The 66,924-nt window shown below is 53.2% G+C and overlaps 1 protein-coding gene across 1 annotated transcript; it reads right to left on the bottom strand.

Annotated features, from left to right (window-relative positions):
- Positions 1–16,989: 16,989 nt before the first annotated feature.
- LOC135007560 (maestro heat-like repeat-containing protein family member 1) lies at positions 16,990–64,466 on the bottom strand (the record flags this gene model as incomplete). The annotated part of the gene is made up of 7 exons (XM_063952131.1): positions 64,364–64,466; positions 38,385–38,507; positions 33,490–33,569; positions 32,845–32,962; positions 23,603–23,698; positions 23,397–23,501; positions 16,990–17,125 (listed from the first exon to the last, which is right to left on the bottom strand). Coding segments are annotated over exons 2-7 (619 nt in total), but the record flags the coding sequence as incomplete, so codon positions are not given.
- Positions 64,467–66,924: the final 2,458 nt, after the last annotated feature.

Here is a 66,924-nt window from a genome sequence, read left to right as displayed (position 1 = left end):
GGTGATCAGATATACATACACTAGAACACAGCTGGGGTGACAGAGATGATGAGGGTGATCAGACAGATATACATACACTAGAACACAGCTGGGGTGACAGAGGATGATGAGGGTGATAAGACAGATATACATACACTAGAACACAGCTGGGGTGACAGAGGATGATGAGGGTGATAAGTCAGATATACATACACTAGAACACAGCCGGGGTGACAGAGGATGATGAGGGTGATTCAGATATACATACACTAGAACACAGCTGGGGTGACAGAGGATGATGAGGGTGATCAGACAGATATACATACACTAGAACACAGCCTGGGGTGACAGAGATGATGAGGGTGATCAGATATACATACACTAGAACACAGCTGGGGTGACAGAGGATGATGAGGGTGATAGACAGATATACATACACTAGAACACAGCTGGGGTGACAGAGGATGATGAGGGTGATCAGATATACATACACTAGAACACAGCTGGGGTGACAGAGGATGATGAGGGTGATCAGACAGATATACATACACTAGAACACAGCTGGGTGACAGAGGATGATGAGGGTGATCAGATATACATACACTAGAACACAGCTGGGGTGACAGAGGATGATGAGGGTGATCAGATATACATACACTAGAACACAGCTGGGTTGACAGAGGATGATGAGGGTGATCAGATATACATACACTAGAACACAGCTGGGGTGACAGAGGATGATGAGGGTGATCAGATATACATACACTAGAACACAGCTGGGGTGACAGAGGATGATGAGGGTGATCAGATATACATACACTAGAACACAGCCGGGGTGACAGAGGATGATGAGGGTGATCAGATATACATACACTAGAACACAGCTGGGTGACAGAGGATGATGAGGGTGATCAGATATACATACACTAGAACACAGCCTGGGGTGACAGAGGATGATGAGGGTGATCAGATATACATACACTAGAACACAGCTGGGGTGACAGAGGATTATGAGGGTGATCAGACAGATATACATACACTAGAACACAGCTGGGATGACAGAGGATGATGAGGGGTGATCAGACAGATATACATACACTAGAACACAGCTGGGTGACAGAGGATGATGAGGGTGATCAGATATACATACACTAGAACACAGCTGGGGTGACAGAGGATGATGAGGGTGATCAGATATACATACACTAGAACACAGCTGGGGTGACAGAGGATGATGAGGGTGATCAGACAGATATACATACACTAGAACACAGCCGGGTGACAGAGGATGATGAGGGTGATCAGACAGATATACATACACTAGAACACAGCCGGGGTGACAGAGGATGATGAGGGTGATCAGACATACATATACTAGAACACAGCTGGGGTGACAGAGGATGATGAGGGTGATCAGATATACATACACTAGAACACAGCTGGGTGACAGAGGATGATGAGGTGATCAGATATACATACACTAGAACACAGCTGGGGTGACAGAGGATGATGAGGGTGATCAGACAGATATACATACACTAGAACACAGCTGGGATGACAGAGGATGATGAGGGTGATCAGACAGATATACATACACTAGAACACAGCTGGGGTGACAGAGGATGATGAGGGTGATCAGATATACATACACTAGAACACAGCTGAGGTGACAGAGGATGATGAGGGTGATCAGACAGATATACATACACTAGAACACAGCTGGGGTGACAGAGGATGATGAGGGTGATCAGACAGATATACATACACTAGAACACAGCTGGGGTGACAGAGGATGATGAGGGTGATCAGATATACATACACTAGAACACAGCTGAGGTGACAGAGGATGATGAGGGTGATCAGACAGATATACATACACTAGAACACAGCTGGGGTGACAGAGGATGATGAGGGTGATCAGACAGATATACATACACTAGAACACAGCTGGGGTGACAGAGGATGATGAGGGTGATCAGATATACATACACTAGAACACAGCCGGGGTGACAGAGGATGATGAGGGTGATCAGATTATACATACACTAGAACACAGCTGGGGTGACAGAGGATGATGAGGGTGATCAGACAGATATACATACACTAGAACACAGCTGGGGTGACAGAGATGATGAGGTGATCAGATATACATACACTAGAACACAGCTGGGGTGACAGAGGATGATGAGGGTGATCAGACAGATATACATACACTACAACACAGCTGGGGTGACAGAGGATGATGAGGGTGATCAGATATACATACACTAGAACACAGCTGGGTGACAGAGGATGATGAGGGTGATCAGACAGATATACATACACTAGAACACAGCCGGGGTGACAGAGGATGATGAGGGTGATCAGACAGATATACATACACTAGAACACAGCGGGGTGACAGAGGATGATGAGGGTGATCAGACAGATATACATACACTAGAACACAGCTGGGGTGACAGAGATGATGAGGGTGATCAGATATACACACACTAGAACACAGCTGGGTGACAGAGGATGATGAGGGTGATAAGACAGATATACATACACAGAACACAGGCTGGGGTGACAGAGGATGATGAGGGTGATCAGATATACATACACTAGAACACAGCTGGGGTGACAGAGGATGATGAGGGTGATCAGACAGTATACATACACTAGAACACAGCTGGGGTGACAGAGGATGATGAGGGTGATCAGATATACATACACTAGAACACAGCTGGGGTGACAGAGGATGATGAGGGTGATCAGACAGATATACATACACTAGAACACAGCTGGGGTGACAGAGGATGATGAGGGTGATCAGACCAGATATACATACACTTAGAACACAGCTGGGGTGACAGAGGATGATGAGGGTGATCAGACAGATATACATACACTAGAACACAGCTGGGGTGACAGAGGATGATGAGGGTGATCAACAGATATACATACACTAGAACACAGCTGGGGTGACAGAGGATGATGAGGGTGATCAGACAGATATACATACACTAGAACACAGCTGGGGTGACAGAGGATGATGAGGGTGATCACACAGATATACATACACTAGAAACACAGCTGGGGTGACAGAGGATGATGAGGGTGATCAGATATACATACACTAGAACACAGCTGGGGTGACAGAGTATGATGAGGGTGATCAGACAGATATACATACACTAGAACACAGCTGGGGTGACAGAGGATGATGAGGGTGATCAGACAGATATAATACATTAGAACACAGCTGGGGTGACAGAGGATGATGAGGGTGATCAGACAGATATACATACACTAGAACACAGCTGGGTGACAGAGGATGATGAGGGTGATCAGATATACATACACTAGAACACAGCTGGGGTGACAGAGGATGATGAGGGTGATCAGACAGATATACATACACTAGAACACAGCTGGGGTGACAGAGGATGATGAGGGTGATCAGACAGATATACATACACTAGAACACAGCTGGGGTGACAGAGGATGATGAGGGTGATCAGATATACATACACTAGAACACAGCTGGGTGACAGAGGATGATGAGGGTGATAAGACAGATATACATACACTAGAACACAGCTGGGGTGACAGAGGATGATGAGGGTGATCAGACAGATATACATACACTAGAACACAGCTGGGGTGACAGAGGATGATGAGGGTGATCAGATATACATACACTAGAACACAGCTGGGTGACAGAGGATGATGAGGGTGATCAGACAGATATACATACACTAGAACACAGCTGAGGTGACAGAGGATGATGAGGGTGATCAGATATACATACACTAGAACACAGCTGGGGTGACAGAGGATGATGAGGGTGATCAGATATACATACACTAGAACACAGCTGGGGTGACAGAGGATGATGAGGGTGATCAGATATACATACACTAGAACACAGCTGGGGTGACAGAGGATGATGAGGGTGATAAGACAGATATACATACACAGAACACAGCTGGGGTGGACAGAGGATGATGAGGGTGATCAGATATACATACACTAGAACACAGCTGGGGTGACAGAGGATGATGAGGGTGATCAGACAGATATACATACACTAGAACACAGCTGGGGTGACAGAGGATGATGAGGGTGATCAGATATACATACACTAGAACACAGCTGGGGGTGACAGAGGATGATGAGGGTGATCAGACAGATATACATACACTAGAACACAGCTGGGGTGACAGAGGATGATGAGGGTGATCAGATATACATACACTAGAACACAGCTGGGGTGACAGAGGATGATGAGGGTGATCAGACAGATATACATACACTAGAACACAGCTGGGGTGACAGAGGATGATGAGGGTGATCAGACAGATATACATACACTAGAACACAGCTGGGGTGACAGAGGATGATGAGGGTGATCAGATATACATACACTAGAACACAGCTGGGGTGACAGAGGATGATGAGGGTGATCAGACAGATATACATACACTAGAACACAGCTGAGGTGACAGAGGATGATGAGGGTGATCAGATATACATACACTAGAACACAGCTGGGGTGACAGAGGATGATGAGGGTGATCAGACAGATATACATACACTAGAACACAGCTGGGGTGACAGAGGATGAGAGGGTGATCAGATATACATACACTAGAACACAGCTGGGGTGACAGAGGATGATGAGGGTGATCAGACAGATATACATACACTAGAACACCGCTGGGGTGACAGAGGATGATGAGGGTGATCAGACAGATATACATACACTAGAACAAAGCTGGGGTGACAGAGGATGATGAGGGTGATCAGATATACATACACTAGAACACAGCTGGGGTGACAGAGGATGATGAGGGTGATCAGATATACATACACTAGAACACAGCTGGGGTGACAGAGGATGATGAGGGTGATCAGATATACATACACTAGAACACAGCTGGGGTGACAGAGGATGATGAGGGTGATCAGATATACATACACTAGAACACAGCCGGGGGTGACAGAGGATGATGAGGGTGATCAGACAGATATACATACACTAGAACACAGCTGGGATGACAGAGGATGATGAGGGCGATCAGACAGATATACATACACTAGAACACAGCTGGGATGACAGAGGATGATGAGGGTGATCAGACAGATATACATACACTAGAACACAGCGGGGTGACAGAGGATGATGAGGGTGATCAGACAGATATACATACACTAGAACACAGCCGGGGTGACAGAGGATGATGAGGGTGATCAGACAGATATACATACACTAGAACATAGCTGGGGTGACAGAGGATGATGAGGGTGATCAGACAGATATACATACACTAGAACACAGCTGGGATGACAGAGGATGATGAGGGTGATCAGACAGATATACATACACTAGAACACAGCTGGGGTGACAGAGGATGATGAGGGTGATCAGATATACACACACTAGAACACAGCTGGGGTGACAGAGGATGATGAGGGTGATCAGATATACATACACTAGAACACAGCTGGGGTGACAGAGGATGATGAGGTGATCAGACAGATATACATACACTAGAACACAGCTGGGGTGACAGAGGATGATGAGGGTGATCAGATATACATACACTAGAACACAGCTGAGGTGACAGAGGATGATGAGGGTGATCAGACAGATATACATACACTAGAACACAGCTGGGGTGACAGAGGATGATGAGGGTGATCAGACAGATATACATACACTAGAAAACAGCTGGGGTGACAGAGGATGATGAGGGTGATCAGACAGATATACATACACTAGAACACAGCTGGGGTGACAGAGGATGATTGAGGGGTGATAAGACAGATATACATACACTAGAACACAGCCGGGGTGACAGAGGATGATGAGGGTGATCAGATATACATACACTAGAACACAGCTGGGGTGACAGAGGATGATGAGGGTGATCAGACAGATATACATACACTAGAACACAGCTGGGTGACAAAGGATGATGAGGGTGATCAGATATACATACACTAGAACACAGCTGGGTGACAGAGGATGATGAGGGTGATCAGACAGATATACCATACACTAGAACACAGCTGGGGTGACAGAGGATGATGAGGGTGATCAGACAGATATACATACACTAGAACACAGCTGGGGTGACAGAGGATGATGAGGGTGATCAGACAGATATACATACACTAGAACACAGCTGGGGTGACAGAGGATGATGAGGGTGATCAGATATACATACACTAGAACACAGCCGGGGTGACAGAGGATGATGAGGGTGATCAGATATACATACACTAGAACACAGCTGGGGTGACAGAGGATGATGAGGGTGATCAGATATACATACACTAGAACACAGCTGGGGTGACAGAGGATGATGAGGGTGATCAGATATACATACACTAGAACACAGCTGGGGTGACAGAGGATGATGAGGGTGATCAGATATACATACACTAGAACACAGCCGGGGTGACAGAGGATGATGAGGGTGATCAGTAATACATACACTAGAACACAGCTGGGGTGACAGAGGATGATGAGGGTGATCAGATATACATACACTAGAACACAGCTGGGGTGACAGAGGATGATGAGGGTGATCAGATATACATACACTAGAACACAGCTGGGGTGACAGAGGATGATGAGGGTGATCAGACAGATATACATACACTAGAACACAGCTGGGGTGACAGAGGATGATGAGGGTGATCAGATATACATACACTAGAACACAGCTGGGGTGACAGAGGATGATGAGGGTGATCAGATATACATACACTAGAACACAGCTGGGGTGACAGAGGATGATGAGGGTGATCAGACAGATATACATACACTAGAACACAGCGGGGTGACAGAGGATGATGAGGGTGATCAGACAGATATACATACACTAGAACACAGCCGGGGTGACAGAGGATGATGAGGGTGATCAGACATACATACACTAGAACACAGCTGGGGTGACAGAGGATGATGAGGGTGATCAGATATACATACACTAGAACACAGCTGGGGTGACAGAGGATGATGAGGGTGATCAGATATACATACACTAGAACACAGCTGGGTGACAGAGGATGATGAGGGTGATCAGACAGATATACATACACTAGAACACAGCTGGGATGACAGAGGATGATGAGGGTTGATCAGACAGATATACATACACTAGAACACAGCTGGGGTGACAGAGGATGATGAGGGTGATCAGATATACATACACTAGAACACAGCTGAGGTGACAGAGGATGATGAGGGTGATCAGACAGATATACATACACTAGAACACAGCTGGGGGGACAGAGGATGATGAGGGTGATCAGACAGATATACATACACTAGAACACAGCTGGGGTGACAGAGGATGATGAGGGTGATCAGATATACATACACTAGAACACAGCTGAGGTGACAGAGGATGATGAGGGTGATCAGACAGATATACATACACTAGAACACAGCTGGGGTGACAGAGGATGATGAGGGTGATCAGACAGATATACATACACTAGAACACAGCTGGGGTGACAGAGGATGATGAGGGTGATCAGATATACATACACTAGAACACAGCCGGGGTGACAGAGGATGATGAGGGTGATCAGATATACATACACTAGAACACAGCTGGGGTGACAGAGGATGATGAGGGTGATCAGACAGATATACATACACTAGAACACAGCTGGGGTGACAGAGGATGATGAGGGTGATAAGACAGATATACATACACTAGAACACAGCTGGGGTGACAGAGGATGATGAGGGTGATAAGACAGATATACATACACTAGAACACAGCCGGGGTGACAGAGGATGATGAGGGTGATCAGATATACATACACTAGAACACAGCTGGGGTGACAGAGGATGATGAGGGTGATCAGACAGATATACATACACTAGAACACAGCTGGGGTGACAAAGGATGATGAGGGTGATCAGATATACATACACTAGAACACAGCTGGGGTGACAGAGGATGATGAGGGTGATCAGACAGATATACATACACTAGAACACAGCTGGGGTGACAGAGGATGATGAGGGTGATCAGACAGATATACATACACTAGAACACAGCTGGGGTGACAGAGGATGATGAGGGTGATCAGACAGATATACATACACTAGAACACAGCTGGGGTGACAGAGGATGATGAGGGTGATCAGATATACATACACTAGAACACAGCCGGGGTGACAGAGGATGATGAGGGTGATCAGATATACATACACTAGAACACAGCTGGGGTGACAGAGGATGATGAGGGTGATCAGATATACATACACTAGAACACAGCTGGGGTGACAGAGGATGATGAGGGTGATCAGATATACATACACTAGAACACAGCTGGAGTGACAGAGGATGATGAGGGTGATCAGATATACATACACTAGAACACAGCCGGGGTGACAGAGGATGATGAGGGTGATCAGACATACATACACTAGAACACAGCTGGGGTGACAGAGGATGATGAGGGTGATCAGATATACATACACTAGAACACAGCTGGGGTGACAGAGGATGATGAGGGTGATCAGATATACATACACTAGAACACAGCTGGGGTGACAGAGGATTATGAGGGTGATCAGACAGATATACATACACTAGAACACAGCTGGGATGACAGAGGATGATGAGGGTGATCAGACAGATATACATACACTAGAACACAGCTGGGGTGACAGAGGATGATGAGGGTGATCAGATATACATACACTAGAACACAGCTGGGGTGACAGAGGATGATGAGGGTGATCAGATATACATACACTAGAACACAGCTGGGGTGACAGAGGATGATGAGGGTGATCAGACAGATATACATACACTAGAACACAGCCGGGGTGACAGAGGATGATGAGGGTGATCAGACAGATATACATACACTAGAACACAGCCGGGGTGACAGAGGATGATGAGGGTGATCAGACATACATATACTAGAACACAGCTGGGGTGACAGAGGATGATGAGGGTGATCAGATATACATACACTAGAACACAGCTGGGGTGACAGAGGATGATGAGGGTGATCAGATATACATACACTAGAACACAGCTGGGGTGACAGAGGATGATGAGGGTGATCAGACAGATATACATACACTAGAACACAGCTGGGATGACAGAGGATGATGAGGGTGATCAGACAGATATACATACACTAGAACACAGCTGGGGTGACAGAGGATGATGAGGGTGATCAGATATACATACACTAGAACACAGCTGAGGTGACAGAGGATGATGAGGGTGATCAGACAGATATACATACACTAGAACACAGCTGGGGTGACAGAGGATGATGAGGGTGATCAGACAGATATACATACACTAGAACACAGCTGGGGTGACAGAGGATGATGAGGGTGATCAGATATACATACACTAGAACACAGCTGAGGTGACAGAGGATGATGAGGGTGATCAGACAGATATACATACACTAGAACACAGCTGGGGTGACAGAGGATGATGAGGGTGATCAGACAGATATACATACACTAGAACACAGCTGGGGTGACAGAGGATGATGAGGGTGATCAGATATACATACACTAGAACACAGCCGGGGTGACAGAGGATGATGAGGGTGATCAGATATACATACACTAGAACACAGCTGGGGTGACAGAGGATGATGAGGGTGATCAGACAGATATACATACACTAGAACACAGCTGGGGTGACAGAGGATGATGAGGGTGATCAGATATACATACACTAGAACACAGCTGGGGTGACAGAGGATGATGAGGGTGATCAGATATACATACACTAGAACACAGCTGGGGTGACAGAGGATGATGAGGGTGATCAGACAGATATACATACACTACAACACAGCTGGGGTGACAGAGGATGATGAGGGTGATCAGATATACATACACTAGAACACAGCTGGGGTGACAGAGGATGATGAGGGTGATCAGACAGATATACATACACTAGAACACAGCCGGGGTGACAGAGGATGATGAGGGTGATCAGACAGATATACATACACTAGAACACAGCCGGGGTGACAGAGGATGATGAGGGTGATCAGACAGATATACATACACTAGAACACAGCCGGGGTGACAGAGGATGATGAGGGTGATCAGACAGATATACATACACTAGAACACAGCTGGGGTGACAGAGGATGATGAGGGTGATCAGATATACACACACTAGAACACAGCTGGGGTGACAGAGGATGATGAGGGTGATAAGACAGATATACATACACAGAACACAGCTGGGGTGACAGAGGATGATGAGGGTGATCAGATATACATACACTAGAACACAGCTGGGGTGACAGAGGATGATGAGGGTGATCAGACAGATATACATACACTAGAACACAGCTGGGGTGACAGAGGATGATGAGGGTGATCAGATATACATACACTAGAACACAGCTGGGGTGACAGAGGATGATGAGGGTGATCAGACAGATATACATACATTAGAACACAGCTGGGGTGACAGAGGATGATGAGGGTGATCAGACAGATATACATACATTAGAACACAGCTGGGGTGACAGAGGATGATGAGGGTGATCAGACAGATATACATACACTAGAACACAGCTGGGGTGACAGAGGATGATGAGGGTGATCAGATATACATACACTAGAACACAGCTGGGGTGACAGAGGATGATGAGGGTGATCAGACAGATATACATACACTAGAACACAGCTGGGGTGACAGAGGATGATGAGGGTGATCAGATATACATACACTAGAACACAGCTGGGGTGACAGAGGATGATGAGGGTGATCAGACAGATATACATACACTAGAACACAGCTGGGGTGACAGAGGATGATGAGGGTGATCAGACAGATATACATACACTAGAACACAGCTGGGGTGACAGAGGATGATGAGGGTGATCAGATATACATACACTAGAACACAGCTGGGGTGACAGAGGATGATGAGGGTGATCAGACAGATATACATACACTAGAACACAGCTGAGGTGACAGAGGATGATGAGGGTGATCAGATATACATACACTAGAACACAGCTGGGGTGACAGAGGATGATGAGGGTGATCAGACAGATATACATACACTAGAACACAGCTGGGGTGACAGAGGATGATGAGGGTGATCAGATATACATACACTAGAACACAGCTGGGGTGACAGAGGATGATGAGGGTGATCAGACAGATATACATACACTAGAACACCGCTGGGGTGACAGAGGATGATGAGGGTGATCAGACAGATATACATACACTAGAACAAAGCTGGGGTGACAGAGGATGATGAGGGTGATCAGATATACATACACTAGAACACAGCTGGGGTGACAGAGGATGATGAGGGTGATCAGATATACATGCACTAGAACACAGCTGGGGTGACAGAGGATGATGAGGGTGATCAGATATACATACACTAGAACACAGCTGGGGTGACAGAGGATGATGAGGGTGATCAGATATACATACACTAGAACACAGCCGGGGTGACAGAGGATGATGAGGGTGATCAGACAGATATACATACACTAGAACACAGCTGGGATGACAGAGGATGATGAGGGCGATCAGACAGATATACATACACTAGAACACAGCTGGGGTGACAGAGGATGATGAGGGTGATCAGATATACATACACTAGAACACAGCTGAGGTGACAGAGGATGATGAGGGTGATCAGACAGATATACATACACTAGAACACAGCTGGGGTGACAGAGGATGATGAGGGTGATCAGACAGATATACATACACTAGAAAACAGCTGGGGTGACAGAGGATGATGAGGGTGATCAGACAGATATACATACACTAGAACACAGCTGGGGTGACAGAGGATGATGAGGGTGATAAGACAGATATACATACACTAGAACACAGCCGGGGTGACAGAGGATGATGAGGGTGATCAGATATACATACACTAGAACACAGCTGGGGTGACAGAGGATGATGAGGGTGATCAGACAGATATACATACACTAGAACACAGCTGGGGTGACAAAGGATGATGAGGGTGATCAGATATACATACACTAGAACACAGCTGGGGTGACAGAGGATGATGAGGGTGATCAGACAGATATACATACACTAGAACACAGCTGGGGTGACAGAGGATGATGAGGGTGATCAGACAGATATACATACACTAGAACACAGCTGGGGTGGCAGAGGATGATGAGGGTGATCAGACAGATATACATACACTAGAACACAGCCGGGGTGACAGAGGATGATGAGGGTGATCAGATATACATACACTAGAACACAGCCGGGGTGACAGAGGATGATGAGGGTGATCAGATATACATACACTAGAACACAGCTGGGGTGACAGAGGATGATGAGGGTGATCAGATATACATACACTAGAACACAGCTGGGGTGACAGAGGATGATGAGGGTGATCAGATATACATACACTAGAACACAGCTGGGGTGACAGAGGATGATGAGGGTGATCAGATATACATACACTAGAACACAGCCGGGGTGACAGAGGATGATGAGGGTGATCAGACAGATATACATACACTAGAACACAGCTGGGATGACAGAGGATGATGAGGGTGATCAGACAGATATACATACACTAGAACACAGCTGGGGTGACAGAGGATGATGAGGGTGATCAGATATACATACACTAGAACACAGCTGGGGTGACAGAGGATGATGAGGGTGATCAGACAGATATACATACACTAGAACACAGCTGAGGTGACAGAGGATGATGAGGGTGATCAGATATACATACACTAGAACACAGCTGGGGTGACAGAGGATGATGAGGGTGATCAGACAGATATACATACACTAGAACACAGCTGGGGTGACAGAGGATGATGAGGGTGATCAGATATACATACACTAGAACACAGCTGGGGTGACAGAGGATGATGAGGGTGATCAGACAGATATACATACACTAGAACACAGCTGGGATGACAGAGGATGATGAGGGTGATCAGACAGATATACATACACTAGAACACAGCCGGGGTGACAGAGGATGATGAGGGTGATCAGACATACATACACTAGAACACAGCTGGGGTGACAGAGGATGATGAGGGTGATCAGATATACATACACTAGAACACAGCTGGGGTGACAGAGGATGATGAGGGTGATCAGATATACATACACTAGAACACAGCTGGGGTGACAGAGGATGATGAGGGTGATCAGACAGATATACATACACTAGAACACAGCTGGGGTGACAGAGGATGATGAGGGTGATCAGATATACATACACTAGAACACAGCTGAGGTGACAGAGGATGATGAGGGTGATCAGACAGATATACATACACTAGAACACAGCTGGGGTGACAGAGGATGATGAGGGTGATCAGACAGATATACATACACTAGAACACAGCTGGGGTGACAGAGGATGATGAGGGTGATCAGATATACATACACTAGAACACAGCTGAGGTGACAGAGGATGATGAGGGTGATCAGACAGATATACATACACTAGAACACAGCTGGGGTGACAGAGGATGATGAGGGTGATCAGACAGATATACATACACTAGAACACAGCTGGGGTGACAGAGGATGATGAGGGTGATCAGATATACATACACTAGAACACAGCCGGGGTGACAGAGGATGATGAGGGTGATCAGACAGATATACATACACTAGAACACAGCTGGGGTGACAGAGGATGATGAGGGTGATCAGATATACATACACTAGAACACAGCTGGGGTGACAGAGGATGATGAGGGTGATCAGATATACATACACTAGAACACAGCTGGGGTGACAGAGGATGATGAGGGTGATCAGACAGATATACATACACTAGAACACAGCTGGGGTGACAGAGGATGATGAGGGTGATCAGATATACATACACTAGAACACAGCTGGGGTGACAGAGGATGATGAGGGTGATCAGATATACATACACTAGAACACAGCTGGGGTGACAGAGGATGATGAGGGTGATCAGACATATATACATACACTAGAACACAGCTGGGGTGACAGAGGATGATGAGGGTGATCAGATATACATACACTAGAACACAGCTGGGGTGACAGAGGATGATGAGGGTGATCAGACAGATATACATACACTAGAACACAGCCGGGGTGACAGAGGATGATGAGGGTGATCAGACAGATATACATACACTAGAACACAGCCGGGGTGACAGAGGATGATGAGGGTGATCAGACAGATATACATACACTAGAACACAGCCGGGGTGACAGAGGATGATGAGGGTGATCAGACAGATATACATACACTAGAACACAGCTGGGGTGACAGAGGATGATGAGGGTGATCAGATATACATACACTAGAACACAGCTGGGGTGACAGAGGATGATGAGGGTGATCAGACAGATATACATACACTAGAACACAGCTGGGGTGACAGAGGATGATGAGGGTGATCAGATATACACACACTAGAACACAGCCGGGGTGACAGAGGATGATGAGGGTGATCAGATATACATACACTAGAACACAGCCGGGGTGACAGAGGATGATGAGGGTGATCAGATATACATACACTAGAACACAGCTGGGGTGACAGAGGATGATGAGGGTGATCAGATATACATACACTAGAACACAGCTGGGGTGACAGAGGATGATGAGGGTGATAAGACAGATATACATACACTAGAACACAGCTGGGGTGACAGAGGATGATGAGGGTGATCAGACAGATATACATACACTAGAACACAGCTGGGGTGACAGAGGATGATGAGGGTGATCAGATATACATACACTAGAACACAGCTGGGGTGACAGAGGATGATGAGGGTGAGTAGACAGATATACATACACTAGAACACAGCTGGGGTGACAGAGGATGATGAGGGTGATCAGATATACATACACTAGAACACAGCTGGGGTGACAGAGGATGATGAGGGTGATAAGACATATATACATACACTAGAACACAGCTGGGGTGACAGAGGATGATGAGGGTGATCAGACAGATATACATACACTAGAACACAGCTGGGGTGACAGAGGATGATGAGGGTGATAAGACAGATATACATACACTAGAACACAGCTGGGGTGACAGAGGATGATGAGGGTGATCAGACAGATATACATACACTAGAACACAGCTGGGGTGACAGAGGATGATGAGGGTGATCAGATATACATACACTAGAACACAGCTGGTGTGACAAAGGATGATGAGGGTGATCAGACAGATATACATACACTAGAACACAGCTGGGGTGACAGAGGATGATGAGGGTGATCAGATATACATACACTAGAACACAGCTGGGGTGACAGAGGATGATGAGGGTGATCAGACAGATATACATACACTAGAACACAGCTGGGGTGACAGAGGATGATGAGGGTGATCAGATATACATACACTAGAACACAGCTGGGGTGACAGAGGATGATGAGGGTGATCAGATATACATACACTAGAACACAGCTGGGGTGACAGAGGATGATGAGGGTGATCAGATATACATACACTAGAACACAGCTGGGGTGACAGAGGATGATGAGGGTGATAAGACAGATATACATACACTAGAACACAGCTGGGGTGACAGAGGATGATGAGGGTGATCAGATATACATACACTAGAACACAGCTGGGGTGACAGAGGATGATGAGGGTGATCAGACAGATATACATACACTAGAACACAGCTGGGGTGACAGAGGATGATGAGGGTGATCAGACAGATATACATACACTAGAACACAGCTGGGGTGACAGAGGATGATGAGGGTGATAAGACAGATATACATACACTAGAACACAGCTGGGGTGACAGAGGATGATGAGGGTGATCAGACAGATATACATACACTAGAACACAGCTGGGGTGACAGAGGATGATGAGGGTGATCAGATATACATACACTAGAACACAGCTGGGGTGACAGAGGATGATGAGGGTGATCAGACAGATATACATACACTAGAACACAGCTGGGGTGACAGAGGATGATGAGGGTGATCAGACAGATATACATACACTAGAACACAGCTGGGGTGACAGAGGATGATGAGGGTGATCAGATATACATACACTAGAACACAGCTGGGGTGACAGAGGATGATGAGGGTGATCAGATATACATACACTAGAACACAGCTGGGGTGACAGAGGATGATGAGGGTGATCAGATATACATACACTAGAACACAGCTGGGGTGACAGAGGATGATGAGGGTGATAAGACAGATATACATACACTAGAACACAGCTGGGGTGACAGAGGATGATGAGGGTGATCAGATATACATACACTAGAACACAGCTGGGGTGACAGAGGATGATGAGGGTGATCAGACAGATATACATACACTAGAACACAGCTGGGGTGACAGAGGATGATGAGGGTGATCAGATATACATACACTAGAACACAGCTGGGGTGACAGAGGATGATGAGGGTGATCAGATATACATACACTAGAACACAGCTGGGGTGACAGAGGATGATGAGGGTGATCAGATATACATACACTAGAACACAGCCGGGGTGACAGAGGATGATGAGGGTGATCAGATATACATACACTAGAACACAGCTGGGGTGACAGAGGATGATGAGGGTGATCAGACAGATATACATACACTAGAACACAGCTGGGGTGACAGAGGATGATGAGGGTGATCAGACAGATATACATACACTAGAACACAGCTGGGGTGACAGAGGATGATGAGGGTGATCAGACAGATATACATACACTAGAACACAGCTGAGGTGACAGAGGATGATGAGGGTGATCAGACAGATGTACATACACTAGAACACAGCTGGGGTGACAGAGGATGATGAGGGTGATCAGATATACATACACTAGAACACAGCTGGGGTGACAGAGGATGATGAGGGTGATCAGATATACATACACTAGAACACAGCTGGGGTGACAGAGGATGATGAGGGTGACGGAGCTTTATATCTATACAGACAGGACGCAGGTTCCGGGATCACATGACTGCTATCACTCACCTTCATATCTCAGCTGAATGTACAGCAGATAGTAGATACAATCTACGGTTCGTTGGCGCACGGAGGGGACGGAGTCTGAACAGCGAGTGGACAAACGGCCAATCAGCAGCCCCAGGTTGTAGAACGGTACCACGCACTGTGCACAAAGAAAGAAACAAAGTACCAGAGATGTGGGCATTCAGCATTCACTGGCAGACCTCATGGGCTGGCTCAATGATCAGGGGCCGGCAGTCACAGCCAGCACCAGGATACGCTGCCTCACAGTACTGCCGACACAGGGGGACCTGGAGAGCTACCCGCACACAGAGAGAGCCTGGAGAGCTACCCGCACACAGAGAGAGCCTGGAGACCTGGAGAGCTACCCGCACACAGAGAGAGAGAGCCTGGGGACCTGGAGAACTACCCGCACACAGAGAGAGAGAGCCTGGGGACCTGGAGAGCTACCCGCACACAGAGAGAGCCTGGAGACCTGGAGAGCTACCCGCACACAGAGAGAGCCTGGGAACCTGGAGAGCTACCCGCACACAGAGAGAGAGCCTGGGGACCTGGAGAGCTACCCGCACACAGAGAGAGCCTGGGGACCTGGAGAGCTACCCGCACACAGAGAGAGCCTGGAGACCTGGAGAGCTACCCGCACACAGAGAGAGCCTGGAGACCTGGAGAGCTACCCGCACACAGAGAGAGCCTGGGGACCTGGAGAGCTACCCACACACAGAGAGAGCCTGGGGACCTGGAGAGCTACCCGCACACAGAGAGAGCCTGGAGACCTGGAGAGCTACCCGCACACAGAGAGAGCCTGGGGACCTGGAGAGCTACCCGCACACAGAGAGAGCCTGGGGACCTGGAGAGCTACCCGCACACAGAGAGAGAGCCTGGAGACCTGGAGAGCTACCCGCACACAGAGAGAGAGAGCCTGGAGACCTGGAGAGCTACCTGCACACAGAGAGAGCCTGGGGACCTGGAGAGCTACCCGCACACAAAGAGAGAGAGCCTGGAGACCTGGAGAGCTACCTGCACACAGAGAGAGCCTGGGGACCTGGAGAGCTACCCGCACACAGAGAGAGAGCCTGGAGACCTGGAGAGCTACCCGCACACAGAGAGAGAGCCTGGAGACCTGGAGAGCTACCCGCACACAGAGAGAGAGAGCCTGGGGACCTGGAGAGCTACCTGCACACAGAGAGAGCATGGGGACCTGGAGAGCTACCCGCACACACAGAGAGAGCCTGGGGACCTGGAGAGCTACCCGCACACACAGAGAGAGAGCCTGGAGACCTGGAGAGCTACCCGCACACAGAGAGAGCCTGGGGACCTGAAGAGCTACCCGCACACAGAGAGAGAGCCTGGAGACCTGGAGAGCTACCCGCACACAGAGAGAGAGCCTGGGGACCCGGAGAGCTACCCGCACACAGAGAGAGAGCCTGGAGACCTGGAGAGCTACCCGCACACAGAGAGAGAGCCTGGGGACCTGGAGAGCTACCCGCACACAGAGAGAGAGCCTGGGAACCCGGAGAGCTACCCGCACACACAGAGAGTGAGCCTGGAGACATGGAGAGCTACCCGCACACAGAGAGAGAGCCTGGGGACCAGGAGAGCTACCCACACACAGAGAGAGAGCCTGGGGACCTGGAGAGCTACCCGCACACAGAGAGAGCCTGGGGACCTGGAGAGCTACCCGCACACAGAGAGAGAGCCTGGGGACCTGGAGAGCTACCCGCACACAGAGAGAGAGCCTGGGGACCTGGAGAGCTACCCGCACACAGAGAGAGAGCCTGGGGACCTGGAGAGCTACCCACACACAGAGAGAGAGCCTGGGGACCTGGAGGGCTACCCGCACACAGAGAGAGCCTGGGGACCTGGAGAGCTACCTGCACACAGAGAGAGCCTGGGGACCTGGAGAGCTACCCGCACACACAGAGAGAGAGCCCGGAGACCTGGAGAGCTACCCGCACACAGAGAGAGCCTGGGGACCTGGAGAGCTACCCGCACACAGAGAGAGCCTGGAGACCTGGAGAGCTACCCGCACACAGAGAGAGCCTGGGGACCTGGAGAGCTACCCGCACACATAGAGAGAGAGCCTGGGGACCTGGAGAGCTACCCGCACACAGAGAGAGCCTGGGGACCTGGAGAGCTACCCGCACACAGAGAGAGAGCCTGGAGACCTGGAGAGCTACCCGCACACAGAGAGAGCCTGGGGACCTGGAGAGCTACCTGCACACAGAGAGAGCCTGGGGACCTGGAGAGCTACCCGCACACACAGAGAGAGCCTGGAGACCTGGAGAGCTGCCCGCACACAGAGAGAGAGCCTGGAGACCTGGAGAGCTACCCGCACACAGAGAGAGCCTGGGGACCTGGAGAGCTACCTGCACACAGAGAGAGCCTGGGGACCTGGAGAGCTACCCGCACACAGAGAGAGCCTGGGGACCTGGAGAGCTACCCGCACACACAGAGAGAGAGCCTGGAGACCTGGAGAGCTACCCGCACACAGAGAGAGCCTGGGGACCTGGAGAGCTACCTGCACACAGAGAGAGCCTGGGGACCTGGAGAGCTACCCGCACACAGAGAGAAAGCCTGGAGACCTGGAGAGCTACCCGCACACAGAGAGAGCCTGGGGACCTGGAGAGCTACCCGCACACAGAGAGAGAGCCTGGAGACCTGGAGAACTACCCGCACACATAGAGAGAGCCTGGGGACCTGGAGAGCTACCCGCACACAGAGAGAGCCTGGGGACCTGGAGAGCTACCTGCACACAGAGAGAGAGCCTGGGGACCTGGAGAGCTACCCGCACACAGAGAGAGCCTGGGGACCTGGAGAGCTACCCGCACACAGAGAGAGCCTGGGGACCTGGAGAGCTACCCGCACACAGAGAGAGCCTGGGGACCTGGAGAGCTACCCGCACACAGAGAGAGCCTGGGGACCTGGAGAGCTACCCGCACACAGAGAGAGCCTGGAGACCTGGAGAGCTACCCACACACAGAGAGAGAGCCTGGGGACCTGGAGAGCTACCCGCACACAGAGAGAGCCTGGGGACCTGGAGAGCTACCTGCACACACAGAGAGAGCCTGGGGACCTGGAGAGCTACCCGCACACACAGAGAGAGCCTGGGGACATGGAGAGCTACCCGCACACAGAGAGAGAGCCTGGAGACCTGGAGAGCTACCCGCACACAGAGAGAGAGCCTGGAGACCTGGAGAGCTACCCGCACACAGAGAGAGAGCCTGGGGACCTGGAGAGCTACCCGCACACAGAGAGAGAGCCTGGAGACCTGGAGAGCTACCCGCACACAGAGAGAGAGCCTGGAGACCTGGAGAGCTACCCGCACACAGAGAGAGAGCCTGGAGACCTGGAGAGCTACCCGCACACAGAGAGAGCCTGGAGACCTGGAGAGCTACCCGCACACAGAGAGAGCCTGGGGACCCGGAGAGCTACCCGCACACAGAGAGAGAGCCTGGAGACCTGGAGAGCTACCCGCACACAGAGAGAGAGCCTGGAGACCTGGAGAGCTACCCGCACACACAGAGAGAGCCTGGGGACCCGGAGAGCTACCCGCACACACAGAGAGAGCCTGGGGACCTGGAGAGCTACCTGCACACACAGAGAGAGCCTGGGGACCTGGAGAGCTACCCGCACACACAGAGAGAGCCTGGGGACCTGGAGAGCTACCCGCACACAGAGAGAGAGCCTGGAGACCTGGAGAGCTACCCGCACACAGAGAGAGAGCCTGGGGACCTGGAGAGCTACCCGCACACAGAGAGAGCATGGGGACCTGGAGAGCTACCCGCACACACAGAGAGAGCCTGGGGACCTGGAGAGCTACCTGCACACAGAGAGCCCGGAGACCTGGAGAGCTACCCGCACACAGAGAGAGAGCCTGGGGACCTGGAGAGCTACCCGCACACAGAGAGAGAGCCTGGGGACCTGGAGAGCTACCCGCACACAGAGAGAGCCTGGGGACCTGGAGAGCTACCTGCACACAGAGAGCCCGGAGACCTGGAGAGCTACCCGCACACAGAGAGAGAGCCTGGGGACCTGGAGAGCTACCCGCACACAGAGAGAGAGCCTGGGGACCTGGAGAGCTACCCGCACACAGAGAGAGCCTGGGGACCTGGAGAGCTACCCGCACACAGAGAGAGCCTGGGGACCTGGAGAGCTACCCGCACACAGAGAGAGCCTGGAGACCTGGAGAGCTACCCACACACAGAGAGAGAGCCTGGGGACCTGGAGAGCTACCCGCACACAGAGAGAGCCTGGGGACCTGGAGAGCTACCTGCACACACAGAGAGAGCCTGGGGACCTGGAGAGCTACCCGCACACACAGAGAGAGCCTGGGGACATGGAGAGCTACCCGCACACAGAGAGAGAGCCTGGAGACCTGGAGAGCTACCCGCACACAGAGAGAGAGCCTGGAGACCTGGAGAGCTACCCGCACACAGAGAGAGAGCCTGGGGACCTGGAGAGCTACCCGCACACAGAGAGAGAGCCTGGAGACCTGGAGAGCTACCCGCACACAGAGAGAGAGCCTGGAGACCTGGAGAGCTACCCGCACACAGAGAGAGAGCCTGGAGACCTGGAGAGCTACCCGCACACAGAGAGAGCCTGGAGACCTGGAGAGCTACCCGCACACAGAGAGAGCCTGGGGACCCGGAGAGCTACCCGCACACAGAGAGAGAGCCTGGAGACCTGGAGAGCTACCCGCACACAGAGAGAGAGCCTGGAGACCTGGAGAGCTACCCGCACACACAGAGAGAGCCTGGGGACCCGGAGAGCTACCCGCACACACAGAGAGAGCCTGGGGACCTGGAGAGCTACCTGCACACACAGAGAGAGCCTGGGGACCTGGAGAGCTACCCGCACACACAGAGAGAGCCTGGGGACCTGGAGAGCTACCCGCACACAGAGAGAGAGCCTGGAGACCTGGAGAGCTACCCGCACACAGAGAGAGAGCCTGGGGACCTGGAGAGCTACCCGCACACAGAGAGAGCATGGGGACCTGGAGAGCTACCCGCACACACAGAGAGAGCCTGGGGACCTGGAGAGCTACCTGCACACAGAGAGCCCGGAGACCTGGAGAGCTACCCGCACACAGAGAGAGAGCCTGGGGACCTGGAGAGCTACCCGCACACAGAGAGAGAGCCTGGGGACCTGGAGAGCTACCCGCACACAGAGAGAGCCTGGGGACCTGGAGAGCTACCCGCACACAGAGAGCAGTATAACAGTGGGAGCAGCCATTCAGTATGGGGGGGGAGACAAAGTGCTGCCGGCTATGACGAGGACACCACATTGCAGTGTGACGCCTCATAGCGCCAGCCTAGGGCATGCAGGACTAGTAAGCAACAAAAGTCTAAGGTGAGTGGCCGGGAATAAATGCAGCCAACCCGGACACCTGACAGCAACAGCTGCACCTGCGGCACCCACACATGCAGCTTCATACAATGCAAAGAACTGCACCACACAAACCCAGATACATTCATTTAAGAGGACAGAATGTTTATTACCTCCACACCTATCCTCACATCATGTCACTGCCCCTGTCACATGCAGCCCTGTCCTCACTGACACATCACTCATCTCCTGATATACTCTGTGCTGCTGAGGACCCTGCTCTTCCTACTACATAACTCTCAGTCTGTGGCTTCCTGCTGCCTCCATTCCCCTCCTCACATCATGTCACTGCCCCTGTCACATGCAGCCCTGTCCTCACTGACACATCACTCATCTCCTGATATACTCTGTGCTGCTGGGGACCCTGCTCCTCCCACTATATAACTCTCAGTCTGTGGCTTCCTGCTGCCTCCATTCCCCTCCTCACATCATATCCCTGTCACATGCATCTCTGTCCTCACTGACACATCATTCATCTCCTGACATACTCTGTGCTGCTGATGACCCTGCTCCTCCAACTATATAACTCTCAGTCTGTGGCCTCCTGCTGCCTCCATTCCCCTCCTCACATCATGTCACTGCCCCTGTCACATGCAGCCCTGTCCTCACTGACACATCACTCATCTCCTGATATACTCTGTGCTGCTGGGTACCCTGCTCCTCCCACTATATAACTCTCAGTCTGTGGCTTCCTGCTGTCTCCATTCCCCTACTCACACCATGTTCACCAACATCATTGGGAGAAGGAGCCTCCCCCAGCCAGCACCATTTGGAGATGGAAAGCCAGGAGGAGCCTCCCCCAGCCAGCACCATTGGGAGAGGGAGATGGAGAGTCAGGAGGAGCCTCCCCCAGCCAGCACCATTGGGAGAGGGCGATGGAGAGCCAGGAAGAGCTTCCCCCAGCAAACACATTGTCCAGGGGACAATGTACATCAGGAGTCAACAGCCTTTGGCGCTGAGGATGGTACCACGTAAGTCAGCGGTGTCCCAGGTGGATGGGGAACGGCCCTAGGTGTGGTCATTCTTACATTGACATTGAGCTTCAGCAGGTAGAAGTGCAGGAGGTCGGCGCTGATGTCTACGGCTCGCTGACGTTCATGTTCCTTACTGGATTTAATCCATGGATTCAGGATCTGCAAGAACAACAAATGAGGAAACGTCACCAGTTTTCTGCAACCCGCCTACCGCCATCCCCGCTCTGTCACCCCAAACCTAGATTCCTGCTTCTACCAACCTGGAAGATGTCCTGAAGTCCCCGAGGAGTCAGATTCCAAAGAATAAGACCCTTCAGAAGGTCTTTCAAAGCCTCCAATGTGTCATGGTACAGCGCCTGCAGGAAGACAGAGACATAAGTGGCACATGGTGCTCCGCAGTTTCCACGTTGGTTATTCACAATGGTGCCAGGCGTCCAGTCACGATGCACCTTCACCGTAGCAGCACGCGAACAGGTCACACACTGCGCTGTGTCAGAAATACAGACATCCTTGGCCCGAACGCTGATAATCATCTCTTCCTGCAACTCTGATAAATCACCCCTTTTACCCAGTACAGCAACACATGATGTGTGTGGAGACGGCCTATCACACACCTTATATACCCACCAAGCCAGCAACTAGTGATATGTGTGCAGACAACCTATCACACCCCTTATATACCCACCAAAGTGTGATATGTGTGCAGGTGGCCTATCACACCTTATATACCCACCAACCCAGCAACGGGTGATATGTGTGCAGACGGCCTATCACACACCTTATATACCCATCAAGCCAGCAACGAGTGATATGTGTGCAGACGGCCTATCACACACCTTATATACCCACCAAGCCAGCAACGAGTGATATGTGTGCAGACGGCCTATCACACACCTTATATACCCACCAAGCCAGCAACGAGTGATATGTGTGCAGACAGCCTATCACACACCTTATATACCTACCAACCCAGCAAAGTGTGATATGTGTGCAGACGGCCTATCACACCCTGTATATACCCACCAAGCCAGCAACGGGTGATATGTGTGCAGACGGCCTATCACACCTTATATACCCACCAACGAGTGATATGTGTGCAGACGGCCTATCACACACCTTATATACCCACCAAGCCAGCAACGAGTGATATGTGTGCAGACGGCCTATCACACCCTGTATATACCCACCAAGCCAGCAACGTGTGATATGTGTGCAGACGTTCTATCACACACCTTATATACCCACCAAGCCAGCAACGAGTGATATGTGTGCAGACGGCCTATCACACACCTTATATACCCACCAAGCAAGCAACAAGTGATATGTGTGCAGACGGCCTATCGCACTTTATATACCCCCCAAGCCAGCAACGAGTGATATGTGTGTAAACGGCCTATCACACTTTATATACCCACCAAGCCAGCAACGAGTGATATGTGTGCAGACGGCCTATCACACACCTTATATACCCACCAGGCCGGCAACGAGTGATATGTGCGCAGATGGCCTATCACACACCTTATATACCCACCAAGCCAGCAACGTGTGATATGTGTGCAGACAGCCTATCAGCCACCTTATAAACCCACCAAGCCAGCAACGAGGGATATGTGTGCAGACGGCCTATCACACACCTTATATACCCACCAAGCCAGCAACGAGTGATATGTGTGCAGACGGCCTATCACACCCCTTATATACCCACCAAGCCAGCAACGAGTGATATGTGCGCAGATGGCCTATCACACCCCTTATATACCCACCAAGCCAGCAACGAGTGATATGTGTGCAGACGGCCTATCACACCCCTTATATACCCACCAAGCCAGCAACGAGTGATATGTGTGCAGACGGCCTATCACACCCCTTATATACCCACCAAGCCAGCAACGAGTGATATGTGTGCAGACGGCCTATCACACCCCTTATATACCTACCAAGCCAGCAACGAGTGATATGTGTGCAGACGGCCTATCACACCCCTTATATACCCACCAAGCCAGCAACGAGGGATATGTGTGCAGACGGCCTATCACACACCTTATATACCCACCAAGCCAGCAACGAGTGATATGTGTGCAGACGGCCTATCACACCCCTTATATACCCACCAAGCCAGCAACGAGTGATATGTGTGCAGACGGACTATCACACACCTTATATACCCACCAAGCCAGCAACGAGTGATATGTGTGCAGACGGCCTATCACACACCTTATATACCCACCAACGAGTGATATGTGTGCAGGCGGCCTATCACACTTTATATATCCACCAAGCCAGCAACGAGTAATATGTGTGCAGACGACCTATCACACTTTATATATCTACCAAGCCAGCAACGAGTGATATGTGTGCAGACGGCCTATCACACACCTTATATACCCACCAAGCCAGCAACGAGTGATATGTGTACAGACGGCCTATCACACACCTTATATACCCACCAACGAGTGATATGTGTGCAGACGGCCTATCACACTTTATATATCCACCAAGCCAGCAACGAGTGATATGTGTGCAGACGGCCTATCACACACCTTATATACCCACCAAGCCAGCAACGAGTGATATGTGTGCAGACGGCCTATCACACACCTTATATACCCACCAACGAGTGATATGTGTGCAGACGGCCTATCACACCTTATATACCCACCAAGCCAGCAACGAGTGATATGTGTGCAGACGGCCTATCACACACCTTATATACCCACCAAGCCAGCAACGGAGTGATATGTGTGCAGACGGCCTATCACACAACTTATATACCCACCAAGCCAGCAACGAGTGAGATGTGTGCAGACGGCCTATCACACACCTTATATACCCACCAAGCCAGCAACGAGTGATGTGTGTGCAGACGGCCTATCACACACCTTATATACCCACCAAGCCAGCAACGAATGATATGTGTGCAGACGGCCTATCACACCTTATATACCCACCAAGCCAGCAACGAGTGATATGTGAGCAGACGGCCTATCACACACCTTATATACCCACCAAGCCAACAACAAGTGATATGTGTGCAGACGGCCTATCACACCTTATATACCCACCAAGCCAGCAACGAGGGATATGTGTGCAGACGGCCTATCACACACCTTATATACCCACCAAGCCAGCAACGAGTGATATGTGTGCAGACGGCCTATCACACCCCTTATATACCCACCAACGAGTGATATGTGTGCAGGCGGCCTATCACACTTTATATATCCACCAAGCCAGCAACGAGTGATATGTGTGCAGACGAACTATCACACACCTTATATACCCACCAAGCCAGCAACGAGTGATATGTGTGCAGACGGCCTATCACACCCCTTATATACCCACCAAGCCAGCAACGAGTGATATGTGTGCAGACGGCCTATACCACACCTTATATACCCACCAAGCCAGCAACGTGTGATATGTGTGCAGACGGCCTATCACACACCTTATATACCCACCAAGCCAGCAACGAGTGATATGTGTGCAGACGGACTATCACACACCTTATATACCCACCAAGCCAGCAACGAGTGATATGTGTGCAGATGGCCTATCACACACCTTATATACCCACCGAGTGATATGTGTGCAGGCGGCCTATCACACTTTATATATCCACCAAGCCAGCAACGAGTAATATGTGTGCAGACGACCTATCACACTTTATATATCTACCAAGCCAGCAACGAGTGATATGTGTGCAGACGGCCTATCACACACCTTATATACCCACCAAGCCAGCAACGAGTGATATGTGTGCAGACGGCCTATCACACCCCTTATATACCCACCAAGCCAGCAACGAGTGATATGTGTGCAGACGGACTATCACACACCTTATATACCCACCAAGCCAGCAACGAGTGATATGTGTGCAGACGGCCTATCACACACCTTATATACCCACCAACGAGTGATATGTGTGCAGACGACCTATCACACTTTATATATCTACCAAGCCAGCAACGAGTGATATGTGTGCAGACGGCCTATCACACACCTTATATACCCACCAAGCCAGCAACGAGTGATATGTGTGCAGACGGCCTATCACACACCTTATATACCCACCAAGCCAGCAACGAGTGCTATGTGTGCAGACGGCCTATCACACACCTTATATACCCACCAAGCCAGCAACGAGTGATATGTGTGCAGACGGCCTATCACACACCTTATATACCCACCAAGCCAGCAACGAGTGATATGTGTGCAGATGGCCTATCACACCCCTTATATACCCACCAAGCCAGCAACGGAGTGATATGTGTGCAGACGGCCTATCACACAACTTATATACCCACCAAGCCAGCAACGAGTGAGATGTGTGCAGACGGCCTATCACACACCTTATATACCCACCAAGCCAGCAACGAGTGATGTGTGTGCAGACGGCCTATCACACACCTTATATACCCACCAAGCCAGCAACGAATGATATGTGTGCAGACGGCCTATCACACCTTATATACCCACCAAGCCAGCAACGAGTGATATGTGAGCAGACGGCCTATCACACACCTTATATACCCACCAAGCCAACAACAAGTGATATGTGTGCAGATGGCCTATCACACCTTATATACCCACCAAGCCAGCAACTAGTGATATGTGTGCAGACGGCCTATCGCACACCTTATATACCCACCAAGCCAGCAACGAGTGATGTGTGCAGACAGCCTATCACACACCTTATATACCCACCAAGCCAGCAACGAGTGCTATGTGTGCAGACGGCCTATCACACACCTTATATACCCACCAAGCCAGCAACGAGTGATATGTGTGCAGACGGCCTATCGCACACCTTATATACCCACCAAGCCAGCAACGAGTGATATGTGTGCAGACGGCCTATAGCACACCTTATATACCCACCAAGCCAGCAACGAGTGATATGTGTGCAGACGGCCTATACCACACCTTATATACCAACCAAGCCAGCAACGAGTGATATGTGTGCAGACGGCCTATCACACACCTTATATACCCACCAAGCCAGCAACTAGTGATATGTGTGCAGACGGCCTATCACACCCCTTATATACCCATCAGGCCAGCAACCAGTGATATGTGTGCAGACGGCCTCTCACACCTTATATACCCACCAAGCCAGCAACGTGTGCTATGTGTGCAGACGGCCTATCACACACCGTATATACCCACCAAGCCAGCAACGAGTGCTATGTGTGCAGACGGCCTATCACACACCTTATATACCCACCAAGCCAGCAACGAGTGATATGTGTGCAGACGGCCTATCGCACACCTTATATACCCACCAAGCCAGCAACGAGTGATATGTGTGCAGACGGCCTATAGCACACCTTATATACCCACCAAGCCAGCAACGAGTGATATGTGTGCAGACGGCCTATACCACACCTTATATACCCACCAAGCCAGCAACGAGTGATATGTGTGCAGACGGCCTATCACACCCCTTATATACCCACCAAGCCAGCAACGAGTGATATGTGTGCAGACGGCCTATACCACACCTTATATACCCACCAAGCCAGCAACGAGTGATATGTGTGCAGACGGCCTATCACACAACTTATATACCCACCAAGCCAGCAACGAGTGATATGTGTGCAGACGGCCTATACCACACCTTATATACCCACCAAGCCAGCAACGAGTGATATGTGTGCAGACGGCCTATCACACCCCTTATATACCCACCAAGCCAGCAACGAGTGATATGTGTGCAGACGTCCTATCACACCTTATATACCCACCAAGCCAGCAACGAGTGATCTGTGTGCAGAAGGCCTATCACACACCTTATATACCCACCAAGCCAGCAACGAGTGATATGTGTGCAGACGGCCTATCACACACCTTATATACCCACCAAGCCAGCGCACGACACGTGACGTACGTCATGGGCTACACGCTGCCGACGTCACATGTAGGAGGTGGTGATAATAATGTGACTCGCCCGTGTATATTATATATACCTACATTATTACATGTGTCAGGGAGAAGACAGGTGGCGTCACCAGGCCCCAGTCCTTTATCCAGTCCAGGCTGACCCCCTTATCCTGCACAATGGTCTGCCAGCCACAGCAATGGGGTGTAACCAGGGGATGACCATGTGCAGCCAGACGGTGGCTCCATCACTATACATAGCCCACCAACACTACATCTACAGAAGGCAGACAGAGTGTCAGAGATAACAGATGGGAGGAGTCAGGGAGCGGCAGAGATGTCAGATGGGAGGAGTCAGGGAGCGGCAGAGATGTTAGATGGGAGGAGACAGAGGGAGCGTCAGAGGCGTCAGATGGGAGGAGACGGAGGGAGCGGCAGAGACGTCAGATGGGAGGAGACGGAGGGAGCGGCAGAGACGTCAGTTGGGAGGAGACAGAGGGAGCGGCAGAAACATCAGATGGGAGGAGACAGAGAGAGCGGCAGAGACGTCAGATGGGAGGAGACAGAGGGAGCGGCAGAGACGTCCGATGGGAGGAGACAGAGGGAGCGGCAGAGATGTCAGATGGGAGGAGACAGAGGGAGCGGCAGAAACGTCAGATGGGAGGAGACAGAGGGAGCGGCAGAGACGTCAGATGGGAGGAGACAGAGGGAGAGGCAGAGATGACAGATGGGAGGAGACAGAAGGCGCAGGCGGCAGAGACGTCAGATGGGAGGAGACAGAGGGAGCGGCAGAGACGTCAGATGGGAAGAGACAAAGGGAGAGGCAGAGACGTCAGATGGGAGGAGAAAGAGGGAGCGGCAGAGACGTCAGATGGGAGGAGACAGAGGGAGCGGCAGAGACGTCAGATGGGAGGAGACGGAGGGAGCGGCAGAGACGTCAGTTGGGAGGAGACAGAGGGAGCGGCAGAGACGTCAGATGGGAGGAGACAAAGGGAGAGGCAGAGACGTCAGATGGGAGGAGAAAGAGGGAGCGGCAGAGACGTCAGATGGGAGGAGACAGAGGGAGCGGCAGAGACGTCAGATGGGAGGAGACAGAGGGAGAGGCAGAGACGTCAGATGGGAGGAGACAGACGGAGAGGCAGAGACGTCAGATGGGAGGAGACAGAGGGAGCGGCAGAGACGTCAGATGGGAGGAGACAGAGGGAGAGGCAGAGACATCAGATGGGAGGAGACAGAGGGAGAGGCAGAGACGACAGATGGGAGGAGAAAGAGGGAGCGGCAGAGATGACAGATGGGAGGAGAAAGAGGGAGCGGCAGAGATGACAGATGGGATGAAACAGAGGGAGAGACGACAGATGGGAGGAGACAGAGACGACAGATGGGAGGAGACAGAAGGTGCAGGCGGCAGAGACTAAAGATGGGAGGAGACAGAAGGCGCAGGCGGCAGAGACGTCAGATGGGAGGAGACAGAGGGAGCGGCAGAGACATCAGATGGGAGGAGACACAGGGAGAGGCAGAGACGACAGATGGGAGGAGACAGAAGGCGCAGGCGGCAGAGATGTCAGATGGGAGGAGACAGAGGGAGAGACAGAGACATCAGATGGGAGGAGACACAGGGAGAGGCAGAGATGTCAGATGGGAGGAGACACAGGGAGAGGCAGAGACGACAGATGGGAGGAGACAGAAGGCGCAGGCGGCAGAGACGTCAGATGGGAGGAGACAGAAGGAGAGACAGACATCAGATGGGAGGAGACAGAGGGAGAGGCAGAGACGTCAGATGGGAGGAGACAGAGGGAGAGGCAGAGACGTCAGATGGGAGGAGAAAGAGGGAGAGACGACAGATGGGAGGAGACAGAGGGAGCGGCAGAGACATCAGATGGGAGGAGACACAGGGAGAGGCAGAGACGACAGATGGGAGGAGACAGAAGGCGCAGGCGGCAGAGACGTCAGATGGGAGGAGACAGAGGGAGCGGCAGAGACATCAGATGGGAGGAGACAGAAGGAGAGGCAGAGACGACAGATGGGAGGAGACAGAAGGCGCAGGCGGCAGAGACGTCAGATGGGAGGAGACAGAGGGAGCGGCAGAAACGTCAGATGGGAGGAGACAGAAGGAGAGACAGAGACATCAGATGGGAGGAGACAGAGGGAGCGGCAGAGACGTCAGATGGGAGGAGACAGAAGGAGAGACAGAGACATCAGATGGGAGGAGACAGAGGGAGCAGCAGAGATGTCAGATGGGAGGAGACAGAGGGAGAGGCAGAGACGTCAGATGGGAGGAGAAAGAGGGAGAGGCAGAGACGTCAGATGGGAGGAGAAAGAGGGAGCGGCAGAGACGTCAGATGGGAGGAGACAGAAGGAGAGACAGAGACATCAGATGGGAGGAGACAGAGGGAGAGGCAGAGATGTCAGATGGGAGGAGACAGAGGGAGCGGCAGAGACGTCAGATGGGAGGAGACAGAGGGAGCGGCAGAGACGTCAGATGGGAGGAGACAGAGGGAGAGGCAGAGACGTCAGATGGGAGGAGACAGAGGGAGAGACGTCAGATGGGAGGAGACAGAGGGAGAGGCAGAGACGACAGATGGGAGGAGACAGAGGGAGAGACGTCAGATGGGAGGAGACAGAGGGAGAGACGTCAGATGGGAGGAGACAGAGGGAGCGGCAGAGACATCAGATGGTGGGAGACAGAGGGAGAGGCGGAGACGTCAGATGGGAGGAGACAGAGGGAGAGGCAGAGACGTCAGATGGGAGGAGACAGAGGGAGCGGCAGAGACGTCAGATGGGAGGAGACAGAGGGAGCGGCAGAGACGACAGATGGGAGGAGACAGAGGGAGAGGCGTCAGATGGGAGGAGACAGAGGCGCAGGTGGCAGAGACGTCAGATGATTTGTGTGTATATATTGTACACTGGAAGGCTCCATCCTCTGGTATTGGCACTCCTCCCAGTCACCCTCAGGTGTTTGAGTTAGGTAGGTTCCTGCAGTTCAGATCACACATTGATAAGGGCACTATTTAGAGGTAAGTCTTGGATACATTTATATAATGTGATAGTATTAGGAATGTTGGGGAACCATGTGATGAAGTTACCGGGTCGCGATACATGGGCCCGCATATTTGTGTGCTAAGAACTTCAATTATACCCCATGTTGATTATGAGGGTTCATTACTGTCAGTGTTCTTGGTGCTAGGAGTGTGCGTCTGCATCTCTCTTCCTCCAGCATAGTATTACGCCCCATACACACTATATATCGCTCAGAGGGGACATTCTGTATACTCAACATAGTTAATGACCCCCTTCCTCATTTGAACAGTTCAGACGAGGAAGAACCTCGTTAACGGGAGCCATATTGTGGCTGCAGCATAGCCCCCGCTCCTCCCCATCGCCACTCCCTCCCAGCCGGCATCGGCAAATGCGTATGCACTTGCCAATGCCGGCACCCGCCAGGTCCTGCAACAGCCAATATCGCGGGTACACATACCGGTTCAGCATGATAGCACCTCTAAATATCTTTAGTAATAGGGTGTGCAGCCCAGTCCAGTCCAGTGTAGTCCAGTCCAGTCCAGTCCCTTTTACATCATATGACACACATGAACTGTCTCAGAGATACTGGGACACATTCTGGACCTACCTCTTTGTGTAATTTGCCCACGTCCTCGGTATCGAGAGGTGGAAGAGAAAAGACGCTGGACAGGGCCGTATTTATCAGCTCCGTCTTACTGCTGTCACTCAGAGGAGGTTCCAGTTTGCTGTTCTCACATTAAGGAAACGGGACTTTATGTCACAGACACATTACACGCATTATACACTCCATGGGGGTAATTCAGACCTGATCGGTGGGCTGCGTATTTTGCAGTCCTGCGTTCAGATAGTCGCCGCCTCCATAAGAAGTTTATTTTCACTGTGCAAGTGTGCGATCACATGTGCGCAGCCCATGACTTACACGCTGCGATCACATCCGGTTGATCGGGGCCAGAGCGGACGTCAGACACCCGCCCTAATAACGCTTGGGCGCTCCTGTGTTTTACCGGACACTCCCAGTAAACGGTCAGTATCCGCCCACAAACGGCCTCCTCCCGTCAATCACCTTGCAAACGCCTGTGCGAACGGGTTTTTCGCACCATCCTGCGAATGCCCTTTGTTGTTATTCGACACACGTGCGCATTGTGGTGCATGCGCAGTAAGGACCTAATCGCCCGCACAGCAGCGATCAGATCTGAATCACCCCCTATGATCACATGGTGACAGTAATACGTCATAGCGTTATGGCGGATACACCAGGTAAGAACAGGCGACAAGCGTGCTGTGGCGTAGGCCGGATTTCAGGCTGTCCCACGGCTCCAGCTTCAGAAACTCCTGAAAAAGATGGACTTTATAAGATGCATATTCTGTTCCGGGGTGTGGGTCATAGGGTCGACAGGGAATAGGTCGACATGGTTGTTTTTACTTTTTTGGGGTTTCGTTTTTTTCGTAAAGTAACAAGAAACCACAATTAGTGCACCGTGTCTCCTCGCTTCGGGCAAGATCACCGTTCCCAATCGTAGTCCACATGGATTGTAAAGTATGAAAAAGGGCAAAAAAATTGTGAAAAACTCATGTTGACCTTTTGTCATGTAGACCTAGTACGTCGACCTAAGTGTGGTCGAACTAAAGACCGGGTACCCCTGTTCCGCATCTGCCCCTGGCCCACATCCCATTATGCACCTTCCCCTGGCCCCACATCCCGTTCCGTACCTTCCCCTGACCCCACATCCCGTTCCGCACCTTCCCCTGACCCCACATCCCGTTCCGCACCTTCCCCTGACCCCACATCCCGTTCCTTCCCCTGACCCCATATCCCGTTCCGCACCATCTCCTGGCCTACATCCCGTTCCGCACCTTCCCCTGACCCCACATCCCATTCTGCACCTTCCCCTGACCCCACATCCCATTCTGCACCTTCCCCTGACCCCACATCCCATTCTGCACCTTCCCCTGACCCCACATCCCATTCTGCACCTTCCCCTGACCCCACATCCCATTCTGCACCTTCCCCTGACCCCACATCCCGTTCTGCACCTTCCCCTGACTCCACATCCCGTTCTGCACCATCTCCTGGCCTACATCCCGTTCCGCACCTTCCCCTGACCCCACATCCCATTCTGCACCTTCCCCTGACCCCATATCCCATTCTGCACCTTCCCCTGACCCCACATCCCGTTCCGCACCTTCCCCTGACCCCACATCCCATTCTGCACCTTCCCCTGACCCCACATCCCATTCTGCACCTTCCACTGACCCCACATCCCGTTCTGCACCTTCCCCTGACCCCACATCCCGTTCCGCACCTTCCCCTGACCCCACATCCCATTCTGCACCTTCCCCTGACCCCACATCCCGTTCCTTCCCCTGACCCCACATCCCGTTCCGCACCATCTCCTGGCCTACATCCCGTTCCGCACCTTCCCCTGACCCCACATCCCGTTCCGCACCTTCCCCTGACCCCACATCCCGTTCCTTCCCCTGACCCCACATCCCGTTCCGCACCATCTCCTGGCCTACATCCCGTTCCGCACCATCTCCTGGCCTACATCCCGTTCCGCACCTTCCCCTGACCCCACATCCCGTTCTGCACCTACCCCTGACCCCACATCCCGTTCTGCACCTTCCCCTGACCCCACATCCAATTCTGCACCTTCCCCTGACCCCACATCCCATTCTGCACCTTCCCCTGACCCCACATCCCATTCTGCACCTTCCCCTGACCCCACATCCCGTTATGCACCTTCCCCTGACCCCACATCCCGTTTCGCACCTTCCCCTGACCCCACATCCCGTTCCTTCCCCTGACCCCACATCCCGTTCCGCACCATCTCCTGGCCTACATCCCGTTCCGCACCTTCCCCTGACCCCACATCCCATTCTGCACCTTCCCCTGACCCCACATCCCATTCTGCACCTTCCCCTGACCCCACATCCCATTCTGCACCTTCCCCTGACCCCACATCCCGTTCTGCACCTTCCCCTGACCCCACATCCCGTTCTGCACCTTCCCCTGACTCCACATCCCGTTCTGCACCATCTCCTGGCCTACATCCCGTTCCGCACCTTCCCCTGACCCCACATCCCATTCTGCACCTTCCCCTGACCCCACATCCCATTCTGCACCTTCCCCTGACCCCACATCCCGTTCTGCACCTTCCCCTGACCCCACATCCCGTTCCGCACCTTCCCCTGACCCCACATCCCGTTCCGCACCATCTCCTGGCCTACATCCCGTTCCGCACCTTCCCCTGACCCCACATCCCATTCTGCACCTTCCCCTGACCCCACATCCCATTCCACACCTTCCCCTGACCCCACATCCCATTCCTTCCCCTGACCCCACATCCCGTTCCGCACCATCTCCTGGCCTACATCCCGTTCCGCACCTTCCCCTGACCCCACATCCCGTTCTGCACCTTCCCCTGACCCCACATCCCGTTCTGCACCTTCCCCTGACCCCACATCCCGTTCTGCACCTTCCCCTGACCCCACATCCCGGTTCTGCACCTTCCCCTGACCCCACATCCCGTTCTGCACCTTCCCCTGACTCCACATCCCGTTCTGCACCATCTCCTGGCCTACATCCCGTTCCGCACCTTCCCCTGACCCCACATCCCGTTCCGGACCTTCCCCTGACCCCACATCCCGTTCCTTCCCCTGACCCCACATCCCGTTCCGCACCATCTCCTGGCCTACATCCCGTTCCGCACCTTCCCGACCCCACATCCCGTTCCGCACCTTCCCCTGACCCCACATCCCGTTCCGCACCTTCCCCTGACCCCACATCCCGTTCCTTCCCGACCCCACATCCCGTTCCGCACCTTCCCCTGACCCCACATCCCGTTCTGCACCTTCCCCTGACCCCACATCCCGTTCCGCACCTTCCCCTGACCCCACATCCCGTTCCGCACCTTCCCCTGACCCCACATTCCGTTCTGCACCTTCCCCTGACCCCACATCCCGTTCTGCACCTTCCCCTGACCCCACATCCCGTTCTGCACCTTCCCCTGACTCCACATCCCGCTCTGCACCTTCCCCTGACCCCACATCCCGTTCTGCACCTTCCCCTGACTCCACATCCCGTTCTGCACCTTCCCCTGGCCCACATCCCGTTCCGCACCTTCCCCTGACCCCACATCCCGTTCCGCACCTTACCCTGACCCCACATTCTGTTCCTTCCGCTGACCCCACATCCGGTTCCATGCCTTCCCCTGACCCCAAATCCCGTTCCGCACCATCCCCTGGTCTACATCCCGTTCTGCACCTTCCCCTGACTCCACATCCCGTTCTGCACCTTCCCCTGGCCCCACATCCCGTTCTGCACCTTCCCCTGACTCCACATCCCGTTCTGCACCTTCCCCTGACCCCACATCCCGTTCCGCACCTTCCCCTGACCCCACATCCCGTTCCGCACCTTCCCCTGACCCCACATCCCGTTCCGCACCTTCCCCTGACCCCACATCCCGTTCCGCACCTTCCCCTGACCACACATCCCGTTCCGCACCTTCCCCTGACCCCACATCCCGTTCCGCACCTTCCCCTGGCTCCACATCCCGTTCCATACCTTCCCTGGTCCCACATCCCGTTCCATACCTTCCCCTGACCCCACATCCCGTTCCATACCTTCCCCTGACCCCACATCCCGTTCCATACCTTCCCCTGCCCCCTCATCCCGTTACGGACCTGCCCCTGACCCCATATCCCGTTCCGTACCTTCCCCTGACCCCACATCCCGTACCCTCCCTAGGCCCACATCCCACCCCGTACCTTCCCCTGACCCCACATTTCGTTACGCACCTTCCCCTGACCCCACATCTCGTTACGCACCTTCCCCTGACCCCACATCCCGTTCCGAACCTGCCCCTGGCCCCACATCCCGTTCCGCACCTTCCCCTGGCCCCACATCCCGTTCCGCACATTCCCCTGGCCCCACATCCCGTTCCGTACCTTCCCCTGGCCCCACATCCCGTTCCGTACCTTCCCCTGGCCCCACATCCCGTTCCATACCTTCCCCTGACCCCACATCCCGTTCCGGACCTACCCCTGACCCCACATCCCGTCCCGGACCTACCCGACTCCACATCCCGTCCCGTACCTTCCCCTGACCTCACATCCCGTCGAGTACCTTCCCCTGGCCCCACATCCCGTTCCGTACCTTCCCTGGCCCCACATCCCATTCCGTACCTTCCCTTGACCCAAATCCCATCCCGTACCTTCCCCTGACCCCACATCCCGTTCCATACCTTCCCTGGTCCCACATCCCGTTCCATACCTTCCCCTAAACCCACATACCGTTCCATACCTTCCCCTGCCCCCTCATCCCGTTCCATACCTTCCCTGGTCCCACATCCCGTTCCATACCTTCCCCTGGCCCCACATCCCGTTCCGCACATTCCCCTGGCCCCACATCCCGTTCCATACCTTCCCCTGACCCCACATCCCGTTCCGGACCTGCCCCTGACCCCACATCCCGTCCCGTACCTTCCCCTGACCTCACATCCCGTCGAGTACCTTCCCCTGGCCCCACATCCCGTTCCGTACCTTCCCTGGCTCCACATCCCGTTCCGTACCTTCCCTAGACCCACATCCCATCCCTTCCCCTGACCCCACATCCCGTTCCGCACCTTCCCCTGACCCCACATCCCGTTCCGCACCTTCCCCTGGCCCCACATCCTGTTCCGTACCTTCCCTGGCCCCACATCCCGTTCCATACCTTCCCCTGGCCCCACATCCCGTTCCATACCTTCCCCTGGCCCCACATCCCGTTCCATACCTTCCCCTGACCCCACATCCCGTTCCGGACCTGCCCCTGACCCCACATCCCGTCCCTTCCCCTGACCCCACATCCCGTTCCGCACCTTCCCTGGCCCCACATCTCGTTCCGTACCTTCCCTAGACCCACATCCCGTCCCGTACCTTACCTTCCCCTGACCCCATATCCCGTTCCGCACCTTCCCCTGACCCCACATCCCGTTCCGCACCTTCCCTAGACCCACATCCCGTCCCGTACCTTCCCGACCCCACATCCCGTTCCGCACCTTCCCCTGACCACACATCTCGTTCCGCACCTTCCCCTGACCCCACATCTCGTTCCGCACCTGCCCCTGGCCTCCAATTGCCATGGGAGGCGGAGAGATCCACACTCACCACTAGCTGGGAAATCAGCTCTGACTTGCGGCTGAACTGGAAGAATCCGGCCTGGGAGCTGTTACAGATGGCCAGTCCTATCATGGAGATACATCTAATGAGGCACAGCTTCAGAGTCACGTCCTGCGGCACAAGAAGTATCATTATATATGATTAGGAATATGGTTACTACAGAAACTGATCAGGAGGAAGATGAAAGTTGTCATCATGAAAGGGGAATATATACCCAAACATACCAACTCCCTATCAGTGATCCCTACTGAACGACAATGCAGGGTACGGGGACTTACACACTGTTTTATAGAGGGCATTACTGTGCCCTCAGCGTGACGTAGGGAATACCTCCAGCCCTGGTTCCACGCTGAGAAACACACGTGTACACACACATACACACACACAAGTCATCATCAGCAATAACAGCGTCACACTAAACTCTTCTCAGTGACTAGGCTGAGTGCACTGCGGCAACTTCAGGGCCAAGGGGATCTAGATGCCATCGCCACCACGGACCTTTAATGTGACATTTTCTTAGGGAACACATGCACTGTGTGTGTGAGACCCCTAGAGCCAGTGAGGGGTACTTCTGCCAAAAAAAGGCGCTCCTGTTTCCTCAGTGCACAACACGCATGCCGTTACTTAGGGGGCTGCCTGGGCTTAAACCTCTAGCAGTAGGGGCTCACTCAATAGGCTGGAGACCACAAGGTAATTAACCTGGAGTGTAGCAGTTGGCAAGGCAAGGGTTAACAGCAAATGGACTTTGGCGAGGTTACGCAGACTAGGCTGGTGTAACTGAAGACAGCAGGACATGATGATAACTGGATACACAGCAAGGCAAGAGTTAACTGTAAAACAATCTGGAGTTGAGTGTGTAGTGGAATCACAGCAAGGCAATGGTTAACTGTGGAAGCAATCAGGAGCAGGGTGCGCACGGACAGAATGGCAAACTACTGCAGGGATTTGCTGTATGAATTGTGACTAGTCCGCAGCTTGAAATAACATAAGCTGTGACTTGAGAACTAGTCCGGGAGCATTACTATAACTACAGTAAGCTGCAGACTTGATGTTAAATGCACGGCAGAAATGAATGTAGTTTGCTGCAACAGGTGGTCACAGACACACAGGCTGGATGTGCACAGAATCAGGACTAGGTGTGACTTAAACCGGCAGGGTGAATCCACAGGAACTTGCTGTAACAGGACACAGATTGAAGGTGACACAGAAGGTAAGCAGGCAAGGCTAGGACACAGAGCTGGGATAAACACAGGACACAGGTGCAGGGCAGAATCCAGCAGGGCACGGGAGCAGGACTGGCAGGACCAGCACACTGAGGACTGAGGCAGGGTATCAGGATGCAGGACTAGGACAGACAGACTAGGGTACAGGAAGAGAAAACTGTACAGCGACACTGTGACAGGCTTCACTAGTTCCAGGAACTGGGGAATAAACCAGCAACAGGAACTGGCCAGAATCCCTAATGAAAGGGTGAGAGACCAATCACAGGAGTCATCAGGCTGGAGTCAGGTAACGAGACATTCCAAACAGGTGTGCTGCTGCACGTGACAGCCAGCATCTTAGTTGCTAGGAGACAGCCAGAATACAGCCAGAAATGAGCCGCAGCAGATACTCATACTACATTTACATCTTTGCACCTCATAAGATTCCTGCACCTGTCTATAAATCTTGAGCACAGGATAGGTTCAGGCCTTCTGTGCACATCCTGTGTGTTTTGGAGGTGAGGTCCTGGTTAAAGAGCCGACCTATAGACGAGGTATCAAGTCACAGAATAGAAGACTGCTACATATCTGGCACAGAACAAATGATATCTGCACATGACAGCAGCATGGTGACGGACGTCCCTCTGAGGAATGGAGAGAATTAGGTGTCACAGCTGCAGGGAAAACACAGCAAGTGTAACCATTCACCATCTGCAGGGCTTATATATCTTTTGCCACGTAAGTGGCACAGAAACATGGGCCCAGTCACCCACTTGTCCTACCGCCTCTGTAAGCAAGGTATCCAAGCTATGGCTCCTCTCCACCAGCACCCTCATAATCCTACGTGGCAGCACTGGTTCATGGAGGCCATCTTGTAGTCACTTCCACCCTGCAGTGGACCAATCCTATTTCTGGACATGCGATCAGCTGAGCGACACAAGCCAATCCTGGGTAAGCACTTTAGAGTAAGCTATTTCAATGGCTCCTGGACACTGCCTCTTCAACTGGAGCTATGGCTTTTGGCTGCTGGTTCTCCTTCTGGAATCCTCCTGTAAGACTTTGTGTATTTGGTGCAGTATTTGATTCCTGGTGGGCCAGAGCTTCTGTAATATTCAGGTCTCACGGATTTCCCTGTATGGTGAGTGCAGCATCTCACACTGCTCCTGCAGGATTACCAGTGCATTAACCTTTGATCCGCTCTACAGTGCCTCCCCTATGGAAGTGTACTTTCACCTACTTTCCCAAGAGTGCAAGTATTCCTATATCCCTTACCAATCTCATCCTATGCCAGACTGGAGGGTTGAGTGGCGCAAGCTCGTTGCTGTAAAACTCCACCCCGCATTGCGGAAGTTCCTCGTGAATCACTTCACACTTCCAGACCAGCAGTGCAAAATCGTGGTAGACTGCAACAAAAGTGCAATAGAAATCGTAGTGTTAGGAATAGTCCTCCTGCTTTCTCTCTGTGTTTAGTCAGGGTGAAAGAAATACAGCTGCCACTGAGGAATCCCTGAGGCCCCAGCACGTAGGGGCCACATTAGGAAGATAGTTGTAGAGAGATATACGCAGAGTGAGCAGCAGATCTCTGGGGTCTACTAATGTCAGGAACCGGAGACACCAGCACTGGACATATGAAGATGCTGCGTGGTCTGATGGATCTCAGATTCTGCTGCGACAGCCAGATGATGGGGTAATCATGGGTCCATCCTTTCGTGTGCCCGCAGCTCATGTCTGGGGAAGGGCTACTTACCACACATGAGGCTCCTTAGTACCATCTGAGGTTCCTCTAAATGCAACATCCTGCCTGAGTACTGTTACTGACCGCGGGCCTCCCTGTATATATGTTACCATGAAGGGGTGTACTTGGTCTGCAGCAATGGTTAGCTAGGCACTATGGGGGTCATAGTAACATCCATATGAACGCCAGAACCCAACGTTTCCCAGCAGAACACTGGCCAGAGCATCACACTGCCGCCGCCGGCTTGCCTTCTTCCTATAGGGCATCCCGGTGCCATCTCTTCCCCAGGTAACAGCGCACACACCTGGACATCCACATGACATGGGCACCTTCTTCCATTGGACAGTTTTGACGTTCATGTGACCACTGTAGGCTCTTTTGGCGGTGGACAGGGGTCCGTATGGAACACTGACCGGTCTGCGGCTATACGCAGCAAGCTGCGATGCTCTGTCTCTTGCCACCTTTGCATTATAGCCACCATTATCTTTTTAAGCAATTGTTCCTACATTAGCTCTTCTGTGGGACAGGACCAGAGGGGATAGACTTCTCCCCCGTCACCTGGTCACTGGCTGTCCATCCTTGGAGCACTTTTGGTAGGTACTAACCAATGCATACCGGCAGAGCCCACAGGAGCAGATGTTTCGGAGATGTTCGGTCGTTTAGCCATCACAATGCATTTCATGTTTAGACTTGGGACCCATCCCCACACTATCATGGTATGCAAACATGCCACAGTACTGCAACTGCTGCATACACGTATGACTGGCCTGCTGTGGGTGACCCCTCCGCAGCCATGAACTGGTGTCTAGACAACTGCCTCTTACCGCCACCACTGGGGTATAAAGGGAATGACCCCTCCGCAGCCATGAACTGGTGTCTAGACAACTGCCTCTTACTGCCACCACTGGGGTATAAAGGAAATGACCCCTCCGCAGCCATGAACTGGTGTCTAGACAACTGCCTCTTACCGCCACCACTGGGGTATAAAGGGAATGACCCCTCCGCAGCCATGAACTGGTGTCTAGACAACTGCCTCTTACTGCCACCACTGGGGTATAAAGGGAATGACCCCTCCGCAGCCATGAACTGGTGTCTAGAGGGAATGACCCCTCCACTGCCATGAACTGGTGTCTAGACACAACTGCCTCTTACCGCCACCACTGGGGTATAAAGGGAATGACCCCTCCGCAGCCATGAACTGGTGTCTAGACACAGCTGCCTCTTACCACCACCACTGGGGTATAAAGGGAATGACCCCTCCGCAGCCATGAACTGGTGTCTAGAGGGAATGACCCCTCCACTGCCATGAACTGGTGTCTAGACACAACTGCCTCTTACCGCCACCACTGGGGTATAAAGGGAATGACCCCTCCGCAGCCATGAACTGGTGTCTAGACACAGCTGCCTCTTACCACCACCACTGGGGTATAAAGGGAATGACCCCTCCGCAGCCATGAACTGGTGTCTAGAGGGAATGACCCCTCCACTGCCATGAACTGGTGTCTAGACACAACTGCCTCTTACCGCCACCACTGGGGTATAAAGGGAATGACCCCTCCGCAGCCATGAACTGGTGTCTAGACAACTGCCTCTTACCGCCACCACTGGGGTATAAAGGGAATGACCCCTCCGCAGCCATGAACTGGTGTCTAGACAACTGCCTCTTACTGCCACCACTGGGGTATAAAGGGAATGACCCCTCCGCAGCCATGAACTGGTGTCTAGAGGGAATGACCCCTCCACTGCCATGAACTGGTGTCTAGACACAACTGCCTCTTACCGCCACCACTGGGGTATAAAGGGAATGACCCCTCCGCAGCCATGAACTGGTGTCTAGACACAGCTGCCTCTTACCACCACCACTGGGGTATAAAGGGAATGACCCCTCCGCAGCCATGAACTGGTGTCTAGAGGGAATGACCCCTCCACTGCCATGAACTGGTGTCTAGACACAACTGCCTCTTACCGCCACCACTGGGGTATAAAGGGAATGACCCCTCCGCAGCCATGAACTGGTGTCTAGACACAGCTGCCTCTTACCACCACCACTGGGGTATAAAGGGAATGACCCCTCCGCAGCCATGAACTGGTGTCTAGAGGGAATGACCCCTCCACTGCCATGAACTGGTGTCTAGACACAACTGCCTCTTACCGCCACCACTGGGGTATAAAGGGAATGACCCCTCCGCAGCCATGAACTGGTGTCTAGACAACTGCCTCTTACCGCCACCACTGGGGTATAAAGGGAATGACCCCTCCGCAGCCATGAACTGGTGTCTCGACACAGCTGCCTCTTACCACCACCACTGGGGTATAAAGGGAATGACCCCTCCGCAGCCATGAACTGGTGTCTAGACAACTGCCTCTTACCGCCACCACTGGGGTATAAAGGGAATGACCCCTCCGCAGCCATGAACTGGTGTCTAGACAACTGCCTCTTACCGCCACCACTGGGGTATAAAGGGAATGACCCCTCCGCAGCCATGAACTGGTGTCTAGACAACTGCCTCTTACCGCCACCACTGGGGTATAAAGGGAATGACCCCTCCGCAGCCATGAACTGGTGTCTAGACAACTGCCTCTTACCGCCACCACTGGGGCATAAAGGAAATGACCCCTCCGCAGCCATGAACTGGTGTCTAGACACAGCTGCCTCTTACCGCCACCACTGGGGTATAAAGGGAATGACCGCTCCGCAGCCATGAACTGGTGTCCAGACACAACTGCCTCTTACCGCCATCACTGGGGTATAGAGGGAATGAGCCCTCCGCAGCCATGAACTGGTGTCTAGACAACTGCCTCTTACCACCACCACTGGGGTATAAAGGGAATGAGCCCTCCGCAGCCATGAACTGGTGTCTAGACAACTGCCTCTTACCACCACCACCGCAGTATAAAGGGAATGATGGCTCGGAAGCCCCAGCAGGGCAGCGGAGGGTTAAGGAGCGTGTGTGCTGCACGCGGCCATGCTGTGTAATCTGCACACCTTGCACTGAGGGGTCTCTGGGGGCTACTTACTGCAGACAGAAATCCGCTCAGCGGAAACAATAGAGGAGGAAATGGAGAACGTCTGTCAGTGTGCTCTGCACCTCCCGTCACAGGCCCCCGGCTGTCAGTGTGCTCTGCACCTCCCGCCACAGGCCCCCGGCTGTCAGTGTGCTCTGCACCTCCCGTCACAGGCCCCCGGCTGTCAGTGTGCTGTCACAGGCCCCCGGCTGTCAGTGTGCTCTGCACCTCCCGCCACAGGCCCCCGGCTGTCAGTGTGCTCTGCACCTCCCGCCACAGGCCCCCGGCTGTCAGTGTGCTCTGCATCTACAATCACAGGCCCCCGGCTGTCAGTGTGCTCTGCACCTCCCGTCACAGGCCCCCGGCTGTCAGTGTGCTCTGCATCTACAATCACAGGCCCCCGGCTGTCAGTGTGCTGTCACAGGCCCCCGGCTGTCAGTGTGCTCTGCACCTCCCGCCACAGGCCCCCGGCTGTCAGTGTGCTCTGCACCTCCCGCCACAGGCCCCCGGCTGTCAGTGTGCTCTGCATCTACAATCACAGGCCCCCGGCTGTCAGTGTGCTCTGCACCTCCCGTCACAGGCCCCCGGCTGTCAGTGTGCTCTGCACCTCCCGCCACAGGCCCCCCGGCTGTCAGTGTGCTCTGCACCTCCCGTCACAGGCCCCTGGCTGTCAGTGTGCTCTGCACCTCCCGCCACAGGCCCCCGGCTGTCAGTGTGCTCTGCACCTCCCGTCACAGGCCCCCGGCTGTCAGTGTGCTCTGCACCTCCCGTCACAGGCCCCCGGCTGTCAGTGTGCTCTGCACCTCCCGTCACAGGCCCCCGGCTGTCAGTGTGCTCTGCATCTACAATCACAGGCCCCCGGCTGTCAGTGTGCTCGGCACCTCCCGTCACAGGCCCCCGGCTGTCAGTGTGCTCTGCACCTCCCGTCACAGGCCCCCGGCTGTCAGTGTGCTCTGCACCTCCCGTCACAGGCCCCCGGCTGTCAGTGTGCTCTGCACCTCCCGCCACAGGCCCCGGCTGTCAGTGTGCTCTGCACCTCCCGCCACAGGCCCCCGGCTGTCAGTGTGCTCTGCACGTCCCGTCACAGGCCCCCGGCTGTCAGTGTGCTCTGCACCTCCCGTCACAGGCCCCCGGCTGTCAGTGTGCTCTGCACCTCCCGTCACAGGCCCCCGGCTGTCAGTGTGCTCTGCACCTCCCGTCACAGGCCCCCGGCTGTCAGTGTGCTCTGCACCTCCCGTCACAGGCCCCCGGCTGTCAGTGTGCTCTGCACCTCCCGTCACAGGCCCCCGGCTGTCAGTGTGCTCTGCACCTCCCGCCACAGGCCCCCGGCTGTCAGTGTGTTCTGCACCTCCCGTCACAGGCCCCCGGCTGTCAGTGTGCTCTGCACCTCCCGTCACAGGCCCCCGGCTGTCAGTGTGCTCTGCACCTCCCGCCACAGGCCCCCGGCTGTCAGTGTGTTCTGCACCTCCCGTCACAGGCCCCCGGCTGTCAGTGTGCTCTGCACCTCCCGTCACAGGCCACCGGCTGTCAGTGTGCTCTGCACCTCCCGCCACAGGCCCCCGGCTGTCAGTGTGTTCTGCACCTCCCGTCACAGGCCCCCGGCTGTCAGTGTGCTCTGCACCTCCCGTCACAGGCCCCCGGCTGTCAGTGTGCTCTGCATCTCCCGTCACAGGCTCCCGGCTGTCAGTGTGCTCTGCACCTCCCGTCACAGGCCCCCGGCTGTCAGTGTTCAGGCCCCCGGCTGTCAGTGTGCTCTGCACCTCCCGCCACAGGCCCCCGGCTGTCAGTGTGCTCTGCACCTCCCGTCACAGGCCCCCGGCTGTCAGTGTGCTCTGCATCTACAATCACAGGCCCCCGGCTGTCAGTGTGCTCTGCACTTCCCGCCACAGGCCCCCGGCTGTCAGTGTGCTCTGCACTTCCCGCCACAGGCCCCCGGCTGTCAGTGTGCTCTGCACCTCCCGCCACAGGCCCCCGGCTGTCAGTGTGCTCTGCACCTCCCGTCACAGGCCCCCGGCTGTCAGTGTGCTCTGCACCTCCCGTCACAGGCCCCCGGCTGTCAGTGTGCTCTGCACCTCCCGCCACAGGCCCCCGGCTGTCAGTGTGCTCTGCACCTCCCGTCACAGGCCCCCGGCTGTCAGTGTGCTCTGCATCTACAATCACAGGCCTCCGGCTGTCAGTGTGCTCTGCACCTCCCGTCACAGGCCCCAGGCTGTCAGTGTGCTCTGCATCTACAATCACAGGCCCCCGGCTGTCAGTGTGCTCTGCACCTCCCGTCACAGGTTCACGGCTGTCAGTGTGCTCTGCATCTACAATCACAGGCCTCTGGCTGTCAGTGTGCTCTGCATCTACAATCACAGGCCCCCGGCTGTCAGTGTGCTATGCACCTCCCGTCACAGGCCCCCCGGCTGTCAGTGTGCTCTGCACCTCCCGTCACAGGCCCCCGGCTGTCAGTGTGCTCTGCATCTACAATCACAGGCCCCCGGCTGTCAGTGTGCTCTGCACCTCCCGTCACAGGCCCCCCGGCTGTCAGTGTGCTCTGCACCTCCCGTCACAGGCCCCTGGCTGTCAGTGTGCTCTGCACCTCCCGCCACAGGCCCCCGGCTGTCAGTGTGCTCTGCACCTCCCGTCACAGGCCCCTGGCTGTCAGTGTGCTCTGCACCTCCCGCCACAGGCCCCCGGCTGTCAGTGTGCTCTGCACCTCCCGTCACAGGCCCCCGGCTGTCAGTGTGCTCTGCATCTCCTGTCACAGGCCCCCGGCTGTCAGTGTGCTCTGCACCTCCAGTCACAGGTCCCCGGCTGTCAGTGTGCTCTGCACCTCCCGTCACAGGCCCCCGGCTGTCAGTGTGCTCTGCACCTCCCGTCACAGGCCCCCGGCTGTCAGTGTGCTCTGCACCTCCCGCCACAGGCCCCCGGCTGTCAGTGTGCTGTCACAGGCCCCCGGCTGTCAGTGTGCTCTGCACCTCCCGTCACAGGCCCCCGGCTGTCAGTGTGCTCTGCACCTCCCGTCACAGGCCCCCGGCTGTCAGTGTGCTCTGCACCTCCCGTCACAGGCCCCCGGCTGTCAGTGTGCTCTGCATCTCCTGTCACAGGCCCCCGGCTGTCAGTGTGCTCTGCACCTCCCGTCACAGGCCCCCGGCTGTCAGTGTGCTCTGCACCTCCCGCCACAGGCCCCCGGCTGTCAGTGTGCTGTCACAGGCCCCCGGCTGTCAGTGTGCTCTGCACCTCCCGTCACAGGCCCCCGGCTGTCAGTGTGCTCTGCACCTCCCGTCACAGGCCCCCGGCTGTCAGTGTGCTCTGCATCTACAATCACAGGCCCCCGGCTGTCAGTGTGCTTTGCACCTCCCGTCACAGGCCCCCGGCTGTCAGTGTGCTCTGCACCTCCCGTCACAGGCCCCCGGCTGTCAGTGTGCTCTGCACCTCCCGTCACAGGCCCCCGGCTGTCAGTGTGCTCTGCATCTACAATCACAGGCCCCCGGCTGTCAGTGTGCTCTGCACCTCCCGCCACAGGCCCCCGGCTCTCAGTGTCCTCTGCACCTCCCGTCACAGGCCCCCGGCTGTCAGTGTGCTCTGCACCTCCCGCCACAGGCCCCCGGCTTTCAGTGTGCTCTGCATCTACAATCACAGGCCCCCGGCTGTCAGTGTGCTCTGCACCTCCCGTCACAGGCCCCCGGCTTTCAGTGTGCTCTGCATCTACAATCACAGGCCCCCGGCTGTCAGTGTGCTCTGCACCTCCCGCCACAGGCCCCCGGCTCTCAGTGTGCTTTGCACCTCCCGTCACAGGCCCCCGGCTGTCAGTGTGCTCTGCATCTACAATCACAGGCCCCCGGCTGTCAGTGTGCTCTGCACCTCCCGCCACAGGCCCCCGGCTCTCAGTGTGCTTTGCACCTCCCGTCACAGGCCCCCGGCTGTCAGTGTGCTCTGCACCCCCCGTCACAGGCCCCCGGCTGTCAGTGTGCTCTGCATCTACAATCACAGGCCCCCGGCTGTCAGTGTGCTCTGCATCTACAATCACAGGTCCCCGGCTCTCAGTGTGCTTTGCACCTCCCGTCACAGGCCCCCGGCTGTCAGTGTGCTCTGCACCTCCCGTCACAGGCCCCCGGCTGTGATGGGAGGTGCAGAACACACTGACAGTTGGGGCCAGAGATGGACGGTCACAGAGCGCACTGACAGCCTGTTGTGGGAGGCGCACACTGACTGCTGGTGACACACTCACAGGGACTGGGGCAGCGGCTCTGTGGTGTCAGTTCTGCATTTACGTTTATTTGTGGCTCTTTATTGTCCAGATGAATCGGAGGGTGCACAAAATGGAAGGATTATTTTGGGGTGCTGTCCCCTGCCATGAGCATATTGAAGGTGCTGGGAATATTTTACCGGTCCCAGCCTCTTCTGGTATTATTTTGTGGGTGCTGGCCCCCTCTGGGATTATTTTGGGGGGGTGCTGTCTCCATCTGGGATTATTTTTGGGGTGCTGGTCCCCTCTGGGATTATTTTGAAGTGCTGGCCCCCTCTGGGATTATTTTGGGAGTGCTGGCCCCCTCTGGGATTATTTTGGGGGTGCTGGCCCCTCTGGGATCATTTTGGGGGTGCTGCCCCCCTCTGGGATTATTTTAGGGGTGCTGGCCACTTCCGGGATTATTTTTGGGGTGCTGGCCCCTGCTGGGGCTATTTAGTAGCTGTGTTATTTCGGCAGTGAGCTGTGCAGGACACATTCCTGCTACTAGTCCAGCACTAGTCCTCTCTGCGCCAGCTTTGGCGGTGGAGTCCTGGCACAGATCTCACTCTCCTCTGGCAAGCGGATTTTAGGGTCAGATCTGGAGGATTACGTCGCTGAGTTTCTCCATCCAGCCCCCTCTATGCCTTCCAGTCATTAATGCAGCGGCTCTCTACAGCACCCTAGTGGTTAGACACAGCACTCACAATCTGATGTCATCTCAATGTCTCTCTGACCTAATACATACTAAAAATAGAAGATTTCACCAGATGTCAGACTGTTACCATGATGTCACCTGCTCTCAGATATGTACAGACCTGGCAGGAAGCCGCTGCTCTTCCTACCCCAGTGCAGGGCAGATAGAATTAACACTTCATGTAACCTGCACATTGTCTCAGCGCTGCAGGACGGCGATCTGCTCTTCTCCATCTGTGTCCTGCAGTCTCATTACTAGAACAGAGACGACACAATTATATGATCACCCTCCCACACTGGCGCCCCAGGACCTGCATCTACTCTCCCCTATAGCGCTAGTCTCTCCTGACTGGCCAAACCCGTCCAGCTGAGAACATGGAACAGAGATGGAGAAGAGCAAATCAGCAGCCGGCAGCGAGAAGACAATCCGCTCATTAATACGCAGCGCGCAGGACACAGTTCCACCTCTCTGATACCCTAATTACAGCACATTCATATACACTGACCCTACAGCCACCCGCATATTACACCCTACTCCTAACCCACACACAGCCACCCGCATATTACACCCTACACCCACCCCACACACAGCCACTCGCATATTACACCCTACACCCACCCCACACAGCCACCCGCATATCACACCCTACACCCACCCCACACACTGCCACCCGCATATTACACCCCACACACACAGACACCCACATATTACACCCTACCCCACACACACACACAGCCACCCGCATATTACACCCTACCCCACACACACAGCCACCCGCATATTACACCCTACACCCACCCCACACACAGCCACCCGCATATAACACCCTACACCTACCCCCCACACACAGCCACCAGCATATTACACCCTACTCCTAACCCACACACAGCCACCAGCATATTACACCCTACTCCTAACCCACACACAGCCACCCGCATATTACACCCTACACCCACCCCACACACAGCCACTCGCATATTACACCCTACACCCACCCCACACAGCCACCCGCATATCACACCCTACACCCACCCCACACACTGCCACCCGCATATTACACCCCACACACACAGACACCCACATATTACACCCTACCCCACACACACACACAGCAACCCGCATATTACACCCTACCCCACACACACAGCCACCCGCATATTACACCCTACACCCACCCCACACACAGCCACCCGCATATAACACCCTACACCTACCCCCCACACACAGCCACCAGCATATTACACCCTACACCTATCCCACACAGCCACCCACATATTACACCCTACACCCACCCCACACACACAGCAATCCGCATATTACACCCTACACAGCCACCCGCATATTACACCCTACCCCACACACACAGCCACCCGCATATTACACCCTACACCTTCCCCACACACACAGCAATCCGCATCCTACACAGCCACCCGCATATTACACCCTACCCCACACACACAGCCACCCGCATATTACACCCTACCCCACACACACACACAGACACCCGCATATTACACCCTACACCCAACCCCACACAGACATCCGCATCTTACACCCTACCCCACACACAGCCACCCGCATATTACACCCTACCCCACACACACAGACACCCGCATATTACACCCTACCCCACACACAGCCACCCACATATTACACCCTACACCCACCCCACACACACAGCAATCCGCATATTACACCCTACACAGCCACCCGCATATTACACCCTACCCCACACACACAGCCACCCGCATATTACACCCTACCCCACACACACACACAGACACCCGCATATTACACCCTACACCCAACCCCACAGACATCCGCATATTACACCCTACCCCACACACACAGACACCCGCATATTATACCCTACACCACATACACAGCCACCCGCATATTACACCCTACACCACATACACAGCCACCCGCATATTACACCCTACCCCACACACACACAGCCACACGCATATTACACCCTACCCCACACACACAGCCACCCGCATATTACACCCTACACCCACCCCACACACAGCCACCCGCATATAACACCCTACACCTACCCCCCACACACAGCCACCAGCATATTACACCCTACACCTATCCCACACAGCCACCCACATATTACACCCTACACCCACCCCACACACACAGCAATCCGCATATTACACCCTACACAGCCACCCGCATATTACACCCTACCCCACACACACAGCCACCCGCATATTACACCCTACACCTTCCCCAGACACACAGCAATCCGCATCCTACACAGCCACCCGCATATTACACCCTACCCCACACACACAGCCACCCGCATATTACACCCTACCCCACACACACAGCCACCCGCATATTACACCCTACACCCAACCCCACACAGACATCCGCATATTACACCCTACCCCACACACAGCCACCCGCATTTTACACCCTACCCCACACACACAGACACCCGCATATTATACCCTACACCACATACACAGCCACCCGCATATTACACCCTACACCACATACACAGCCACCCGCATATTACACCCTACCCCACACACACACAGCCACACGCATATTACACCCTACACCCACCCCACACACAGCCACCCGCATATTACACCCTACACCTAACCCACACACAGCCACCCGCATATTACACCCTACACCACACACACAGCCACCCGCATATTACACCCTACACCACACACACAGCCACCCGCATATTACACCCTACACCTACCCCACACACACAACCACCCGCATATTACACCCTACACCCACCCCACACAGCCACCCGCATATTACACCCTACACCAACCCCACACACACAGACACCCACATATTACACCCTACCACACACACACACACACACAGCCACCCGCATATTACACCCTACCCCACAAACACAGCCACCCGCATATTACACCCTACACCCACCCCACACACAGCCACCCGCATATTACACCCTACACCTGCCCCACACACACAGCCACCCGCATATTACACCCTACCCCACACACAGCCACCCGCATATTACACCCTACACCCACCCCACACAGACACCCGCATATTACACCCTACCCCACACACACAGCCACCCGCATATTACACCCTACACCTACCACACACACACAACCACCCGCACATTACACCCTACACCCACCCCACAGCCACCCGCATATTACACCCTACACCCACCCCACACACAGCCACCCGCATATTACACCCCACACACACAGACACCCACATATTACACCCTACCCCACACACACACAGCCACCCGCATATTACACCCTACCCCACAAACACAGCCACCCGCATATTACACTCTACACCCACCCCACACACAGCCACCCGCATATTACACCCCTACACCTGCCCCACACACACAGTCACCCGCATATTACACCCTACACCCTACCCCACACAGACACCCGCATATTACACCCTACCCCACACACACAGCCACCCACATATTACACCCTACCCCACACACACAGACACCCGCATATTACACCCTACACCCACCCCACACAGACACCCGCATATTACACCCTACCCCACACACACAACCACTCGCATATTACACCCTACCCCACACACACACACCCGCATATTACACCCTACACCCACCCCACACAGACACCCGCATATTACACCCTACACCACATACACAGCCACCCGCATATTACACCCTACACCACACACACAGCCACCCGCATATTACACCCTACACCTACCCCACACACACAGCAATCCGCATATTACACCCTACACAGACACCCGCATATTACACCCTACCCCACACACACAGCCACCCGCATATTACACCCTACCCCACACAGACACCCACATATTACACCCTACCCCACACACACACAGCCACCCGCATATTACACCCTACCCCACAAACACAGCCACCCGCATATTACACCCTACACCCACCCCACACACAGCCACCCGCATATTACACCCTACACCTGCCCCACACACAGCCACCCGCATATTACACCCTACCCCACACACAGCCACCCGCATATTACACCCTACCCCACACACACAGACACCCGCATATTACACCCTACACCTACCCCACACACACAACCACCCGCATATTACACCCTACACCCACCCCACACAGCCACCCGCATATTACACCCTACACCCACCCCACACACAGCCACCCGCATATTACACCCCACACACACAGACACCCACATATTACACCCTACCCCACACACACACAGCCACCCGCATATTACACCCTACACCCACACACAGCCACCCGCATATTACACCCTACACCTGCCCCACACACACAGCCACCCGCATATTACACCCTACCCCATACACAGCCACCCGCATATTACACCCTACACCCTACCCCACACACACAGCCTCCCACATATTACACCCTACCCCACACACACCCGCATATTACACCCTACACCCACCCCACACAGACACCCGCATATTACACCCTACCCCACACACACACAACCACCCGCATATTACACCCTACCCCACACACATACACCCGCATATTACACCCTACACCCACCCAACACAGACACCCGCATATTACACCCTACACCACATACACAGCCACCCGCATATTACACCCTACACCACACACACAGCCACCCGCATATTACACCCTACACCTACCCCACACACACAGCAATCCGCATATTACACCCTACACAGCCACCCGCATATTACACCCTACCCCACACACACAGCCACCCACATATTACATCCTACCCCACACACACAGACACCCGCATATTACACCCTACACCCAACCCCACACAGACACCCGCATATTACACCCTACCCCACACACAGCCACCCGCATATTACACCCTACCCAACACACAGATACACACCCGCATATTACACCCTACACCCACCCCACACAGACACCCGCATATTATACCCTACACCACATAAACAACCACCCGCATATTACACCCTACACCACATACACAGCCACCCGCATATTACACCCTATGCCACACACACAGCCACCCGCATATTACACCCTACACCCACAGACACCCGCATATTACACCCTACCTCACACACACAGCCACCCGCATATTACACCCTAACCCACACACACACACCCGCATATTACACCCTACACCCACCCCACACAGACACCCGCATATTACACCCTACACCACATACACAGCCACCCGCATATTACACCCTGCCCCACACACACAGCCACACGCATGTTACACCCTACCATATACACAGCAACCCGCATATTACACCCTACACCCACCCCACACAGACACCCGCATATTACACCCTAGCCCACACACACAGCCACCCGCATATTACACCCTACCCCACACACACAGACACCCGTATATTACACCCACCCCACACTGACACCCGCATATTACACCCTACACCACATACACAGCCACCCGCATATTACACCCTACACCTACCACACACACACAACCACCCGCATATTACACCCTACACCCACCCCACAGCCACCCGCATATTACACCCTACACCCACCCCACACACAGCCACCCGCATATTACACCCCACACACACAGACACCCACATATTACACCCTACCCCACACACACACAGCCACCCGCATATTACACCCTACCCCACAAACACAGCCACCCGCATATTACACCCTACACCCACCCCACACACAGCCACCCGCATATTACACCCCTACACCTGCCCCACACACACAGTCACCCGCATATTACACCCTACACCCTACCCCACACAGACACCCGCATATTACACCCTACCCCACACACACAGACACCCGCATATTACACCCTACACCCACCCCACACAGACACCCGCATATTACACCCTACCCCACACACACAACCACCCGCATATTACACCCTACCCCACACACACACACCCGCATATTACACCCTACACCCACCCCACACAGACACCCGCATATTACACCCTACACCACATACACAGCCACCCGCATATTACACCCTACACCACACACACAGCCACCCGCATATTATACCCTACACCTACCCCACACACACACAGCAATCCGCATATTACACCCTACACAGACACCCGCATATTACACCCTACCCCACACACACAGCCCCCCGCATATTACACCCTATCCCACACAGACACCCACATATTACACCCTACCCCACACACACACAGCCACCCGCATATTACACCCTACCCCACAAACACAGCCACCCGCATATTACACCCTACACCCACCCCACACACAGCCACCCGCATATTACACCCTACACCTGCCCCACACACAGCCACCCGCATATTACACCCTACCCCACACACACAGACACCCGCATATTACACCCTACACCTACCCCACACACACAACCACCCGCATATTACACCCTACACCCACCCCACACAGCCACCCGCATATTACACCCTACACCCACCCCACACACAGCCTCCCGCATATTACACCCCACACACACAGACACCCACATATTACACCCTACCCCACACACACACACAGCCACCCGCATATTACACCCTACACCCACCCCACACACAGCCACCCGCATATTACACCCTACACCTGCCCCACACACACAGCCACCCGCATATTACACCCTACCCCACACACAGCCACCCGCATATTACACCCTACCCCACACAGACACCCGCATATTACACCCTACCCCACACACACAGCCACCCACATATTACACCCTACCCCACACACACCCGCATATTACACCCTACACCCACCCCACACAGACACCCGCATATTACACCCTACCCCACACACACACAACCACCCGCATATTACACCCTACCCCACACACACACACCCGCATATTACACCCTACACCCACCCCACACAGACACCCGCATATTACACCCTACACCACATACACAGCCACCCGCATATTACACCCTACACCACACACACAGCCACCCGCATATTACACCCTACACCTACCCCACACACACAGCAATCCGCATATTACACCCTACACAGACACCCGCATATTACACCCTACCCCACACACACAGCCACCCGCATATTACACCCTACCCCACACAGACACCCACATATTACACCCTACCCCACACACACACAGCCACCCGCATATTACACCCTACCCCACAAACACAGCCACCCGCATATTACACCCTACACCCACCCCACACACAGCCACCCGCATATTACACCCTACACCTGCCCCACACAGCCACCCGCATATTACACCCTACCCCACACACAGCCACCCGCATATTACACCCTACCCCACACACACAGACACCCGCATATTACACCCTACACCTACCCCACACACACAACCACCCGCATATTACACCCTACACCCACCCCACACAGCCACCCGCATATTACACCCTACACCCACCCCACACACAGCCACCCGCATATTACACCCCACACACACAGACACCCACATATTACACCCTACCCCACACACACACAGCCACCCGCATATTACACCCTACACCCACACACAGCCACCCGCATATTACACCCTACACCTGCCCCACACACACAGCCACCCGCATATTACACCCTACCCCATACACAGCCACCCGCATATTACACCCTACACCCTACCCCACACACACAGCCACCCACATATTACACCCTACCCCACACACACCCGCATATTACACCCTACACCCACCCCACACAGACACCCGCATATTACACCCTACCCCACACACACACAACCACCCGCATATTACACCCTACCCCACAAACACAGCCACCCGCATATTACACCCTACACCCACCCCACACACAGCCACCCGCATATTACACCCTACACCTGCCCCACACACAGCCACCCGCATATTACACCCTACCCCACACACAGCCACCCGCATATTACACCCTACCCCCCACACACAGACACCCGCATATTACACCCTACACCTACCCCACACACACAACCACCCGCATATTACACCCTACACCCACCCCACACAGCCACCCGCATATTACACCCTACACCCACCCCACACACAGCCTCCCGCATATTACACCCCACACAGACACCCACATATTACACCCTACCCCACACACAGCCACCCGCATATTACACCCTACACCCACCCCACACACAGCCACCCGCATATTACACCCTACACCTGCCCCACACACACAGCCACCCGCATATTACACCCTACCCCACACACAGCCACCCGCATATTACACCCTACACCCTACCCCACACAGACACCCGCATATTACACCCTACCCCACACACACAGCCACCCACATATTACACCCTACCCCACACACACCCGCATATTACACCCTACACCCACCCCACACAGACACCCGCATATTACACCCTACCCCACACACACACAACCACCCGCATATTACACCCTACCCCACACACACACACCCGCATATTACACCCTACACCCACCCCACACAGACACCCGCATATTACACCCTACACCACATACACAGCCACCCGCATATTACACCCTACACCACACACACAGCCACCCGCATATTACACCCTACACCTACCCCACACACACAGCAATCCGCATATTACACCCTACACAGACACCCGCATATTACACCCTACCCCACACACACAGCCACCCACATATTACACCCTACCCCACACACACAGACACCCGCATATTACACCCTACACCCAACCCCACACAGACACCCGCATATTACACCCTACCCCACACACAGCCACCCGCATATTACACCCTACCCCACACACAGATACACACCCGCATATTACACCCTACACCCACCCCACACAGACACCCGCATATTATACCCTACACCACATACACAACCACCCGCATATTACACCCTACACCACATACACAGCCACCCGCATATTACACCCTATGCCACACACACAGCCACCCGCATATTACACCCTACACCCAGACACCCGCATATTACACCCTACCTCACACACACAGCCACCCGCATATTACACCCTAACCCACACATACACACACACCCGCATATTACACCCTACACCCACCCCACACAGACACCCGCATATTACACCCTACACCACATACACAGCCACCCGCATATTACACCCTGCCCCACACACACAGCCACCCGCATGTTACACCCTACCATATACACAGCCACCCGCATATTACACCCTACACCCACCCCACACAGACACCCGCATATTACACCCTAGCCCACACACACAGCCACCCGCATATTACACCCTACCTCACACACACAGACACCCGCATATTACACCAACCCCACACTGACACCCGCATATTACACCCTACACCACATACACAGCCACCCGCATATTACACCCTACCTCACACACACAGCCACCCGCATATTACACCCCACACAGACACCCACATATTACACCCTACACCACACACACAGCCACCCGCATATTACACCCTACCCCACACACACAGCCACCCGCATATCACACGCTACACCCACCCCACACAGACACCCGCATATTACACCCTACACCACACACACAGCCACCCCGCATATTACACCCTACCCCACACACACAGCCTCCCGAATATTACACCCTACCCCACACACACAGTCACCCGCATATTACACCCTGCCCTACACCCCCCCCCCCGCATATTATACCCTATCCCACACACACATCAACCCGCATATTACACCCTACCCCACACACACAGCCACCCGCATATTACACCCTACCACACACACACAGCCACCCGCATATTACACCCTACACCCACCACACACACACAGCTACCCGCATATTACACCCTACCCCACACACACAGCCACCCAGATATTACACCCTACACCCACTACACACACAGCCACCCGCATATTACACACTACCCCCCCACACACAGCCACCCGCATATTACACCCCACACACACAGACACCAACATATTACACCCTACCCCACACACACACAGCCACCCGCATATTACACCCTACCCCACAAACAGCCACCCGCATATTACACCCTACACCCACCCCACACACAGCCACCCGCATATTACACCCTACACCTGCCCCACACACACAGCCACCCGCATATTACACCCTACCCCACACACAGCCACCCGCATATTACACCCTACACCCACCCCACACAGACACCCGCATATTACACCCTACCCAACACACACAGCCACCCACATATTACACCCTACCCCCACACACACAGACACCCGCATATTACACCCTACACCCACCCCACACAGACACCCGCATATTACACCCTACCCCACACACACAACCACCCGCATATTACACCCTACCCCACACACACACACCCGCATATTACACCCTACACCCACCCCACAGACACCCGCATATTACACCCTACACCACATACACAGCCACCCGCATATTACACCCTACACCACACACACAGCCACCCGCATATTACACCCTACACCTACCCCACACAAACAGCAATCTGCATATTACACCCTACACAGCCACCCGCATATTACACCCTACCCCACACACACAGCCACCCGCATATTACACCCTACCCCACACACACAGACACCCGCATATTACACCCTACACCCAACTCCACACAGACACCCGCATATTACACCCTACCCCACACACAGCCACCCGCATATTACACCCTACCCCACACACAGATACACACCCGCATATTACACCCTACACCCACCCCACACAGACACCCGCATATTATACCCTACACCACATACACAACCACCCGCATATTACACGCTACACCACATACACAGCCACCCGCATATTACACCCTATGCCACACACACAGCCAACCGCATATTACACCCTACACCCACAGACACCCGCATATTACACCCTACCTCACACACACAGCCACCCGCATATTACACCCTACCCCCCCCCCCCCCCGCATATTACACCCTACACAGACACCCGCATATTACACCCTACACCACATACACAGCCACCCGCATATTACACCCTATGCCACACACAGCCACCCGCATATTACACCCTACACCCACAGACACCCGCATATTACACCCTACCTCACACACACAGCCACCCGCATATTACACCCTACCCCACACACACCCGCATATTACACCCTACACCCACCCCACACAGACACCCGCATATTACACCCTACACCACATACACAGCCACCCGCATATTACACCCTGCCCCACAAACACAGCCACCCGCATGTTACACCCTACCATATACACAGCCACCCGCATATTACACCCTAGCCCACACACACAGCCACCCGCATATTACACCATACCCCACACACACAGCCACCCAGATATTACACACTACACCCACCATACACACACACAGCCACCCGCAAATTACACCCTACACCCACCCCACACAGCCACCCACATATTACACCCTACACCTACCCCACACACACAGCCACCCGCATATTACACCCTACCCCACACACACAGCCACCCGCATATTACACCCTACACCCACCCCACACACACACACACACAGCCACCCGCATATTACACCCTACACCCACCCCCCCCCCCCCACACACACACACACACACAGCCACCCGCATATTACACCCCACCCCACACCCGCATATTACACCCTATCCCACACACACAGCCACCCGCATATTACACCCTACCACACACACACAGCCACCCGCATATTACACCCTACACCCACGACACACACACAGCCACCCGCATATTACACCCTACCCCACACACACAGCCACCCAGATATTACACCCTACACCCACTACACACACACACAGCCACCCGCATATTACACACTACCCCCCCACAAACAGCCACCCGCATATTACACCCTATCCCACACACACAGACACCCGCATATTACACTCTACACCCACCCCAGACACACGACCATCCACACATTACACCCTACACACACAGCCACCCGCATATTACACCCTACCGCACACACAAAGCCACCCGCATATTACACCTTACCCCACACACACATCCACCCGCATATTACACCCTACATCTAGCCCAAACAGACACCCGCATATTACACACTACCCCACACACACAGCCACCCAGATATTACACCCTACACCACACACACAGCCACCCGCACATTACACCCTACACCACACACACAGCCACCCAAATATTACACCCTACACCACACACACAGCCACCCGCATATTACACCCTACACCCACACACACAGCCACCCGCATATAACACCCTACCCCACACACACACACACACACAGCCACCCAGATATTACACCCTACACCACACACACAGCCACCCGCATATAACACCCTACCCCACACACAGTCACCCAAATATTACACCCTACACCCACACACAGACACCCAGATATTACACCCACACACACAGCCACCCGCATATTACACCCTACACACAGCCACCCGCATATAACACCCTAACCTACACACACAGCCACCCAGATATTACACCCTACACACAGCCACCCGCATATTACACCCTACACCCACCCCACACACACAGCAACCCACATATTACACCCACCCCACACACACTGCCACCCGTATATTACACCCACCCCACGCACACAGCCACCCGCATATTACACCCTACACCTACACCACACACACAGCCAGCCGCATATTACACCCTACACCTACCCCCCACACACAGCCACCCGCATATTACACCCTACACAGACACCTGCATATTACACCATACACCTACCCCACACGCACAGCCACCCGCATATTACACCCTACACCTTCCCCACACACACAGCCACCCGTATATAACACCCTACACCTACCCCACACACACAGCCACCCGCATATTACACCCTACCCCACACACACAGCCACCCGCATATTACACCCTACACCTACCCCACACACACAGCCACCCGCATATTACAACCTACCCCTCACACACAGCCACCCGCATATTACACCCTACACCTTCCCCACACACACAGCCATCCGCATATAACACCCTACACCTACCCCACACACACAGCCACCCGCATATTACACCCTACCCCACACACACAGCCACCCGCATATTACACCCTACACCTACCCCACACACACAGCCACCCGCATATTACACCCTACACCTACCCCACACACACAGCCACCCGCATATTACACCCTACACCTACCCCACACACACAGCCACCCGCATATTACACCCTACCCCACACACACAGCCACCCGCATATTACACCCTACACCTACCCCACACACACAGCCACCCGCATATTACACCCTACCCCACACACACAGCCACCCGCATATTACACACTACACCACACACACAGCCACCCGCATATTACACCTTACACCCGCCCCCCACACACAGCAACCCGTATATAACACCTTCCACCGGCCTCAGGTTATATTTTGGCATACGCCCGCCTGTGGGATGGGACAGGATACACTGCGGACATTAGCACATACAGCATTGTATAGGCTGAGCAGCATTACAGATAGGAAGACAGGTCACCGGCTGCTCTGTACATACCACACTCTCCATCAGGTAACTGCTGCCGCAGATTCCACGCTGGATGATGCATGGCGGAGATACAGACCCCCCCCCCCGCCGACCAGGTTAGCGATAGTGCAGCATGAAAGGGTTAGTGATGAAAAGCAGCATTCTGCAGTCTGATCAAACCCACAATCTGCCCCAGTTGTTCTCTACCTGCCCCCATCACATAAAGCCGTCACTGTTCTCAATCCTTCAGGAACAGGATATCCTACCCACTAACAGATATTAATACGTATTCTATAGGACCATGGACTCATTCTGACCGAGGATGTATCATGGCCCAGAATGTTATGCTCCTGTGACCCGACCCTAAACTACTATCTTATCTGCTTGTATTACCCCTCCCCGTAACAGTGCCAGTAACCACCTACTGCCCACTACTGACACTGAGCTCCCTCCTCCCCACCATACTGTCCCCATAATCCCCTCTCCCCCTATTGTCACCTAAACACCTCGTCCCCCATAGTGTCCCCTCAACCACCTCCTCCCCCATTCAGACCCCCCTAGCCTCTCTTCCCCCTGCTGTCCCCTCAATATCCTTCTCCCCTCCTACTGTCCCTTCAACCCCGTCCTCCCTCTACTGTCCACTCAACCTTCTCTTCTCCCAATCTGTCCCCTCAACCTTCTCCTTCCCCTACTGTCCCCTCAACCCCCTCCTCCCACATTCTGTCCCCTCAACCCTCTCATTGCCCATACTGTCCACTCAACCCTTTCCTTCCCCCTACTGTCCCCTCAACCCCCTCCTCCCACATTCTGTCCCCTCAACCCTCTCATTGCCCATACTGTCCACTCAACCCTTTCCTTCCCCCTACTGTCCCCCTCCACCTTCTCTTCGCCATACTGTCCCCTCAACCCTCTCCTTCTCCCTAATGTTCCCTCAACCCTCTCATTGCCAATACTGTCCACTCAACCCTTTCCTTCCCCCTACTGTCCCCTCAACCTTCTCTTCGCCATACTGTCCCCTCAACCCTCTCCTTCTCCCTAATGTTCCCTCAACCCTCTCATTGCCCATACTGTCCTCTCAACCCTTTCCTTCCCCCTACTGTCCCCTCAACCTTCTCTTCGCCATACTGTCCCCTCAACCCTCTCCTTCTCCCTAATGTTCCCTCAACCCTCTCATTACCCCTGCTGTCCCCTCAGCCTCCTTTTTCCCCCTAATGTCCACTCAACCCTTTCCTTCCCCCCTACAGTCCCCTCAACCTTCTCTTCCCCCTACTGTCCACTCAACCCTCTCCTTCTCCCTAATGTCCCCTCAACCCTCTCCTTTCCTCTACTGTCCTTTCAACCTCCTCTCCCCTCAAACCCCCCTACTGTCACCTCAACCTTCTCCTCCCCCATACTGTCCCCTCAACCTCTTCCTCCACTACTATCCCTTAAACGCCCCCCACCTCCCTGTAAATTCCCCTCCATCCCTCCACCTCTACTATCTCAATACACCACAACTCATCATCCCTCCTTCCCTGTTCCCTCCTCCCCACTGTCTACTCTTACTACCCGGTCAGTGCTCCTACTCTGCTCCTGCCCATGAAACCCCTCGCTCAGTATAGGAAGCAGAGCAGAGACAGAGAGATCAATAGTATAAATGCTCTGCACTGTACCTTGGACTCTACCTTTATCCCCAGAACCTGAGGGGTAAACCAAGAGAACAGAGGTGTTAGAGCCAGGGCCGTCACAGCACAGGGAATGAATGTGGCAATATTTAGACTACGGAGGGCTGTAATACATGTTCTGCACAGTGTTTATGTACGGCAAATATAATACATGTTCTGCACAGTGTTTATGTACGGCAAATATAATACATGCTCTGTACAGTGTTTATGTACGGTAAATATAACACATGCTCTGTACAGTGTTTATGTACGGCAAATATAATACATGCTCTGCAGAGTGTTTATATACAGTAAATATAATACATGCTCTGCACAGTATTTATATACGGTAAACATAATACATGCTCTGCACAGTTTATATACGGTAAATATAATACATGCTCTGCACAGTGTTTATATACGTAAAATATAATACATGCTCTGCACAGTGTTTATGTACGGTAAATATAATACATGCACTGCACAGTGTTATGTACGGTAAATATAATACATGCTCTGCACAGTGTTTACATACGGTAAATATAATACATGCTCTGCACAGTTTATATACGGTAAATATAATACATGCTCTGCACAGTGTTTATGTACGGTAAATATAATACATGCTCTGCACACTGTCTATGTACGGTAAATATAATACACGCTCTGCACAGTGTTTATGTACGGTAAATATAATACACGCTCTGCACAGTGTTTATGTACGGTAATTATAATACACGCTCTGCACAGTGTTTATGTACGGTAAATATAATACACGCTCTGCACAGTGTTTATGTACGGTAAATATAATACATGCTCTGCACAGTGTCTATGTACGGTAAATATAATACACGCTCTGCACAGTGTTTATGTACGGTAAATATAATACACGCTCTGCACAGTGTTTATGTATGGTAAATATAATACATGCTCTGCACAGTGTCTATGTACGGTAAATATAATACACGCTCTGCACAGTGTTTATGTACGGTAAATATAATACATGCTCTGCACAGTGTTTATGTACGGTAAATATAATACATGCTCTGCACAGTGTTTATGTACGGTAAATATAATATATGCTCTGCACAGTGTCTATGTACGGTAAATATAATACACGCTCTGCACAGTGTTTATGTACGGTAAATATAAAACATGCTCTGCACAGTGTTTATGTACGGTAAATATAATACACGCTCTGCACAGTGTTTATGTACGGTAAATATAATACACGCTCTGCACAGTGTTTATGTACGGTAAATATAATACACGCTCTGCACAGTGTTTATGTACGGTAAATATAATACACGCTCTGCACAGTGTTTATGTACGGTAAATATAATACACGCTCTGCACAGTGTTTATGTACGGTAAATATAATACATGCTCTGCACAGTGTTTATGTACGGTAAATATAATACACGCTCTGCACAGTGTTTATGTACGGTAAATATAATACACGCTCTGCACAGTGTCTATGTACGGTAAATATAATACACGCTCTGCACAGTGTCTATGTACGGTAAATATAATACATGCTCTGCACAGTGTCTATGTACGGTAAATAATAAGATTTTACTCACCGGTAAATCTATTTCTCGTAGTCCGTAGTGGATGCTGGGAACTCCGTAAGGACCATGGGGAATAGACGGGCTCCGCAGGAGACTGGGCACTCTAAAAGAAAGATTAGGTACTATCTGGTGTGCACTGGCTCCTCCCCCTATGACCCTCCTCCAAGCCTCAGTTAGGATACTGTGCCCGGAAGAGCTGACACAATAAGGAAGGATTTTGAATCCCGGGTAAGACTCATACCAGCCACACCAATCACACCGTATAACTCGTGATACTATACCCAGTTAACAGTATGAAATATAACTGAGCCTCTCAAAAGATGGCTCAACAATAACCCTTAGTTAGGCAATAACTACATACAGGTTGAGTATCCCATATCCAAATATTCCGAAATACGGAATATTCCGAAATACGGACTTTTTTGAGTGAGATAGTGAAACCTTTGTTTTTTGATGGCTCAATGTACACAAACTTTGTTTAATGTACAAAGTTATCAAAAATATTGGCTAAAATGACCTTCAGGCTGTGTGTATAAGGTGTATATGAAACATAAATGCATTCTGTGCTTAGATTTAGGTCCCATCACCATGATATCTCATTATGGTATGTAATTATTCCAAAATACGGAAAAATCCCATATCCAAAATACCTCTGGTCCCAAGCATTTTGGATAAGGGATACTCAACCTGTACAAGTATTGCAGACAATCCGCACTTGGGATGGGCGCCCAGCATCCACTACGGACTACGAGAAATAGATTTACCGGTGAGTAAAATCTTATTTTCTCTGACGTCCTAGTGGATGCTGGGAACTCCGTAAGGACCATGGGGATTATACCAAAGCTCCCAAACGGGCGGGAGAGTGCGGATGACTCTGCAGCACCGAATGAGAGAACTCAAGGTCCTCCTCAGCCAGGGTATCAAATTTGTAGAATTTAGCAAACGTGTTTGCCCCTGACCAAGTTGCAGCTCGGCAAAGTTGTAAAGCCGAGACCCCTC

The sequence above is a fragment of the Pseudophryne corroboree genome, unplaced genomic scaffold (assembly GCF_028390025.1).
Source record: "Pseudophryne corroboree isolate aPseCor3 unplaced genomic scaffold, aPseCor3.hap2 scaffold_2188, whole genome shotgun sequence".
Lineage (NCBI taxonomy): Eukaryota > Metazoa > Chordata > Amphibia > Anura > Myobatrachidae > Pseudophryne > Pseudophryne corroboree.
Note: the sequence above shows the minus strand (reverse complement) of the source record. Positions and strands in the feature narration are given on the sequence as shown.